The sequence below is a fragment of the Megalops cyprinoides genome, chromosome 6 (assembly GCF_013368585.1).
Source record: "Megalops cyprinoides isolate fMegCyp1 chromosome 6, fMegCyp1.pri, whole genome shotgun sequence".
Taxonomy (NCBI): Eukaryota; Metazoa; Chordata; class Actinopteri; order Elopiformes; family Megalopidae; genus Megalops; species Megalops cyprinoides.
In genome coordinates, this window is record NC_050588.1 from 14470174 (window position 1) to 14542262 (window position 72089).

Genomic DNA, 72089 nt, shown 5'->3' on the forward strand with positions numbered 1-72089 from the left:
ATGAAACCTCCTTTTTTTTTAACACAGTCAATAAAATAATATTGGATTCCAGTGCTACGGCATGGGAGAAACAGAAAGACAAATCTATTATGCAGAACAACAAATCCATTTCATTTGCTTTTTCACTTCTTTCGTTTTCTCCTTCAATTATTTCATCACAGTTCATAAGCAAGTTTAAATCAATCTACATCTATCTGCATCTTTGACCCTCCAGCAATTCACAAAGGACAGATCCAGAGCTATCAGTGTGTGTAGCCTGCTGTAGTACAAGCAACCTTCAGTCAAGTAAGATTGCCACTGTCAGCACAAGCTTACACTTAGTGACTGCCATGTGAGTTAGTGCTATGATTCAAGCCCAGCCCTGAAGCCCACTATTCCTTGAGTGTAATGAGACTTGCTGGCCGCTATGGGTTCGCCATGCAACACACTGGTTTTCCATCTGCTGTGCACCACACTAGTACGTTAGCACCAGACCACCTCTTTAAAGAACCACTTGCTTTTTTCCTTTCCCTTCCCTAACCACAAAACAATCGCCTGCGTGAGTCCAGAGGACCAGCAATTTTTTTTAACAAGGCGTTTTGGCAGAAGTTTCTTGTTATTGGTGATGTGGCTGTGGAGGCTGCTTGTTTTCCTGGAGGATAACACCTGAGTGTTTGCGACGGGCTTTCGGGTATGCAGTGCGATGCCGACCAGTGGTCGATCGTGGTGGTAGACCCCGTCCTTGCGACAGTACCGCCGCTGTCGCGTGTTTGCTTCATCCTACCTCACTCTCGGGACACAACCACTGAGAAAAGCTGCCTCATGTCTTCGTTTAAACTTCATTTTTCCCTCACGTTTTCTTTTATTTTAACCTCTAGACACGGTGGCGTTCAGAACAGTTAAGGCAGAGTGACAGAAGAGAGGGTGGGACTGAGGGTGGAGAATTATGGGTAATGTACCAGGGGACGCTGAGATCTGTCCGTGCATTTCCAGTGATGTGGGCCGCGTGTCAGCCTTGGACAGGGGAGCTGAGATATTTTTATATATCAGATGTATTTTTTCCCTTCAGAGAACAGGAACCCTGCAGTGAGAGCATGTGTGTGTGTGTGTGTGTGTGAGGCTGTGTTGCATGTATTTATGTATGTATGGAGGGGGCGGTCGCGCTGGTGTACAGCTTAAGTGTTCAGTATTTCGGAAGAAGGGAACAATAAAGGGATGAAAAGTCACAGACAGCTGATGGGTCAGAGCATTTAGGAGTCTTCTGTGTTTGAGTACATGTGGATGTTATGTGTGAATGTGTGTGTATGAGTACGTACTTATCTGTATGTGTGTTGTACGTGGATGGGCATGTATGTGTGAGAGAGGTCACAGTATATCTGGGCTATCCATTTTTGTATTTTTGTGCTATTGTTCTATGTAAGTAATTCTGTGTTTGTGTGTGTGTATGACACAGACAGAGGTCACACTTTATCTGAGCCCTTAATGTTATGTGTGCATTTTACCTAAACAGGTGTGTGTGTGTGTGCGTGTGTGTCTGTGTCTGCGAGAGACAAGGGTCATTGTATATCTGAGTCCTTGTTGATTATGTTTCTAGTTATGTGCTTCTTATGTGAATGGATGTGTGTGAGCACACGTGTGTGTGTGTGTGTGTGTGTGTGTGTGTGTGTGTGTGAGAGCATGAGACAGAGGTCACAGTATATCCGAGTCCTCCATACTGAAGCTGCTGCGCCGGCTGCTGTCCACAGATGCCTCCGGGGACATGGCGGAGAGCAGGGGGTCCCCCCCCAGGGGTGACAGCGCCTCGTCCATCAGCATGAAGCCCAGCTCTCCCCCCTTCTTCCCCGTGCCGCCCAGGGACGAAAGCTCGGTCAGCTGGGACAGGGGGTCGGCGTAGCCCTGCCCGCTGTCGCACAAGTCCAGCGACTGAGCAAAGTCAAAGTGCTGGGAGCTTCCAACGGAGGGGTACTGCAAGGGCTGCTGGTGCTGGGGGTGCTGGGCCATCAGGGGGAGCTGTCTCTGCTGCTGGTGGGGGTGGGGAGGCAGGGACTCCCCCGGCACCTTCTCCTCGGGGCTGGTCTCCTGTTTGACGAAGGGGCTCAGGAGCTCCGCGCTGCCCAGGCCTGAAGGGGAGCTGCTAGGCAGGCCGTGGAGCCGGGCCTGCATCTCCAGCTCCTGTAGAAGAAGCACACGGGCTTTCAGGGTTTAGGCTCTACCAGTCAGAGGGTGGGCACCAAAATAATGGTGCACAATTCCATGGTGATGCCATATTTTAAGTACATGGTAGCACTTTGTACCTCTAAGACCATCTCATTTGGTCTTAGTTACTTACTGCTTACTGGTCAACTTACTTACTGCTCAATATTTCTGTGTGATCATACATACACTTGTTGGGAAGTTCAAGAAACTGCAAATTAGCAGTGTGACGTTTCCACTTTTTAATAATATTATCATTCTTTATCCTGACCTTAAAAAGCAAGGTACAACCTGTTTTTAAACAGACAGTGAACCATATATAAATAGATAGATAAAAAAATAAATAAATGTAGTTAATAAATAGCCAAAATGTTGGCTAGATTAGTTGTTGAACTCTAAGCCACCTAGCACTTATGTATTACCTACTAAACTTAATATCCGATTGCTTAATTGTTTAAAAAATAAGCCATTCTTAATTGTAAGGTATTTGCTGATTGTATAATGACCAGCATTGAGGCATATATTTGCTCTAAAGAGAGACCAACAAAATCACTTTGAAAACGCTCAATGAGGACAAGGGCTTTTCACCCAGATAGTAAAATATATGAGGTGGTCAACACAGCAGAGAAAGAGGGGAAAAGCCCTAGCTACATCGTGCAGGAGAAAACAGTGAAAAAGATGTGGATTACCTACACAAATGGTGCCCAGTCCTGTTTCTGTTCTAAGCGGATTCTGCTTTATCAAAGTAATTAGCCTTGACTGAACTTCCTGAACCACACCTCCCCTTTACTCAAACAAATCTAACCTACACAACTAATCCCACTACAGACCAATCTTTCCTGATTGCTAAATCCCATTTATTTATGAAACATTAACAGCACAAGTACAGGAAATCTATGACATCTTAAGCTGGACGGTGACACCTAGAGGTTCAGTCACCCACAGCCAGTCCAAGGTGGTGAATGCCAAAATGACAGGGCGATAGGTTTCTTGTGCTGGTGTTTTTCCTGGCGCCTCCGCTGCTCTCGTACCTGGATGCGGAGCCACAGCTGCTTGTTGGCCATCTCCATGCGTTTGAAGTTGTTCTCCACCTCCCGGGATCGCTGCACATCCCTCTGCATGCGCTTAATGTACTCCACCGAGGCCCGCAGGATGGTGCCTTTGTTCCAGCGCACGTCCCTGCGGATCGAGGCCACAGGGGAGCACAGGAGGGACAGGAGGGACAGGAGGGAAAGAGGTGACACTGTCAGCTTCCTGTCCCAAAGGGGCTTCAAAACATACCCTGCCTTCTCAGAATAGCAGAGATTCTTTATCTGTAACATACTCTAGACTTTAAAGTTCCTGTCTGAACACAGAGAGTTCCTGAGAAGAGTTCCTTCAGGACCAAGCTGTTAGGAAGCTCATTGATCCATAATATGAGCTTGTAACCTGTAACACCTTCAATTTTATTTATTTTTTGCTTGAGAGCGTGAATCAATGGCATTAAATGCACTTCTAAAATCAGCAAATGCACAAGAGCATCAGTAAAATGATTGTCAATAACTAGAATTTTACAAAGAAATTACAAGGAAGTGCAGTAAGGACAGACTTACAGGTCGTTCGTTTTAGGAATCATGGTGCCCAACTCTTTGATACGATCGTTGATATTGAATCTTCTTCTTCTTTCAACTGCCAAGAACCAGATGGAGACCGAAAACAAAAGAAAAAGTTATGGACTGTGGTGGAGGGCACTCTCTACCTTTTAAACACACCAAAGAGCATTTACGTTTTTTTAATTCCAGAGCTCTCATCTCTCAAAACATGTTTAGTGTACCTTACATCTATCATTTCATACATACACTGCGTCTAATGGCAGCTACTGATGTATTCAACTCTTCTAGAAGAGGTCAAGTACTATTTGAAAAGGATTATCAGAGACAAAGGTAAGATGGACAGACTGTATCAAGCACAGACCGGGCCACATCAATGGCGCTTACAAGGCAAAGTACTCTGTGCATCCGACCAAGCACTTTCCCTCACAGTCGTTTTCAAATACGTCTTTCAAAAAATCATTCTCTCACTGAAGCACTGTAGGTTCCCTTTAACCGCATTAGTGTGTGATAATAACAAGGAAACTGGCAAGAAGGGAAACTGCAAGTCCCTTTGTGTTCTTCTCACACACTGTCCTCAACAATTTGTTCATAAATGCACTGCGCTGAAGATCCACCCCTCTGTTGCAGATACAGATTATAGGACATTATTACTTAGCACAATACACGGCATGAGCTCCCCCTACTGCTTCTACACTGTAATTGTAGGATATGCAGCCAAGAATGTCTAAACATGCAATGACCGCTGTGTAAAGCCACTCTTGGCAACGTTGAGAGTCTCCTAACCTATGGCATTCCCGATGCTCGCAACCCCCTCTTACCTCCCTTTCTACCTGACAATTATCACAGGCAATTAGATTTTAATGCCACCCCAGCAGACTCCTGCAGGTTAAAGATACACCAGAGTTTGCGTGTTGTCAGCATAATTTTTCCCAGCAGAGCTGGGTGCGAATGTCAGAACAGGTGCACTTTAAACAGTGAGAGACCGTAAAAAACCTCACTCACTCAGGTTGTGGTTGTCTTTCTTCTGTCTTTCCTTGGCCATTGCTCGTGCTTCTGCATCTTTACAAAAACAAAAGGCAATCAGTCCACCTTGTTTGGCCTGGGCGCAAATCTGGATGCTCAGCTGTCTTGCGAAATAACGTCCTACTGGAGAGGCAAGTTTATTTAAGTGCTTGAGGGATTGGGCTGGTGAGCTTAAAGTTTAAGGTTTGATTCTCAAGGGCTAATAATATTTCTAGTAGTAGGGTACAGGAAATCATACGCTTGTCCCTGTGGCAAATGGGCTCTTCCAGGACATTTTAAAGGGTCACTTCCAGCTAAAGGTAGTTCTGTTTTGGAATTCTCCACAGGTTAAAAACTTCAGACCAAGCCAAATTATTTCTATAGCCATCATGTGCAGTGGTATATAATTTATGGCTTAATTATCCAAGATGACTTGCATTGCTCCGATTTAACATACTTTACACTTAGGCAGCTAAATATTTACAGGAGCAATTCAGGTGATGAGCCTTCACTGCGGGTTCAGCTGCTGTATCTGTCCCAACATTCCAATTGGCAACATTCAGAATCCCAGTTTTCCATTCCTGAAGGACAAGTCCACTTTGTACAGATTTGTATTAAACCTCACATACTGTATATGCTGCATGTACAATACATCAATCAAGACCATGAACAGTCTGCGTATTTTGTTCTGATTAAAAGGCAACAGTCGGTCTAACTAACTTCAGTGACTTTTCACAGCACTTGTCCCCCCATTTCAATTCTATAGGGTCTATAGGGCCTCTACACAACACAAGTGAAATCAAATTTGCTGTTTAGGAAAACTCCGTAGTACGCCTTTTGGCTGGTTGTGGGGAAACTCAAGATTCAGTGGTTGTGTGTTGTTGGTGTCGCCGCAATGCTGCGGTCATGTTTTGGTCACAATGCGGTTGAGATTGTGACTGTGACCTGCAAGGCCGGTCTCCCACCTGACAGCTCCCTCTTGATGGCCAGGTTGGCTGGGCAGGAGTTGCTGGTCATGGCTATGGCGGGAGCGGACATCCCGGGAGCCGTGTACACATCCAGGTGGCTACTGGAGAGGGGAAGCTTGGACACAAAACAGAGGGCGGTCATCAGAATGCAAGTGCGTTTTCAAAAACCTACACAAAACCTTGGCCAAGGTGGTATGCAGCGTGCTTTATAATCAGCTGAACCAGGTACAGTTCTTTACTGGGATTCAAACCTGTCACCAGTCTAATTGAACCGAAGGAACCATAATCAATCCCAGATGCGAAATGCTTTTAAATCTTCAGCTATCTTTAAAATCAAAGTAGTAACATTGTCAGACTCAAGAAAGTTACGGTTGTTCTTTGATCAATACTTACTGATACCAGGACATACTACTGACTTGAGCTTGACTGTATCTTTTCTGGACAAGTTTAAACCCAGGCAAAGTGTTTGGTTGAGAGAAGCAAATCAATGCCCTCGCCAAGCCAATCAACAAATACTTAGCATGTGCACACCTTTTTGCACAATCTCCCTAAGTGTTTTTTTGTTTCCAGAACAACCCTTGCTGCCATGCAAGAATACAGCCCCACCGAAATTCCCTGAAAGCTGAGTTTATGACACCGCAATGCGCCCCACGCTACCCTGCTAAACCGCGGCATTCAGAAGCAGTCCCACAGTAGTGGGGCTGAGTCTGCATCTTTGGCCGGGAGCTGTAAAGCTGAGATAGCCTTCAGATAAAACGCAGATAAAAAAAAGAAATATGGCACCCGTGAATTGAGCCCCAGGAGAGAGAAGCGCTTAGCTATCACGTCATCTCTTATCGCCCCTTTATTGTTTTATCCCCGTCATATCCTGTATTCTATCTCAACGCGTCAATATAAATGTCCGCAGGTCTTCTGTGCTGCTAATGAGGCTTGACAGATAAGTGGCTATCTCGCCGCAGATACCTTATCGTGCAGACTTCTGAAGAGAAACAAACAAACATTGATTATAAAGCTAGAAAACCCAAATATCTAGTGTTTAATTTTGAGTTTGCCTGTACAGTTAAGACCTGAAGATTTATTTCATATACTTTGTGCAAATATATTCCTGTTGAACTCAAATTACAAATCAGGAATGAGCAATTCAAGTCCTGGAGGGTCACAGTCTTTCAGATTTTTGGAAGTACTTTTGCGACTAATTAACACATGGGACAAGATGAGGTGCCCTCCTATTGAAATAATGCCTCCAATTGATACAAAGGAAAACACAAGTTAGCACAAAAATAAGCTAACCTTATAGCCATAATTTAAGGAGGAGTTACACATGACGGTTTTATTGCAAAAAAGCCAGGAGAAAACTCCACATCACATAAAATCTCTTGTGACAATGTCTTCTTTGCAACCTTGAGGAAAACATCCTGGCTGCCACACAGCTAAACCTGCAGGACCTGCGTACCTGTCATTGCATCTTACAATGCACCGCAGTTTTGCAGCGCTGGCAAGACGCAGGCAGACACCGTGATGCTGTCCCGCCGTCAGCGGGGATTTTTCATCCCCGCTGCACTGTCTCTCCCGGACACAGCCCGCAAGCCGCTGATCAAAGCGGGCGCATCACAGGGCATCTCCACGGACCTCGCCATAAAAACCGCACGCCTGACATGAAAGCCGACGCTAAAATCCCCCGAAGAATTTCTTTCATGAAAACCGCGAGGGTGGTAGTGGTGGTGGTGGTGGTGGTGGTTGGGGGGGGGTTAGAGGAAGGGCTAGAATGCACACGTGCTGACCCCCTCCCTCACCGTTCACGCGTCGGTGATGAATGTGCGATCGGGGCTGTTTATCATCAGCGGGTTGTGAAAGTGAACAGCATTGTCCCATTGACAGAGCGCAGCTGCTGTCTCTGCCGCACCTCCACTGTGAAACGTTCAGCCTCAGACGAGGCCTGAGGAGCACTCACTTCATGCCCGCCCCCCAGGTTACTAATACATAGCTTTTAAGAACTGCAGCAAACGAACAACCTGTGGGTGACATTCTAACCTTGTGTGTGATGTCCTTTGCTTTTGAGTGAAAGATACAGCCAAGCGTTTCCTTACTTTCCATACAAACTTTTTCGGTTAATTTTACTTACCACAGGTGACAGATGAGGTACAAGCATAAAAACGTTACGCTTTACCAGTTACTCAAAATCAAGGATAAAGTGCTATAGCGGTTAGACTGACCATGCTCCTCTAAGTCTCCCGCTGGAGCAGAATGTGGCTTTCACTCATTGAGTGAGTATTCATTTTATTAGTGCAAAAATTAAATGCAGGGCAGCAGCACAACCAAGGGTGCCAACTGTCAGCGTAGAGCTTGCAATGTATACTCAGGGTCATTTCGGTTTCTTTTTGTCACCGCTTGCGAAGGCAGAAAGCTGATGTAGAAACGCTGCCTTCTGTCACTCTCGATTTTAATAAAACATCCTCTCCCACAGTGGCAGACACCAGCTAGAGCAGGTGAGTAGTTCACTGTGAGAGATTAGCAAACACAATGGAGCACAATGCCCGCAAGGCTAATCGATAACCAAAGTCAATCAATCTCGGGATCGCTCGCACACTGTTGCGTTAAAAAAAAAAAAAACGTGTAGAGCAGAGCGGCAGACAATCAGGTAGATGGAAGCTATCGCGGAGTGGAAAGATGAGAATTCTACAGCGCTCCATTCCGCAACATTCCTCCACAGTGGTGAACAAAGAGGAGACTGAGAAGGAGCTCTTTAGAAACCTGTCCTTGCCAATTCAATAGGAGGCAAACACAATAGAGCCCTATCAAATCTGTCTGAATGTGTGACCCGAGGAATTAAAAAAAAAGGTTTCCAGTGACCTTCTAGTTAGCAAAGTATTTGCTACTAAGAAATTCAGTGATGGAGTTCAAAAAAAATTCTGGTCAAGTTTTTTTTTTTTTTTTTGCTCATGGGCTGCTGGTTGGAATTTCTCAGAGAATGGCAGGATTCTCAAGCCCTAACTCCACGTTGGGATTTAATTAGATGCCATATAGACAAGGTTAAAAGAGTTGCTTTTTCCAAGCATTTGGCTGGGAAAAGCCTGTCTTCTGCTTACCAGCTGGATTTTCTCTCCCTCGATCACTTCCACGATGGCATACGTTTTTCCCATTTCCTTCATCCTGCCCAAAATGTCCCCCCGATGCTGGCGGTTCTTCTTGAGTCTCTCTGCTGTCACCCAGACACCCTGACAGACTAAACCCTGATGCTCCTAGACCTGCCCTCTTCTAATTGTCCTCGGCAGAAAAAAAAACTGAACTTTCCCCTCAACGGACTTTCAGCCTGTTTTCTCCTCCTGCTGATGGTCCCCCTTCAAAAATGTCTTGTAAACAAGTTGAACTCTAACTGCACAGAGCTTAATTGTTAATTTGATAGGGGCCTTTGAATAACCCTGGATCAAAGTGCTGAGGCTCGCCTCGGAGAAAGAGAGAGACTTTTTACGGGCAGTTTTTGGGAAGCATTCCGTCCTTCTCTGCAGACTTGCAAAATCCTCTCCTTTATTTGGGGGCAGGGTTTTCCCTCTTCGGAATCTCTTGTAAATATCATGAACCACTTAAGCACTTACAGGGAAAGGAAGATTTCCTATGCATGCTCACTGCAGGCAACTGTTCTTTTCAAGGCAGATCAGAAGTTACCCATTAGACGACATAAAACAGCCACGGACTATGCTGGGCTGGTTTGAATCTTGAGTAAAAAACTATTCTGATATACCATGCCATGTGAAGAAAAAAAAACATAAAAACAAAACAATAGCACAACTTTATCGAATTCTTGGGGGTCAACACATCTGCACCCAGGGACACAGGGTGCTCGGGTGAATGGAACAAAGACTTTTTTTTGTGAGAGCCCTTTAATGGAGAAAAAGTTCAGCCAAGAAGAGCTCCTCTTAACAACCATGAGGAGTCACATGCGGTTTGTTACACAACAGAAGGGAGCCCGCAATTAGACCTAAACAAGAATAGCCTCGCGCAGAGCGTATGAAGAGACCGATTCATTCCCGCAGTCCTCAGTGTATAATGCACTCCTACACCAATGACTCAAACGCTTGCATTGATGTATATATGCTTCAGTATATGCACCAGCGAAGGCTACTTACTGTGTTGGGCATCTGGACCACGGGGTCAATATACGCCTGTACATCATCATAGCTGGACTGCAAACTGATGATGTCATCAATGACATCATCCATCTGGTCAAGAAGGAAAAAACAAAACATCAACAATTTACAAGTTTACAGCACTGTTGCTAGGAGTCTCCAAACTTGCATTACAATCATAGGAAAAAACCCCAAAAAACAGCAATACCAGATATCCACACTGTATTAAGTAAAACTGGTACCTCTGCTGACTCCTGACTTGCCTGTGGGTAAAATCAATTACAAGGTAACAGACACAATCGATGGACACTGCAGCAGTGCAATATGTCAAACACACTAACTGAGACTTAGATTTCTGCAGTTCCCTGCTCTTGGGGTGTCTGTCCTGCAGATGTAGCCTGGAGATCTCCTTTTGACAGATGTGCTCCCTGAGCCTGCAAGTGAGGCTGCCCTCAGCGTTAACCCTGAGTGGAGACCGCTGTCAGGGAGGGTACGGAGAGGACCAAAGTCTTAACAGCGTGCCGGGAGCCCTGTCACTCTTTAAACCGTAATTACTCTGCTGCGGCCATAATTGGGCAGTTAAACAGCACTGACAATGAAGTTAACACTTTGACCTTTGGGTATGATTCAGTCAATAATATCTGCGCCCTGCCGGTGTCTGAACGGGTGAGGTGGAGGCATCGAATGAGCTCCCACGGGCAAAGCGGTTGGGCCACCTGCTGGCTCGACGCTCAAAAGCAACACAGAGTGAAGCTTGGTACAAGAAGGTACGAGAAGCGATAACCGGGACATGAAGGTAAGAGAGCACTGTGACAGATGGTCTCGTATGACCAAGAAACATCCGCGAAACAACGAGGCAACACTGAAACACCACGGTACTCAGTTTCATTGTTACATTAACATTGTGAGAATGTTAGCTGGTGTCTCACCCTGCTGCTGTTTACAGTGACTGTTACTGGCAGCGGTTATTTACACGCTGACTTTAGCCGCAGTCATTACAGCAGAGCAGCTCACAGGGTATGAACACAATCCCAGATTCAAATAACCAAAGAGTAAAATGCATTTTGAAATGTACCAGGAAGGCCTGTGCCTGGAAAGACTGAGGTCATAAGGGTAACGATTGTCTTAAATGACTGAACTTCAAAACAATTTGGTGACCAAGAGAAGTGTAACCCTGAGCATACTTTTTTTTAGATCCATATTAACATTTTTCCTTGAGATTACTTTCTGGCAGCAGGCAAATACATTGTTCTGGGAGATTATGGGGAGATAAGTGGCTTTTTTCTGACAGGAATAACCCATGGCCTTACACATGCAACAAGCGAACCAATCACAAGCGCCTGTGAGGGCGGTGGTCAGGAAGCAGCGCTACACCGGGGTGCAGAGGGGTGATTCTAGGGGGCGTGTGCCATAGGCAGGTACCTCGTTCTCGTGGCTGCTGCCGATGTTGAGCATGGCCATGGGGCTGTTGGGGGCGCTGTTTCCCGCGGAGCCGATGAGCTGCTCGGTGCGGAGGCGAGGTGAGGGCAGAGGGGGCGGGGCTGCTGACTGCCCGGGGGGCGGGGGCAGGGGTGGTGAGGGCTGCACCCCGGCCACGGCGTGCACCACCTGCTTGGTGGCGTAGGTGGTGGAGAGATACTCCTTGAGCTGCTGCCTCTGGGACTGGCGGATGTGGTAGTCCGTGGGATTCTCCAGGTGGGTCTGGACCTGTGGGGGGGGCAGGGGGGAGGGGAGGGGAGGAGGAAGAGGTGTGGTCAGGTTCACTGATGCGGGACTTTTCCCCGGGGAAATTCAGACCAAGTCTCTTACTCACGGAAAACCTCCACTCCACACAACACTAAAGCAGATGTGAACTGCTGCTGTGAGCACACTGCAGCATTTATAGCATTGATTTATAGAGCCCATTCAGCGGGCCCTCTGCCTGCAAACCCTGCTCAGACTGCCAGGAACTCCACGTCCTGCCAGAGCCTGAGTGAGTGTCATCGTACGGGACGTCCCGGCCACTCCATGCTGCACCTGCCATTCTAAACCCTGGCCCCAGATGCACCGTACCTCTGCGCCCCCCACCCCCGCGGGCTCTGTTCCAGGCACGGACCCAGACGCTTATGTAATGGCGGGATTTTAAATCTGGGCGACAGGGCTAAGAAGCCCTCAGAGAGCTCTGCAAATCCCAGAGGCCCCGCGCTGGGGGTGAGAGGTCGTGCCAGACTGGCCTCATTCCTCCACATCAAAGCTAGGAAGAATTAAGAGAATTCTTTACTTTCTGCAAAAAAAAAAAAAAAAACCACCACTAACCCCCACTAGCTTCTTCTGCTTCTTGCTGCCAGAATGGTTGTAACCCCTATAGATGATCTGAGCAACTTGTTCAACTTTAGCTTTTGGTTTAGTTGGCTCACCATAGAAGGTGTGTGTGTTTGTTTGTGTATGTGTGTGTGTGTGTGTGTGTGTGTGTGTGTGTGTGTGTGTGTGTGTGTGTGTGTGTGTGTGTGTGTGAGTGTGAGTGTGTGTGCATGGGTATTTGCAGGTGTGTATGTGTGTGTTTTCTTTGTGATGGGAAGGAGTATGCTGTTCAACCTACTCAATCCAACACTTAGCCAGCAAATCATTTTAAGAAGGGGTGATAAACAAACCAACAAAAACAAAAATAAATACATAACTAAGACACTGGTTTATGGCATTTGCTCAGAGCAAGACTCGGAATCTTAAAAACAAATGAGCAACTCAGCAGTAACACCAAGATGCCAGGAAGGACTCTTGCAGCACGGTGGGGAAGAATCTTTGAGTTTCGATGACAAATGCTTACACAATAGTCTTGTGAAGGTCAGTCTGGACCCCAGTTGCTGTGCCACCTCAGGATTGAAATTACAGTAAGGCAGAGATTAATGTATATTAGACTACCTTTTTTATTTGCTTAGCATGTGACCTCACCCAGGGTGATTAACTACTCCGCAGTGTCCCCACCTAGGGTTTGGAGGCGGTCACCATAACCTCAACACCGTGCTCCAACCCTGCAATGTTGTTTATGTGGGACAAGGGACAAATATGTCTGGTGAAATCTCGCAGCAGGATCCGCCACGGCCCGTGTTTTGCGGCGCTGAAACCCCCGACTTGGTGCGGCAATTTATGTGGCCGGGCCTGTCAGACCTTGTATCTGGTTACCTGCGGTGATCTAAGGCTCATCAGTACGTCTTGTGGAGCCGTGCAATCTTGCACCACACGCTGTTCCCTTCCTAATATAGCAGTCGCCATAGAGCTGTGCTCCACGGCCTCTACATGCAAAACAAAAACCCGGCCACAGGCAGCATTTCAGCAGAGAAGACATTTTTATCTGTGTCTGTGCTGGGGCTCATATTATATTTTGGAGTGTGCTCTGAAGCTTCTTTGTCTGTCCAGCTGCACTGATTCAGAAAAAAATACTTTAGAGTGGGGATTAATTTTATAGCACAGAACTTACAGGAAGGCATGCTGGTATTTTTGTCAGGTGAAAAGCATAGTGGGATAGCACTACTGACAGTGTTTACATGGGTAACTTGTGTGTATCACTGTAGTCTAGCCTGTGCATGTTCCTGACCCACATACATAAGGAGCTGTAACAACAACAGTGTTACTGTCATTACCACCATACCAAAAGCTTTAATAAACAGTGACCTTCCCAATATTTACATAGAGTAAAGTATATCTAGAAAAGCCACTATTGTATAGTTGTGTCTGAAATCTGAACCTCTTTTCAATTCCAAACCCCCTGAAATCAGCAAAATATGGTTGTGTGCTTACTATTATGATTAGTCACATTTCAACTATGCAACATTCAATTTGCACGTTATCAGTAGGTATCAAACTCTGGAAAGAAAAATATACGTTACCAAAATGGCAACAATGGAATTGCAAAAAAATAGGAAACAGAAAACTTGTGGTAATTACCAATTCATGCCCATTTTCTCTTCTGCACAACAAACCAACCTATACAAAAATATTTATTACAAGATATTTATTGCAAAATTAAACATCATCTCATTTTCCTGAAATAATCAGCAACAAAATGCAGCTTTACACTTCACAAACATCATCTCACAACCCCCATCCATCCAAGACCACACAGATTAGCTGCAGTAGGCACAGCTCTAATTGGAACTCTAATCTTCATCAGAATGAACAACTTTGAGTTATTCCGCCATTACAGATGGACACATTACTGAACAGTGGCAGAACTATATAAAAGAAATACGCATTTAAGCTCGGAAAGGCATGTGTACAGCAGTCGGGCGGGAGCACCCAGGGCATATGCGGAGGGGAGGGGAGACAGTTACAGCAATCATAACAATATTTCCCTTCAATATCTCACTTCACGCCTTATCAGAACAAAACAAGACGGAACGGGGGAGCGGAACAGGATGACTGTGCGAGCAAATAGCAGAAATACCTCTGGCGACGTTAAAAAGTCTAACCAAGGGTTGACATTTTCCAGGCGAGTTCTGTGCGAGAATCCCTGAGTTTGTCATCGCAAGGGTGACGTGTGGGCCGCTTATCAAACGCCGCTCGCCTCCCGGTGCCTGTCTGCACTCACCTGGCTGATAAGAGCGTTCCGAGGCATCTACGGAATCAGGCGGAAAAATGTCACCGCCTCATTTTTCTTCTTTTTTTTTTCTCTTCAGGTCTCTTCCTTTTCAGATGCTCCCGCGCACGCACAGCATGTCAGAGTAGCGTGTTCCTTGTCCTCTCTGTACCTGGCGGCTGCTCCACCGCATTCTCTGCCTCGGGCCCGACTCCCCGTCTGACCTGCTGCTTCCTGTTACCTCCGCTCACACACAGCGTCCGGCCTGAGCCGCCGAGCCCGACCGGAACCGCCTTGCCTGGAGCTTAAACCTCCCCCTGGCTGGGGCAGACCGGCGGTGGCGCGTGAGGGGATTACTGGAGCGCCAAATCCCCCTAATTTGGGCTCCACGCATGCCCGGGGGCCATTCACATTGCTACTACAGCTGGGGTGGGCCAGCAGAACGCCGCCCACTGCTGCCCCCCGACAGATTAAGCTCCGATGCTGGTTCACTGACTTGTGCGGCGTGCTTGCTCCGGAGAGAAAGAGTCCAGGGGTGGGGCGGGAGTGGGGCGGGAGTGGGGGGGAGTGCGTTTGGCAAGACGTGAAGGAGAGGCAGATCCCGGGGAGGCCATTTCACAAAAAGCCGCTGCTGCTCAATTTAAATCCCCCTGAAGCATTTCCGCCATCAACCCCCAACCCCCACCACCACCAACTCATTCTTTATTATCGGAAGAAATTTGGACTTAGTGAATGAATTTGGCTGAAGTTTGGCGGCTGTACTACAAGATTTCAGCTCTTTCAGAGAGGGAACAAAGTATATAAAATATTAAATTGTGGCTGTAATAGCAATTAGCATGGAATGTGCACCTCCACGCATACCACAACAGTTAAGCAAATCCTGGAGGAGTCAAACCTGTCTTGTTTGCCTAGCTAAACATGGGGCTAATGGCTAGGCTACTCCCCCCAGCAAGACCCGACTGCTCAGAAGCACACCTTCAGAAAACATTCTGAAAACGCTCCTTCACTGGGCCTTGCTTAAGACTCCTCCTAAAACGTAGACCAATCCCCGCATCCAGGCCTCTCTCCTAAAGTGACTCTTCCCTGTCAACAGCCCAATTCCCATACACAGGTTCCTATTGACATCAAAACCCCCTTCCACACACCTCCCACAGTCTCCTCCTCATATACAGGCTCTTAACTACACCCAGTGTCCTTCTCATTCACAGGCTCCTCCCCCTGCAAACAGACCACACCCTCGCACAAATCCCTCCCCCTACAAAACCAACCCCACTCTAACACAAGCCCCTCCCCCCACAAAACCAACCCCACCCTAACACAAGCCCCTCTCCCCACAAAACCAACCCCACCCTAACACAAGCCCCTCCCCCCACAAAACCAACCCCACTCTAACACAAGCCCCTCCCCCCACAAAACCAACACCACCCTAACACAAGCCCCTCTCCCCACAAAACCAACCCCACCCTAACACAAGCCCCTCCCCCCAAAAAACCAACACCACCCTAACACAAGCCCCTCCCCCCACAAAACCAACCCCACTCTAACACAAGCCCCTCCCCCCACAAAACCAACACCACCCTAACACAAGCCCCTCTCCCCACAAAACCAACACCACCCTAACACAAGCCCCTCTCCCCACCCTAACACAAGCCCCTCCTCCCACAAAACCCGCCCCACCCTAACACAAGCCCCTCTCCCCACAAAACCAACCCCACCCTAACACAAGCCCCTCCTCCCACAAAACCCGCCCCACCCTAACACAAGCCCCTCTCCCCACAAAACCCACCCCACCCTAACACAAGCCCCTCTCCCCACAAAACGAACCCCACACTAACACAAGCCCCTCTCCCCACAAAACCCACCCCACCCTAACACAAGCCCCTCCTCCCACAAAACCCACCCCACCCTAACACAAGCCCCTCCTCCCACAAAACCCACCCCACCCTAACACAAGCCCCTCCCTCCGACACACACTTTTCCCACCCACCCCACCCCAAAGGGCCCTCCCCTCTGCAGGTTCACACACAACACTCACCATGAGCACCTCCATGGGCACCTGCATGGGCGGCTGGAACTGGGCGGGCGTGTTGATGGCGGGGGTGGGCGGCACCGGCATGCGGTGCTGCATGTAGCTGAGGCCGGCGGCCTGCTGCTGCTGCCGCTCCCGCTGCTCCTCCTGCTGCAGCTGGTCGCGCATCAGCTGCAGGCGCAGGCCGATCCGAGAGGCCATGGCTGGGGGCCGCGGGGGGCGGGCCGCAAGCGAGGTGCAGTCCAGCCCAAGAGCCGACGTCACTGGCGGGGGAGAGAGAGGGGAAAACAGGCATCAGGCGAGACCCGCACCCAGGAGCTCAGTGCAGTTTGCAGCCTTGTCTACAACTACACGCACATACTGCTGCTCCTTTCACACAACCCCAGCCTGCGTACATCCGCATAATAATACTTCATGCCTAAATGATAAACCCATCATTGTTTGCTCCTCATTTGATGTCTCTGCATACAGTATGTAATTACAGCTCAAATTAAAGCCATTCATTCCCCCCTCTCTCCAATTATTTCGAAATATAAGGCACAACGGGTCTCCTTATTCGTTTTGTGCTGTGCCGCCGAGCGCAGCATCAGGGGATGGATGCAGCAGATAAAGCGAGCCCTGCGCCCGCGAGGGCCGGGTGGAGAAGCGTGACGATGAATGATTGGGGAAGTCATGTGAGTGTCATGCGGTGCTGTTGTTTTGTCTCAGAGGCCCATCTCATGTGAGCAGCCTTTCCGAGTGGGAACACCCCCGACTCTCCACCCCATCCACCCCCTAAACACCCCCACTCCCACCCCACCCTGACCAAACACACCCTTATGCTCTCCTGGGGAGTCCCAGAGCAGGAGTTCCCCTTTTCTGTAGAGAAGCTGCAAGCTCACAGCCAGGCGCACGCATGTGCCCCCTGACTCCACCAGATGCCTTCATGCTAGTGGAGCTGGGCAAAAAAAACCATACTGCCATTTGTCTCTTCGCCGCCTGTGCGGGCACAGAAAAATAGGACAAGCAAACAGGGAAGGAAGAACAGGAAGGTCTTGGACAGATAGTACAGGAACGGGCTTTTCTTCGGACAGAAACGCACGTCGTACGCAGGGCCGGCAGAGAGGGGGGAGAGAGAGAGAGAGAGAGAAAGAGAGAGAGAGAGAGAGAGACAGCGGGAGAGGGAGGGAAAAAAAGCTTATTGTTATAGGAGGTACAATAAGAGGTCCGGCTCCTATTGAGACGGCACTGAAGCAGCATTTAGGCCACAGTGTACATTTCAGCACGGCGGCGCGGGGCACACAGCCTGCTTTGTGGCGCTGGGGCAGTGCGGAACACTCCCCGGCTTTGTCACCGCGGCCCCCGGCCCAGCGCTGACTCCACTCCAGCCCAGCGGCCTCCGTGACACCCAGGAGCAGGGGGCCCCGCACTACAGCTGGCCACACTTCACTCCGCACATCTGGGCTTATTATTAGCATTATGGCTCTAATTATGGCCGGGCGACGATGACAGCGCTAATGCCGATGACTGTACGAGACGTTACTATCACAGCACTACCACAGTAGCATCACAGTAAGCACACTGATCAATGTAACGTGAGCAGCTACGACAATAACAATAATCATTATCATCACATTTATGTGTTTTAATATTCTGAAAACATTTTGCTATTGTTTAAAAAAAGACCAAACAGCAAACAGCAATGACAACATAAATATAAATATAAATATAAAAACTCATTCCATGGAATGCATCTCTATTAAATTTCATAACACTTGACTGACTGAATCTTAGAGGAGGGAATATCAACATCATGTCTCTTTTGAAGTGGCCCAGCCCCTCTTGCGGCCTGGTTTGACGCTGTGTTTCTGCGGTCCTGCCGAACCTCAGGGCCACCTAGAGCAGATAACCAGATTCCCTGGGCCCCTGCCAGGGCCGCCGCTGGGTGTGAAGGCCCTGGAATGCACGGCAGGGTATTTATAAACCTGGACGAATAATCTTGAGGCCAAGGATGGTGTTGATTCGATCTCCAAATTGAATCTCGGGGGCCAGGAATTCTTCCTGGAGGTACAAGTGCCTCAGGGTTGTCCAGTCTGAGATACTGTTCAGTGCGACGATCGAGTCTGGCAAAACACATCCACCTGGCAAGTGTATCCCTGTTGTATTGACACTCTAAATAAAGTTCACGCCACATTGGAGCCCCCTGTCCACACCCCCCCCCGTCCACCCTCCCACCTCTCTTAAATGGCAGGCGTATAGTTGCAGCGGACATGCATTTTCGAAAAGACTACGACACAAAGTTCCCATTGTAAGTCTGGCCAATGATGTCACGTCAGCTAAAGATCAAAGCTGAAAAAAAGCACCCTCTTCTAAACATGCAGCCGCCCTGGGAGAGGATGGGAGGGCAGAGAGTTTAGTCAGTAGACCACAATGCACAGCGTAACACAGGCCACTCACAGAGGCTTTTATTATTAAGGCCAAGGCATTGCTGGGCTTTAAATAGCCTCTGATAGCCACACGTTGCGCAACTCCTTTTAACAGCGTGTCCTAATGCTGCTAAATGTGGGATGGTCGCAGTTAACTGGATTGTGGGTAATCTGTGGCCGTGAGTCAAAACTCAGGAGGTTATTTCTGTGCAGGCCACCTCTCCGCGCTGGCCTCCGTGCAGGACATTCCGACCGGGGGCCGCAATTAGCCGAACGAAACGTTCGACACGGGAGGCACTCCCGTTAGCGCCCCCGTCACACCCCGTCCCGTCCCCGCGATGTCACGGCAGAGCCGGGACAGCAGAGGAAAAACTCGCGCACCTATGTTTGTGTCCTGATCTGTCTGGGATGCACACAGATGCTTGCAAACAAAAACAAACATGATGAAAGGATGAAATACAGAGCTGGAGCCAGGGAAGGGGACAGATGGCTGGTCTCATGTCAGACTTTAGCGGCAAACCTGATACCCTTTGGCATACCTGGGCTTGTAAGTGTGTGCAGTTCAAGCCTGACACCATCCTTCACATCATCAGATTACAAAATGTTTTTTCACATGACAAGGAGGGGTGCACTGTCCACAGCCTAAGACTTTACACAAGAATGAAAGAGAAAGATTTTAGGACCTCAGCTTCCGAAGTTTCAAAATATCATGACGCTTGCCAAATCATGAGAATCGCAGATAAAGTACTGGGGACCCTTTCCTTCAGCAGAGCACTTGCTTGCAAGTTGCTGTCCTGGAGTGCTTTGCCACATCTAGCCTTTGCCATGCTATAATGAGTGTTTATGTTTCTCCCTCTAAAACCCCACACTGTACCCTCCCTGAGGCTAAGCTCACTCATAATTCAGGAGCTTCACATGGACAGCGCAGCGGCCGTCATTAACCCACCGTGTTATCAAAGTGAGCCCGCTGAGGTCCTGCTCTGGGAAGCCCTCAGACGCGCGGGGGTCAGGCCAGTCGAGTGATGAGCTGAACCCGATCTGCATGTGCAGCGAGCCAGCCCGAGCCCCACAGGAGGATTAAAATAACTCCCTCTCTTTCTGTTCCCCTTTTCAGGAACACCCTGTTCTCCTCTGTGATGAGCCGCCGCTCTCAGGGAAAGCGGGTTCACCGGTCCGTGCGCACAGGGAAGGGAGCGCGGGGGGCTCTGATTCTGAGGCTACGTGCCGCATGGGAGGGGATGGGGGGGGGGGGTGGGATGGGGGGTGGGGGGCCCACATCTAAACTGCAGACTCAGGAGAAGCCTCCAGAGCAGAAACCTTGCCTTTCAGCTTTGTGTGTGGCAGTTTCGACAGGAGGGGGGAGGCGTGAGACCGGTGGGTGTGTGCGTGTGCGTGTGAGTGTGTGTGTGGGCGTGGCGGGGGCTGTCCCACTCCGGCAAGCTGAGCGGCCGCATCTCAGCATCGTGTTCCTTCCTCTTTTTGGCTAACAGCTGCAGCCTGGGCCATGAGACAGTACACACACCGCATGTGGCTGCCTCTCTTGGCTCGGTCCTTCAGGACTGGTGTGATGTGCTGGCCTGATGCTGTCGCGCAGCAGGCAAACTGGAAACGGAACTGCAGGACTGATCAGTCCCTCTCAGGGCCCTGGGGTCAGCACTGCGCTGCAACTTCGCTGTGTACGTCAGTCTGAAGAAGAGTGTCTGCTAAACGGCCAAACTGTAATGCTTGCGTGACAGAAGGGAATTGACCGGTGAAGATATTTGGCGGGAAGTTGTGAAGAGTGAACTTTAAAGGATTTGAAAAATGAAAAAGAACTGATTTAAACTCTGCTGCCTCTTGCAATTCTATGGCTGTATTTGGTGTCTTGCAAAAAAAATGAAAAATTAAGCACGCCAAAAATAATCCTTGAAATATAGGAAAGCACATATCCTGTTATTCAACAAACGCTGGTAATACACAAAAATGAATTGTTCGCATTTATACATATTTCAAACATCTGCACCACTACATACGTGAGTGCATGCACGCGTGCACACACACACACACACACACACACACACACACACACAAACAGAACTCCAGTATGCTATGAAAGAATTTGGTAGAATAATTGCAGCAAGACTCTCACTTCAGTCATTATGTAAAATAGCACTATACTGAAAACACGCCCCTGAACAATGGGCAGGTGAACATGAATTCCTACAGTGTATTCCAACAGTATGGCACAAGTAGTACGAATACAATGTCAACATAGGGCCTTACCCAAGTGGGCAGAAATGTCATTACGCTGATCACCTTTCCCCACCCCCACCCCACCCCCCACCCCCTGACTGACCCCGCCCCCACATCCTGGCTCCTCCCACTGCCTCCATGGCCTTATTTCAGGCATGCGGTCTCACCCCAGGCATGCCAGGCATTCACAGCAACCACAGGTTCCAAAAAGCCGGCGCAGAGCAGGGGCCCGCATTGGCACCGGGGACGTCCCGCAGGTCGCCGCGTGCCTGCCTGCGGCCGTCCCATCAGCACCTCCGCACGAATAAGCGCGCGGTGTCAACACTCGGTTCAGCTCAGTTCATCAGAGCAGCCCTTTCCTCACCTTTCCCTTAACCATTTGTTATTGAATAATACGTAAACGCGACGGAGAAAATAGAAAAATCCCAGCGACACAGTTGGGCAGTGTGCGCTTTTCTAGCGGCTCTGCTGTTGGGAGAAAATTAGATCAGCTTAAACACAAGCCTCCTCGTTTTCCAATTGTGCAAACGGTCGACTGCACTGCTCCTGTTTTTCCACGTCTGCAGAGAACTCTTCAGAGACTCTAAGCAACACAGTTTGCGAAAAAGATCATTCTGACAAACAGCCGTTAAGAGGTGCAGTCCATGCTGCGTTTTGATAAAGTGTCAAGGGAAAGCTTTAAGTAGTTAAATAGTTTTAGCGTTAAACAGAAAACGCATTTCTAGGAGTGGCTGCCTGATCACATGCAAAGTGCTCATTCTTGCCGCAATACTCAGGCATGTCTTAGAGTGACGTCAAGCGCTCTGAAACTCGAAATGCTGCGCTCACTCTTGCTGATATCGATTTTCCTCTAAAGAAGATTAAGCAACACAGGATGCAACAGGAGGAGGAGAAGAAGCAATTAAACAATGCACTTATTCAGAGAGACTATGCCAATGAAATCATCTGCATGTTTCACTGATGTTGATTAATGGAGGGTTTTGATTTCATCAGTATGGATAAGTGTTAACCACTATGCATTATGTATTCAATAAAATAAATGTAGGGTATATTAAACAACTATCCCTGGGACTGGTTCTGTCAGTCACTGCTTTAGTGTGTGTCAGGATTCTGAATGTGTGCTGGACCGGACCTGACACGTTCTTTATGCCCCAACCACAACAGAACCCGAGAGTATTTAAGGGGTTCGACCAGAAACTTGTGTCTGGAAACTGGTGTCTGGAAACTGGAAACTGACTGTGAACACAGTGCTTCAGGCGATGCAGTTAGCAGAAGCTGAACAAATATGTTAAAACCTGAACTCCCAGTTACTGTGCATCAGGCCCACTGTGCCTCTCTGATCCTCCACAAACCTTTTGCATGTTTGCGTGTCACGGTCACGTGGGTCAGTGAACATACTGGTAAATTCCACCGCTGGACTCCACTGCTACAAGTAAGGCAGGAACACATAAAAGATAAACACTTACACTGTGGTTGGATAGAGAGAGGGCATGTCCCCCCTTTTTTTTCCCTCAAGCTGTTATCAGTTCCTGATTGGTGGACACGTTCATTCCTGAAGGGGCTGAGGCTTTTAGAGACCAATAGGTCACTTATTGCTTTCTGTGACCGCAGGGCAAAAGTGTGACACTAGAATGGCAATCCTGAGAACCGGGCACTGTGAAGGACAGAACAGCGAACTCAGACGGCGCCGGGTGCACCTGCTGTCGAGCGCTCCAGGGTCACCTATTTTAGGACGAGTGAACCTGTTCTCCTTTCACCTCTGACACCCCTGCGCGCGGGTAACGTGACAACCTGTGGCTCTCCGCTGCATTTTGACCTCCTGACCCCGTGCCCTCGTTAGCAACCCCGCACTGACAACAGCCCTATTCACTTTAACTCCCCCCCGGATTCAGCGGCCTTTGTTAAAGCAACACACCGGAGCATTTTTACAGCCTCGCAGTACCAAAGCTAAACTATAACACTAATGGGGGTTAGTTCATCATAATGGCATATGTTATGTGGACAAGGAACAAAGAAAGAAAAAATCCAGCAGGGATCGGATTGCAGCGGCGTAGCGAACAGACTGTTTGAATTTCGGACGGCGTGTGCAGTGGAAGGGCAGAGCCAAATTCTAGGTGATGTACACAGCTGTTGGGGGGGGACGGACATCTTTGTCTGCCAGAGCACAGGCCTGGTACTTTGCTCATCTCCCTCCCTGACAAGACAATTACCTCCTGTGTGTGAAAAGTGGTCCGGGAGCTTTCCACACGCTGGTCTCTACATCTCTGTGCACCCAGCACAGGGTGGCTGGCAAACTGCAAAACACAAACACACAAGAAATCATCATCCTGATATCAACAAGAATTACAGTTGTAACTGGAGGGTAGTGGCAGAAGCACATGTAGCAGTAAACAGTAAGCAGTGCAACTGTAGCTTCTGTAGCTGCACTAGTAAGAGGAGTAAAATAATAGTAATAATGGTAAGAGCAGTACTAACAGTAGCCATAGTGGTAGCAGCAGCAACAATTCTAATAGTAGCACTAGTAACAGTAGTATTAGTACTGTTAGCACTAATAGTAACAGCTAAAGTAATTCTATCATTGGCATTTGCATAAACATTTGCATTTTTCTCAAACTATATGCCTCTGTATTTCCAAACCTACAACACAACAAAACTACATTGTATATTTCATACAAGGTCAAAACATGAAACATTGTGATGACTATCACGATTATCTGTTACAGTCGGGTGGAATAGTGACATTCAAAAAAAAAAAAAACACTAGGCAACCCACAAGGTGGGGGTGCGCACAATAGCAGACACAATACAACAACAGCAGTAACTTCCTCCTTGTAAATTCCTTCTGTTAGAAAATGGCTCAAAAATCCTCAAAGTCCTGCACAGAATCATGCATGTAGCAACTGCCCAAGATTATTGACAAGTACATAATCAAAGACAATTTTTTGTCTGTTTTTCGGTTATATTAGAGAGCTTGGGAAAATTTATAAGGGCTGACATCAGTATGAACCCACTGAACCTCATTACACAGTAAAAGTCTCCCTTCCCCCTTTTCTTCTCAACACTTCCTTCAAGAGCACCAAGGACTGTTCAGTGAAGTTATAAATGTTAGCTTATAATTTAATGTTTTTTCTCAGTGGATCCTGAACATGTCAACTTTTTGATATAACAAGTGAAGTGTTCACTTGCACATACCAAGCATAGACCAAGACATTGTCCCTTACAAGGTAGTTGTACAATTTCTTGGTGTTTCCAACCAAACACTTTCTCAGGAATTTATTTTGTCAGAGGCACTGGAGGTCATAGGGCACTTTAACAAATTTTTCTACAATGTAACACAGCTATAATGTTGCACAGTTGTATATTTCAGTGTGTGAATGATAACTCTCCCCAGAAATTTTGGGTATGATTGACGTTCCCACATTTTGGGCAAACGTGAAACATAACTGTTAGCATAAATCACAATTCTTTGCTATTCTTTGCCTTTTTATATCCAATGTTGTCATTTTCACACATTCTTGTGACAAATCGCTCCAGGATAATCACAGGGAATCAAGATGGTGCTTTGATAGCTTTACCCGAAGAAAACAAGCACTTGATGATGGACTCTTTCATCTTACACATTTCAGCTAACATCTCAAAAAACAGCCTGTGGTTAGTTGGTGGCGGAAGTATGATGGAGCAGTGTCACTGTCCCATCCTTTGGGGAGACCTCCTAATAATGGACACCAGCAAATAACAGTTGGTCCTTGCTCAATAAAAGTTAACTTGCTACCTGTACTCTCTGAAAACATGCTATACACTAGAATCGGTGTGTTTCCATCACACATGCACCTTTGTGTTTACGGTGTGTGTTTGACTGCCATTCCTCAACTGCTCTCCCCTTAGCATCCCTGGGGGGCAGGCCTTAGCCATACAAATGACTGCTCAGCCAATTTAACTTGAAAATGAGGCCAGCTACACCTGAGCAAATCGTCTGGGTTGTGTGATCCACTGTCTCCCCACCTCTTAACCAAACTAAAAGAGCGTGCTCAGTACACCAATCTATTCTGCTTCCTTCTACCGTATGATCATAACAAAACATTGACAGTTGACTCAGTTCTAGAATAAACATTATACCTACATTTTCTATAGAAAGCAGCACACTAAATGACAGTGTACCTAAACACTGCTGCAAAAGAAATATTCTGCCACCATTTTATCTCCGGAATATCAGTACAAAAAAAAATCTCCGGAACATCAAATTCTGCTCACTTTGTCACGGTTCAGTACTTACAATTCAGTGATTCAGTCCGCGGCAGTAGCAGGCCGCCACTGCCGGAAAGGACGACCAAAGCCAAACAATTTTCCCAAACGGCAGCAGGACAACAGGAAAGGAGAGCTGCTGCTTCAGCACACGCGTGTACGCTCCTCGCTGGGGTGAAACACAAAGCGCCATCCAGGGACACTCGCGACAGACGCTCCTGGGACCCCAGGCGTGACACGACTCTGGATGTCTGTCCGCCTCCTCGGATGGTTCTTTATACGGCGGCTCTACCACGAGAGGAGAGCAAACGCTCGTGACCCAGCCGCTGCTCGAGTCACAGGGAAACCCTTAGTCATGAAGTGCCCCAATTACAGGGTGCCTTCTGCTCTGAGAACTTCCTCCTCCACTTCTCCTAAACGGGCCCGTGTGCAGTTAGCGGGATAGGGAACAAGGAGACCTCAGTGCTGCTGACTCTTCTCTCTGATGGATTTGCCCACCCCCTCCACACTGCCACCACTGCCACCAGCACCACCCCCTCTTTCCAGGGAGCCAGTGCAAATCTTGTGTGGAGGGGGGCGGGGTCAGAGCCCGGACTGGCAGGGAGCAGTGAGTCACACTCGGGGCTCGGAGGCCAGGATGGAAGAGCTGTCCATAACGCAGAGGCACAACTGTGTACACTGACACGCACAACCGCCCCCCCCCCCAGTCCATGAGAGATCACACAAACATTCCCGCACATGCTGGTACACACCCGGCGGTGGGGGGGGCAACAACACACGCTGCCCTCTCTGCGTCAGATTAGCTGCTCAGCATGAGGCCCTCAGCACACTGCCAGGAAAGGGAACATCAGGGCCTTGCGTCACTACCGCCACCGCTCAAACACAAACGCCTCCGATGTCATTCCGCAGAGAGCACGACATGGAGAGGCACCATGCCATCAAACAGTTTGCATGTTCTTTAAAAAGGCGGCCATTAGAGACGCTACCATTAGAGACGCTGCTTTCTCTTCTCTGTGTACCACCCCCGGGACAGCCGGCAATTTCGCTGTCTTTAAATATGATTTATGACAGAAAGCTTTAAACACTTGCCCCGATCACTCATAATATGCCCCTCGGTCAAAGGGAGAAATGTGAAAGCTGGATTTTCAAAATCTGTTTTTCACGGTCGCGGCTAATTCCACGCAGTTCATCAGAGCAGCCGTAAAACTGTTTTGTGAGTAGTTTCACAGACAAGGTGCAGTTAGTGCTACAGGAAACCTTGGAGAATGAGGGGGTTGGTCTTCCTGACTAATATCCACCAAGGCAATGATTGGTTTGCATGAAACACCTACTATCCCAGAAGATACTGCTGCTCTGTAGAGACAAAGATGACCACGGCGGCACTACCAGGTAGACTGCAGAATGACCTTCCAAACTATGTTTGCCTTAACCTCAGACAAAGATAGCTGTCTCAAGGAAAACCATTCACTGCAGGACACAGCCTTGACCCCTACGTCTGGCATGCAAAGGGTGCACTTTCTTACGTTTTTTTTCATATGAGAAACAGCACACTGTGTAACATACTCTCAAGCCCCGTGGAAAACGACACACTAATTGATAAGACTTCAGAGAAAACATACAGCTAGAGGGGCCTAACCTGCTGTAGTGTGCAGAGCATTATTGTGCCTAAGCCCTTCCACCTGCTTGCTAGTAAACAGACATAAATCATTAACACCTTCCCTGTGCTGGGCTATGCATCCTTCACTTATATCTCCTTCTTGTGCCATTCCATCTTCCATAGCTTACACTGGCCACCCTAGGAACTTGATTGAAGGCTGGACCCCAGGGGTGGACCCATAGGCTGTGCATATGAGGGAACCTAGCATGGTAGATCAATGAACAATGGTGGATCATCATCTAAATGCAGCTACAATTACATTTTAAACATGTCTCTCTTTCATTGCAGCCTCCTGATGAAGTTCTCTGCATGTACGGTTCTCTGCTACATAAACATAGGCTCTATCACATTACAAACACAGAAGGCCAAGGGGCGTAGGGGTGCACCAATTTGAATCGACGGAGCCATACAAAATCGAGCAAACTGCTGTACTGACTTTTCATTTATTTACTTTTATTCATTTTAATGCAGCAACCTGTATGAGACTAGAGTGCTAAAAACAATCTTGGTTGAACTCTGAGTGTTACTTAAATACCATGCAATGACAATTCTTAGATACTCTACATTTCTTCAAAAACGTAGATTAATTTCAAGGTTATGCGGAATCATATGCTATGGGAAAAAAAAATGTGGTCGCACTTGCTCTTCTGCTAAATGATGTTTGCGGTTTGTCTGGGTGCGCGAAAATGAATAACCTCATGATGACCACACGGTACCTTCCAGGAACTAAGAGTTGTGTGACCTGTGACTCACACCCCCCCCCCCCCCCCCCCCCCCCACCCCCATAATTAACGGGGTCAAAGATTTCAAAAATGTAAACATTTGTGACCATGCAGTCAACCAACACTGCGGACTGCTTGTGGATAAGCAGTCCATTACCACAAGACCATTACCACACTCCAACGCTTGTCTTTTTTGGACAGGCAACACAATAGCTATGTTGCATTCTATGGATAAAGACATTGCTATTGTAAATGCTTGCAGACCAACCTCACAGGAGGCTGATTCAACCTAAGACTAGGACTGTCCTGGAGCTATTCTTCAAAAAACAATCAGCACTATATTTAAATCACATCATTTAAATCCCAAAATAAATTAGACATTTTCTGGCAAAAGCGCTTAAATGGGCAAGCCAAGCATAGACTAAAATCAAGGGCTGACATACACGCTTGGTATGTCAAAAACACTGCTCCTTTAATTGCTCACAGAAATTCCCTAGATGCCTATCAAAACCTCCAGGGGTATGGGCGTAACTACTTTTGTCACACATCAAATAATGATCAACCTCCCACTGTTTGTGGCCAGAACTACTGAATTGCCCATGACTTGTTCAAAAAAAACAGTGCTCCACACTGGATTTAGGCTGCCCTTACACATTGAAAGGTTACTGATACTCTCCTCGCCTCTCAAACTGCACAATTCGTTCATTTGTTCACAGTGAAATGGTACGATGAGCAATTTTGTTTTCTAAAGTCTTGTGTGAGTGACGTAATATGACAGTGTTTTGAGCTTGTTTTTTTGCAGACACATTAGCAGTTAAACCGCTGCAATTAGGAAGGTCTCATAACTGGCATGTTGATAAGAGCACTAAGAGTGTGTTGCTGTGTGCGAATGAGTCACAACCACACGAGACATCTTAATTAGGCATGGTGACATCAGACAGCCAGCAAGCCCCCGGATAGCACAATCTGCTTCAGCTTAGAATCCTCAAGGAGCTGGCTTCCTGATCAATAACAGAGAGAATACAGACTTCCTTCAATCATCTGACCGCTGATATAGTGGGCCAGAATGACCCCAGAGCCACACCATGTCTGTTCCACTGCACTTGTTTTGTGCTAGTGATTCAGACAACAGCGCGCCTATTGGACATGCTGAGGCCTTTGCGGTAGTTGGCCTTTGTTTATATACAGTATATACAGGATATACAGCCACTGAATTGATTTGCTTGTTGTCTTTGTTGTTTGTTTGTTACAGGTGCACTTTAAAGGGCCAGAAACCCAAATTAACTGTCCACCAAGATATGAACAAGTAAAAACATCACACAGACTGCCCCTCTCTGTATGTGTTTGTGTCTATATATAATATACATCCATATGAATGGCAATATTGATTTGGATCACAATATGCCTTTGTGTCCTAACTTCTACTTGCCGCAGTTTTAATAATCTAAATAGAGACAACAATGTATTTACAGTAGTATTTTGGTCCAGGGCAGCCGTGGGCTGAAACAAGCTCTGTTTTCATTGGTCTGAACAGCTGCGCGACTGTTGCCCAACGTTTCGGATCCCCTGTAGGAGGCTGTGTTTACGACCAAGGGGCCGTTGTGCTCATGACAATGGGCCATGGAAACACGAAGGCACGCACAGGATATTTCTGGGCTCTGGCCCCACACACAAACGAGTCGTTTTTTGTCATCAGTGAAACAAAAAAAAGAAAAAGAAAAAAATCCTCTGCCAGTGAAGGAAGCTGCGGTTTGACTCGCGCATTTTGCAAGTGGACAATTGCAACAATCTGTTTCAGAAACCCTCCGGACCAGAAGTGAAATCACGCCCGAGGTCTACAAGGGGGAGCCAGGCGTGAAAACAACACACAAAAAAAAAAAAAAAAGCAATTGCAGAAATCTTCAGCACTCCCACAGGGCGTTCACACTTGTGTTATTTCCTACCTTGCATAATTCAATCCAAAAAAAAAAAAAAAATACAGCATGGGTTTCAATAAACAAATCTTCAAAAAAAAAAGTTGGGAGGGGAACTAGCCGCGCTGCATTTTTTTACTTTGATACCGTAGGTGGAAGTAGGAATGTCAGGTCGTGTGGCTTGATGACAGCCGCCGGTGGAGATGACGTGAGGAGATTACGCGCGTTAGCTGCGCAGCGCAGCTCACGTCCGGCCCAAACGGGGAGGGGGGGACCGATGCAGGGGCCAGATTCCTGGCTGCTCGCTGAGGACTGCATGTCCCTCGCTCGCCTCCCTCCCCTGCTCGAATTGCTGCTGCTGCAGGGCTGGGGCCGGGGGCTGTTTGCTTTAAAGCACGAAGGGTATGCCAGCCTTTGGCCTAGCTGGCTTGCGGTCACACGGAGGGAGGGGGGGAAAGGGCTGGGATGTTTCAGGGACTCAGTCAATGAGCAGAAAGGGAACAGCGAGCCCCATGTTTAGCTGAGAGGGATTTGCAGGGTGAAATTACTGTAGGTGCACTGTCTAAGGGACTGGAGGTTCCTGTTGTTCATGCCAGTTTCTATCTAAAGGTTAGTTTAGATAATTTGGTAAAGGCATTTGGTAAGCTGCTGTTTTAGAGCACGCTCTCCTTTATGTGGGCTCACTTAAAAACCTATATTTAGTCACGAATGTGTCCTCCCTTAAAAGAAATACTTCCGAACTCATAAGTGCAAATAACGGCCATTTTTCCAGCCTCTGCAAATCTACTTGCGGAGTTTACCAAAACAAATCCTCTTACCTAATCAGTACATCAATACAGTGCCGTCAAATTACGTGCCTCACAGCATCTTATGAAAACAGTTATGTGGTTTCTGCTAATCCCACTTGATAGCTGTCTAGTAGGATTTCCGCCTTGAAAAATCAGTGCCTGGAGTCTCACTCCCTCCAAAAGTAAGTATATGATGTCGCACCTTCCTGGCTCTCTTTAGCATCAGCAAACGAAATGTGAGAGCTACCCATAATGGGTCAACAAAATACGCATGGATATGTTTTAACCTGGTGTAGAATACTAGAAAGTCAAAGACCTAAAGGAGCACCAACCAAACGCTTTGTCTTAGCTTCTACAGAACATCAGAGCTCTCCTGTACCTCAGAGTACACAAATGTCACAGCTGTGGGGAAGACAAGAATGACCTCCTGACCTCCTGTAATACTTCTCGATAACTACTCTTAGCATAGTAGTGCACTTATCTGGAACTTGCTCTGCGTAAGAGCGTCTGCTAAATGACGCAATGTAATGTAATGAGAGCAAACGTGCCAGCTTGAAAGCAAAGTTAACGCAGAGCATTACAGCGCCAGGATGTTAAATCAGGTGCCTACTGCTGATCAACAGAACCTATGCCTCCCTCATGAGAAATGAACTCTCCTCCATGTGATGGCTTGATTTTCAACATCTGCTGTATGCATACAACTAGAGGAATGGAAGACAGGGGACTGGAGGAACACCTCCACCTGCATGAGATGCAGGAACTTCAGGGAAAACCCCAGCCAAAAAAAAAAACATCCATCAAAACCAGCCTTTAATATTTACATCTGATTGTATCACTCACGCATATGCAAAACCCAAAACCCAAGTACCATACCAAATGTGAAGTGAACATTGCCTCAAGAAAAAGGAAACCACAGAGGAGGCACCCAATAAATTTGTATGCCACGAATAGGAGACAGCGACTAAGATTCAAATGTAACTGTTCCAGTCCTGAATACAGGACTCGTCTTCCTGGAATATCCCTGTCTTTCAGTCATTAATGTGTTATCAGTTTTGCTGACTGGCCTGGTCAGTACAGAGCATGTGCCTGGATAGAACCAAAGACAAATTAGCAGCTAAATGACTGAAGAATCAATACAAAAATATATAAACAAACAACTAAAAGTAAGTGAATGAATAGGTGGATAAATGTAGAAATAAATATACTCATAAATAACTGAATTAATAACTATTCCAAGAAGTAAATAACAAGCAAAAATAAATGCATTTTCCCACTTACTCATTGCTAGTCACTGTAATAAAGGCTTCAAAGTACAAGTGAATAAATCAATGAACCAACGCATTGGCAGCAGTGGAGTGTTTTAACACCTGTTACCTTTTCGCTCGACCACACCTAATTCAAACGGAGGCTGCGGGTCTGAGGCTGTGAGCAGCAGCAGTGCATCACATTGTGAGGGAGTGGCCTGCAATGTCTGTTTGTTTAAACCGAGGGAACCTGCCCACGCCATTGGCTCACAGGCAGATTTAACGAGGCTGAGGATCTGGCCACATCACCGAGCAAACAGGATACTCTACAGCATCGTGTGCCTCTGAACCAGACAGTTTGGCTCCGCCTCGTAGGAACACAGTATAAGGAACTGTAAAATAGTAATTTTGGCTGTAACTAGTGCATTATGGGAATCAATACAAATGTGAACCTCAGAGATGTTGCCAGCCTGCAGTCCTTCAACAAAATTAGCTTTAATTTTCACTTCCTTGTTTTGGAAAATTTGAACCTGACCCGCACATCAAAGATACACATCACCTACAAAGCACTACGAGAGGAACAAAAGATATTACTGTTATGTATTATTTATTTGTTTGGCAGACAGTCTGATCCAAAAAGACTTACAAGATTGTCCTGGTGAGATATTTAGATGCAGATGTTGTATAGTTCTTAAGAGTTGCAAGAACAGCGGCCTTGGTACAGATTAGCAAGTAACAACTCACTGATACATATTAAACTAAAAAACAATGCTAAGATAAAGGCTAAGCATATAACCAAAGCTCTAACGAGCATTTCTATCATGTTTAATACGATGAGAAAAAAAACTTTACCCTTTCGTAGCATAGATATAGTGCCTGACAATGAACCAAGGGAAACATAAGGGTAACATAACATTATGTCATCACATGACAATACAAAATTATAATTATAATTATCATACTATGGTTTGTTATGATAAGCTCTAACTGTATGTATATTGCACTTAGTAAGAACAAATCTTTCAAAGCTTAGGTGCCACAACTCCTAGGTCTATCACAATTAGTCTAATAACATCACTACCATAATGGCTACAACAATATCTTGTACAACATCTCGACTACTACAGTACTACTGCCAACACAGGTGTTTCTATCACAGCTTCTACCTCCCGATTTCCACTAATTCTGCTATTAGTCTGAGCAAAAAAAAGTGCCGCCTGCCCTCTGTAACCAGTCGTCTTTATTAAGCGAATGGTTTTGCCTCCATTTTATAGTGCAGCTGTCAGGTTTCATGCTTCACTGTGTTTCCGACTCTCCATGCTCCATCGACTCTATGTATCTGTTTATAGCGGCATGGTGGAAACAATACAAGGGGAACCATATCAGGTTGCACATTTATAGGACTGGGCAGAGTTTAAAACACCAGCCTCCTTCTGCAAAACCCCCCAGAACTTTACCCCAGCTACTAACAGAGTTTCGAACATTATGTGGCATTATGTCTTTCAACAGAACGTAACCGGCCTGACCAGATATCACTGACAAATGAATTGAATTACCTTTAATGAGACCAAATGAACACTTAAAGATCCCCTCCTGTAGTCTAGCCGGCTCTAGAGTCAAAGTTCAGTTGTCCAATAATGTTAGAGACAGTGGTTGATTCAGGCCTACTTTTTTTGTTTAATATCTAAATTACATCCCCAACAGAAAAATGGACAAATAATTCAATAGGATTATTGAAATATCACATAAATTAGACCAGTATCAGTTAAGGCAAGAGTTAAACCATGCCCATAATGACAAACTCTTTATTCCTGGGACAACCACTTGTGAGAAGAAAAAATCCAGGCTCATTTAGGCTCATTTCCCATTTTCAGTGGGGGTGGCCTGTCTGATTTAGAAACAACAGGTTGGCTGTGTGGCACTGTGGTTAAGGAACTGGGCTTTGAAATGCCAGCTCCATGCAGCCATTGTATTCTGTAGCAATGTTTTTAACCTCAATGACTTCAGTAAGCATTCATCCGTATAATTTGTGAACTGTATTTACCCATGCAAAGATGTAATGTAATGCAATTACATTAACGTAAATGTTGCAATGTTCAACCGCCCTCCAGTTGTGAAATCCATCAATGGAACCTCAACAATCACCCTAAATAAACGTGTTTGCCGCGGCAGATATATCAGATATATCATGCGCACCATTGTATGAGTGACAACTCTTATCACAGCACTATGTTCTTGAAGAGAATATCTGATCGCCAGAGTCGCCCAGTCACATCAAAACAAACGCGTTTTTCGCCTTCTGTGTACGCAACGTCCAAATCCTGAACTTCAGCCGAACTTGTCAACTGATGCAATGGAAAAATATCGCGCGTATGTCTGAGCTATGATTGGACGCTGCGCTTATCTTTTAAAAGAATCATAGAAGAAAGATAAAGCACTCAGTCTTACTGTATCGTGCCTGATCTTAACTCCTGGCTGACTTGATTTTCCTGTACCTCAGTGTTTTTGGCTTTAAACCTTCCCAAGATAAGGCAAAAAAAAAAAAAAAATCAGTTAAATCAAAAGTTAAATCACATGCAGTACAATCTATAGCGACAGGGGTTCAGCAGCGAATGTGGCCGTCTTCAACCAGTTTAATCACCAAAAGTCAAGTTTACACTGGACTAGTTCAATAGCAAAACGACATCAAAAACTTCCATTGAGGGGACAGGAGCCGAGGCAGATGGCAAATCATCTTAGTCTATTTAAATAGATCCTTCATGGCCAGATCATTACATTCTGTTCTAATGAAACACATTTTCCTACGGAGTATGCATCGTCGAGTATCGACATCTCAAAAGCGTGAAGAATTGCAGATACACCGTGAAATATTATTTGAATAGAAACTATACTGGCTATAATGGAGGACGTATTTGCACTTGTTTTAAAGTTAACAGTCAAATAGAAAGAGAGTGGTTTGGCACGTCTTGTCGATGACCATGAAATAAGGGTTTTGAGTGAAGTGATGCATCAAACTTGGTTCTCCTGAGATTCGGTCCCTTTTAGCTTGCAGCACATCTGGATGCTTATTTACGTGCTCTCACCTGGATGCTGTATCGTTCTTTCTGATGTCCGTAAAAGAGTCACGTAACCCAAACCCTGCCCCTAATCCTACCCCCGGCCCCATTCCTAACCCTAGCCCAAACCTTAACGATGGGAGGAACGCATTCTGATAGGGGAACCCAATCTGATGCGACACCTGTAAAGTATTTCAGTAAAGATATGAATGCAAATGTGCCGTGGTGACTGAGATAAGTGTGACTTAAAATGTATGATCATGTTTACTCACCCTAAACCAAGATATCCGGCAAAATTGAGAATAGCTACATCTGAAGTTTAATTTTCCTTTCTTTTTCTTTCTACTGAATTTTGTTGAGCATTAATATATGGGATGATGCTGCATTAATTATCAGTCACCTAATTGCTTCTCTGCGCATCACACTAACCTTAATATGAAAAACGCATTAAGCAACAATAAAGTAGCTGTAAATAAAGGTTAAGTCACCCTACAGAGAGCTTTTGGGGTTTCAATAGTTACAAGGATGCTTTCTTGTTTCAATTCACGGAAAACTAAATCGCTGACAGCTGAGTTTACAAATCTTTTTTTTTTTTCGAGGGGTATCTGTGTGGTGTAGCTAACTATAAGCAGCTAACAGTCACGCTCGCGTAGTTGAGATGGCGATGCATCCGTGATGAAGGCGTGCGGAGCACGAACCCAAAGTAAATACAGTAAGATCTAGCTATATGAACCACCACAAGTCCAACCATGAAGTCATTTTCAGAGGCCATCTTGAGCGCTGTCAAAAATAACTCGTCGGCTCTATTTACGTTGTGTGTAAATAGAGAACGCACTGTGGAGGGTCCGGGCCATTAGTCAGAGGTCTGACATCTCTCGATCGATTCTATTCGTCTCAGTCCTGAGCTTTCCAGCAAAGTTCGCGTTACACAACCAACCAGTTAGCACAGCTACTGGGAGCACTATTTAAACATAGCAACACAGCTACAGGGCATATATCGTTGGGCTATTAAATACCCTGTCGCTGCAAGCTATGTATAAAATGTCATAAATAGCAATACACGGGCAATTACACAGTTGCATTTGATACGAGAAAGTTTTAACACTGGATGCACAGCCGGTCTGAAAATGACAAGCTAGCGAACTGTCAGTTGTAGGGATATATTAACTGATCAGAACTTCATTAACCTACTTAAAAAACTATCATTTACAAACACGACATTTTGTCTCCAACATAAATTGAAAGCTAACAAAAATGAAAACATACTTTTGAACTGGCTTGACAGATGTAGGATAAATACACGTTTTATTTTTTAAATTGTTCGTCGGCTAGCCAGATAGCTAGCCAACTACCAACTAGTCTGCATTTTGGAGTTCACGCCTCTTTTCAACTGTAATAGCTGGCCAGCTATAGGCTAACGCAAATGACTTTCATCTTGCACGTAGTGTCTTAATAAAATAGTGTTTTACCCGTAAAAAATATAACTAAGAACTTCATTCGCTATTATATATTCTGATATTAGAAATAAATCTTTCTCCACTTTAGTGAACCTTAATGCTGGAAGCTTCTCTAGCACTTACCCGTTGAAGGTCAGACAGAACAAAGTTGGGAATCGGTTCGGAAAATTGCGAGGTTTACTGCAGTTCTTGCTGTATTAATTCGACTGATGGTTTTCCACGCCGCTATTCTATAGTGGAAGTACACGAAAACGTCCCTCTGCGACTTCTCGGTACTTTCAGCTAATCAGCATGACATATTCCTCACCGCGAAGTCGCAACTCGGGTTGCTATTTGTTTTCTTTCTGCTCTCGGTGATGTTATTAATGTGGCTTGTTGTACTCCAGTCACCTGTACACACTTGTGACAACTGCAGCCACCAATGACAGTTTCCACATTGCATCATGGGTAATGTATTTTCGCTCAGTTGTAGTCATTTATGGGAGTGTCACGGTAAAAGCGCAGCATGAGCAAGCCATTCCGTTCAAGGGACTTTTTTTGCACTGGTTGTAGCGTGGTAGGCATTACCTAATAGGTCGATACTCTATTCTAAACACCGCCTCCTTAAGTCCCAGCCAATCAGAGGTCACCATCATCCACCTCACACAGAAAACCACGCCGCTCTTACAGCTTACAGCGCAAACTTGATTCAGATGTTTGAAAGTATAAGACTAATCAGTCAGGCGTTTTCATGGTATGTAAACGCGAAACTTCAGAAACTTGGATGAGTAATGAATAATGTAATGTGTCCTTACAATATTAACGTAAAGGAATGACCATTTTCTGCATATAAAGATAAAAAATGCATTACCTACCACTTTACCCACCTGTTAATTGAGCCCGCCCCCTTGGGAAAATAGGTGTTCCATGCTTTGCAGGCTGTCCAAGTGATATGTAAGAATTTGTGAAAGAATTGCAAGAACAATGCGTGCAGCAAGGCTTAGTTTAAGAAAAGTTCGTTTATTATAACGACGATGTGAAAGTACATTTTTCATCAAACCTTTGGGAATGTCATATCTGAATCAAACATTTGTACCTTTTGTAAAGTGTGTTAATGTGAACAAATAACTATTTTATTTGTTTTAACTAAGTCCAAAATTATACAGTGTGGTTGAAAGTGACACCAATGTGCAATCTATTTCCATTACTTATTATTTTAGTTATTTAACTCTTCTGAGGTGGGCAGGTTTTTATTATTTTATTATTTTATTTAATTTTTAAATAAAATTTTAGGTTTTATTTAAATTCATGCTATTAGTCCAAGCCAGAGGTCAGAGACAGGTGGTCTACCTCATAAAATGCACATTTTCATGTTGAACACATAAAATAGCCATACAAAAGCATGTCTGCATTCACATGCATGCAAATATGATTGTCACTACAATAATATTCATAATTCTTTACTTCAATGTTCCTCCAGAATAAGCCGTGACTGCATTTGCATGAGTAGATATGCTGGTCCCTCAACACATCATAAACAACATATACTCAGCCAATAACCAAAATTTCAAATTAAAAAATGAATACATCGACATGAAAGGACAAACACTGAATATGGAGAAAGAAAGAGATCTGATACACACGTATACACACGTGCCCTGATGTGTATGTTTTGGGCACCCAGACATGGCATGAAGAGATCATCAATAAATAACACATGGTGAAACTAATGAGCTCAAGGGTGAGAGCAGCGATGCTCTGCCATAAATAGTTGGCATGTGCTCATGTGAAGTGCTGTTCTTCACCAGGATCTTTATTATTAGTTTGTATTTGGACAGGGATAGGCAGTGGCCCAAGCTAGTTTTTCAGTTCAGGTTTAAATACGCCTGCTGTAAAGAGAGAATAAACAATACCTGGCAACAGTTCTTTCAGTTTAACACAAATTATATATAGGAGGTCATTCTGAAACATTATTTAATCTGTGCAAAAGAATAGACCAGACTCTATTGAAGATCATAGTATACAGAAATTTCCAGTAACTTGGTATTTATGATATATTTTACCACAAGAGGGCACACTTGTCAAAGCAATGTTTTTTTTTCTACTCGAAGTACAAACCAGGAAATCCTGTGGTGTGCATGCGGTTTCAAGGCCATTTGTTTAATTTCTAAGGAATCCAGAATTCAGGACAAATGTTTACCACTGTTTTAACCACCAACGTCTTATATGAGATGACAAAATTGCACTAGAATATGCTCTGAGTACTTGTGTTCAGGGGTCAATTTCATTCAATTTATGGAATTCATTGAAAATGTATATTTGTAAAAAGATATGGATTTACAAAGCCATTATTAATCTGTGAAACATGAATATGACTTCTCAACATGGGGTTCTCTTACAAGACAACAAACTGCAATAATCACAAGGTGTGGCCAGCCGACGCGACTATAAGGTGGTAGGAACAGGAATTTTTAGCTAGAAGGTAGAGGCCTTGTTAACACTGGTGCTCAGTTTTGGAATATTCAGGGTGGTGGGGAGGGGGGCTGTTAAAGGGTAAAATGTAAACTGAGGGTATAAAGTGAGACAGATTTTTAAGCAATTTTACTGACCAGCTACAGAAAGGTGTAGTCCACTGTTACTTCCCAAGCTCAACTATTGTATGGACCTCATATCATACCGGTGTCATTCAATTGAACTTACTGTTGGCTGACTTCTCTGTACACTCAGAAACACATCACCCTACAAACAGCAAAGTCCCTTCAAACTGAGGTATCTCCTTCCTTTTACCAGAGCTTACCGAGTGTTGACCCTGACAAGTCAACAGCTTTTGACATTCTTGCAACAACCACTTAATCTTGCTTTCTGGTATGCCATTCTTTTTCATTATGTCCCTTCCCCCATGCTACAAAACATATCTATCAATATGACTAGCTCTTTTGGCATGAACAAGCTGTATTTTTACATCTAAATGAATTTATTACCTGCAATACCTTTGAATACTAATGGGGACAGGATGGTGCTATTTCCTTTGCCAGTCTTTCTTCATTTATTGGAATGGATGGCCTACATGGAAAATTTTAAGTTACAGAAGGACTCTTCAAAGTCAATAAGCACAATGTCCATGTCAGCAATGCTTCAAAGATCGTAAAAGTAAAAAAAAATACTGTTAATAATATTTAATATTCATAAACCATGGATGGATTTTTCATTGGTAATTAAGAATGTGCATATACATTTTCCTGTCATGTTAAGACTGATGTAGAAGGGAAGACCTGCTCTGCAAAGAATCCTGCCTTCAGATGTCTTTCTCCAGCAGGCTTAAAATACCATATCTCAGTTCTGTGTTGCCATTTTCCAAATGCATTCCTAATTGCATTCCTAAACTGAATCCTCACTTCTTGCTAGTCAACAAGATATCATCAAGACCCTGTTTACAGCTAAATTCAGATGCATCAAAGCAAATCCTGTAGGAGAAGCTAATGTAACAGCTAATTATCATGGAATGATATATTAAGGGGTGCCTGTAGAACACACAGCAGACCTGTTATGCCTTTCTAAAGAAAATCAGTCAAATGTAGCTAACGAAACAGCATGTGCATTGGAGCAATAACACCAGCAAAATTGTCAATGCCTAACCACCTATTTTCAGCATTACAGTCAGCTGAAAAGAAGAGTGTGATGTGGACTTGGCTGTGTTTCCTGCCATTTCATCATGTTTTTGCCCAGGACAGAGATCTTGATAGCTCGATATGTCTCCACTATAAAGTCAACTAGCTATATTAGCTAGCCACATAGCTAGGTACATCATAACAGATCAACAGAGTGAGTGTAAAGAATAGCCAATGAGTCTTTTTCTGTCGCTGAGTGTATTATTCATGTGAATAGTCCTAATCATAATAGTGTATTATGCAACATGTGTTGGCGGCTGCAGAATATGGCTATGAACAGGACTTGGTTAATTGGTTGGAGTAATTTTTTTAAGTTTAAAGAGGCCACATATCACTCTTGTATAAAAGTGATAGACCATAGCCTTGGATTGTGTGGCTGTATCACTGTTCATGATCCATTGTAAATGGCTGGATGACAGCTTGGTAGATCTGCATCTGGCCTCAGGTAGTTGAGTAATCAAAGACAGGGATTAGGGCCACAAGATGTGACCTTGTAAGAAGTCATTATACCACATAGTGCAGTTTTTAAATAAAGAAATGATGGGAAATGTATCTTAAAATGTATTTCATGCAGTTCATTGAGACTGTATTGCTATATTAGCAACAATGTGTTTGGATTATAATTTATCTTGAAGCAAAGTGGGGTTATCTAGTTATCGAGGCCCTCTGTTGGCTGAAATGGCTTTGCGTATGTATATCCTAATTAATGGTATACTTGAAAACGTGAGAAATCCAAATTTCATCAATCTATTTGATCTTCAGTTGGCTACAATGTGGCTATATATGAGGACACACATAGTTACTATTGTTGTAGTGGGTTTGGAGTTTTTCATACATGCACACAGATTGGGCGTAGTGATATTGTTTTAAACCTGAGTGCTTTCATATACATCTGACAGTCTATCATACCAGCAAAGGTTGTGGTCAGTCAGACTTTTCCACCTTTATTTGACATTTCAGTGCATGACACTCCTGTTTTTCAAAGAGCCACATCAGTACGCACATACATACAATGTAAACAAGTTCTAGGAGGAAAAAAAACACTCTTTGAATAATGTAGTTTCCACAGGCTTTTGGCTCAGGCTACTGCCCATGTTCATTAAGGTTTGGGTAGATATTTACAAATATTAGTATGAAAATGTGAGAACAGGGCTGGATCCTGCCTTGAAACAAAGGCCTATGAAAAGAGGACTATTTCCTATACCTCAAGCTGAGCAAGCCCCCATTCCTTTCACTAGCCACATCTGTGAACTTCACTCTCAATCCTGCCCCTTTCAACATTCTTTCTTTATAAAAATAAGATTAAAAATCATTTTACTAAAGAGGGGCATGGAGGCCACATGAATACGAGTTTTAGGGGGACAGTATGCATGGTTCAGGCAATACACGACAGAAAAAGAAAGACTGAATATAACCTCCGGTTCTGGCATATCCAAATAACAAAATGGTTACGAGTGTGCCATCATCAAAAATTTTTCACTAAGCATGCACGATTGATGTGTTTCTACTAACAGACATGGATGCTTGATTTACTTTGTGCTATGATTTGATCTTTTGAGCAAATGACATCAACCAAAACCCCAATCTTATTTTCATCAGTAACTGACTTAATGGCTGTTCAAACTATGCAGTCAAGACTTACTACTACTGAAGTTTGATTCCTATGGTAAACAAAAGGAATAACAGGTGAGAGCTGTTCCCCTAAATAAGAGTTTAAAACTAGACAACTGCATGTGAATAAACCTAGCTAGATAAGAAATTCACAAGCTGTTTGGTCCCTCAGTCATACTATAATTCCATATTCATGTTTCCATATACAAACTATGACATTTGTGTGGGTTTCGTGCCTCACAAAGCATATTGGGCAAGTCTTTCTTAAAGCCTTCTCAAACTCAAAATTCACTCTACTCATTTGAATTAACAAAACAGACCATGTTCCTGCTTTTATGAGGTTTGAAACAAAACTTCAGTTTTGGTGCAACAGAGGAAAAAAAGAAAAAGGGGATTTCAGATTAGGGCATCAACATGTGTGGTGCCAACTCAGTAACTACCCAGCTGAAACAGCTGCGAATTACACTGAAAGAGAGGTGGGGCACCTCCAACAGTGCCTACAGCTAGAGCGCAGTGCTCCGTTAAATCTATCAATACTGGCAGTAGACACATCCTCTTTGCTAGGCATCTCGGTACCCTGTAATAAATGTGCTATCTGGATTGTTGTGGTTGGAATTCTGAATTTGGGCTGGGAGCAGCAGAGGGATGAATCCTAGGTGTTGGCAGAGGTGGGGTACTGTGGATGCCACCAGTCTATGAGGCGCACGCTGTGGACGGGGTCCAGCACCACCTGGGTCCCCTGGTCGCTTCGCGGCTTCTTCCCTCGCAGGACGGGCGCGTCCTGGAACACCAGCCGCACGCGGTGGTGCCGCATGTCCGTGCTCACATTGATGGTGAACTACGAGGGGAGAGAGGGCACATGGATCCCGGTATTACCCATAATGCTCTTCCAACAAAAGAACACCTGGAATCATCACTGACTTGAGAACAGCTCCAGGGCTGGGAGTATCTCAGTGGTAAATTACTTTTCTTTTGTTGTCTTCGAGCTACAAAAATTTGGTGAAGGCACTGGCTGTTTGAACAACACACCATTGCAACTGTGCTTCTGAAGTGATTTTAACAACAAAGCTGCCTTTGATCCCTTTTGATCTGGGTTGCTGAAATACTCGCAGCTTGTAAACTCAGGCCTCATACACACAAATATGAAGAAAACTAGAGGCAGTATTTACCAGGGTTAATGTCATTCCCATCACAACAGAGGTGAAAATGAAGTTGAGTGTGGTGACTTGCAGAAGATAGCAGTCTGAGTCGGGATTGGTGTGGACCTCTGTATACTCAACAGGCAGCTGGAGTCCTCTACTACTGCCATTTTTAAACTTGGGAGGCTAGAAAAAGAAGCAAAAAAATTTTGCAGATGTATCTTGTTGTAACTGAATTTGACAAAATTGTGTACTGTTGTGTCCGATCCATACCTGTTTCACAAATTTGAAGTTGAATTCCCACATTGGTTCCGGTCGATTTCCAATGACCTTGTTGACCCAGAAGAGCAAACACTAGAGGCCAATAAAAAATACCTTATTAGCCCTGGCATGTTTCCACAAAATAATGCAAATATTTGACCGTGCACAATTACATTCACTATGAAATGAAAAACAAGGATGAATACGCTTTAATTGATCTCGGGTTCAATCATCATTTTATAATGGAATAATAATGTAACGTAATGTATGTAACAATAATATAATTCAATAATGTAATGTAATGTAATGTTTTCCCACCTTGGAATTTACAAGAGAGGTAGGCGTGGACTCAGGGAGGGCGGGGGTTTTGGAAACGCGAGCGCTGAAAGGCTCGTACAAGTGGAACAGGGAGCGAATCACACAGGCACGGAGGCAACGCATCTTCCCAATGGAGTCCGGCTGCAGGCGTAAGGGCAGGTCCACGTCCAGATTATAGTGTCTGGAAACAGGATAACAGCGGTACTCCCTCTGGGCACCTCTCTGAGCTAGTTAGAGGGCCAAGCATTTTATTTTATTGGCCACATTTTTATTTTTCCTTCTTTTTTTGTGACACTTTGGAAATATGGCTATAAAATCCAGATGGTGTATCAAAAACTCAGATTCAATCAGGCTAATTGACTATCTGAACTCCAGCTCCACAGCCACTCCATAGCTCCACAGGAATGTATAGCCACTCCAGCTATACATCACAGGTCAGAGAATATATTAAACATACATCAAAAGTACATTAAACAACTAGTATATTACATTAGTCTCAAATGGCTAAAATTTCATTGGCTTAGAAGAAACAATTGCTCCTCAAGAACTCATAAGTACGGCCATGTTGCAGTTTCAGCAATTTTTAATTTTTCTGTTAAACATATAAATGTCAACTGCCACGTTAACTATTGGGCCAAACCACATGAAACTCTATGTATGTTATCCTCCTTCCAGGCTTTACCTGAAATGTGAAGGAGGTTGAGGCTGAATTGCTATTTGAGGTTGGCCTACATGTCATCCTCCAAGGTCAGCTTGCTGTGAAAATGCAACCAGCTCAACTCAGGTATGGCTTACCAACAGCTAAGATGGGGCAATGGAAGTGCAGCTCCTAAAAGCTTTGAATGTTGAACAATAGACTTTCCCTGGATTTTAATTCTTTTTCAGAGGAGAGTCCTTGGTGCTCTTGGATGAGGGAACCTTAGAAATACCTACAAGAAGCTGAGCTTACCTCCGATACAATCTGGTCCAAAATGCTGCAGTGCATGTGACAGTCCACGCATTCTTGCAGATCAAAGCAAATCTACAGATGTCTTCAGGGCGGATGTAGGAGGCAAGCACCAGCCAGATATCAATGGGATACTCCTCTCCATCACTGCACTCACTGTTTTCTGCCAATTCACAAACATATTTTTTCCGCAAAAACAACTGAAATCAATATCTCAGTTTTAACAAATTTACCTACAGGTATACCACATTTTGTAGGTGCCCAGAAAAAATTACTCATAATTTGCCAGAACTCACTTAATAAACCTTTAGTCTCCGCTGCACTCCAATCTCGAGCATCGTAACTTACCTTTACGTCTCTTGTTCTTCTTTTTGCGCGACCCCTTGATCCCGCTGGCCGCGTCTTCGGGGTCCAGCTCGTCGCTGCTGTCGCAGCCCTCTCCGCTGACACTCACCACGGATGACAGCACCTCTTGTACTGGGCCCTGGGAGGCCTCCAGGCCACGGAGCAATTTCACTGCAGGGAAATCCAATATGTTAGGTCCAAGGCTATATTTTGTGGGGCGTTTATTCTAACCGTGATGGTGCTGAGTCCTTAACAGTTATGACTTTACACTATCTAGCCCACCAATACATTTATATAGACTTTTCTATAATATTCAGTCGAACCAGCCGAGAGGTGCAATTTACTGTGAAAGTTAACTGAAATTTCAATCAACATTACCCACATAAATTCATTGGCTACTCTGCTTTCAGGACAATATCCTACAATGATCAGACAGCTCGAATTCTAATTCAGTGTTTGCTTGCAAGCAGTTATTGCGGGATATTCTTAAAGTAAAATGTTGTGCAGCAAGTTTCTGGATGGGGGCACATATCGAGGCTTAGCAGACGAGTTATCTGGGTTAACCAGCCATCAAATAACTAGTGCAGCTGGCGAGCTACAGCTTACCTTCTTTTTCAATTGCGTTCACCACAGCTTTTTTCACCCTCCCAGACTTCACAATGGCCGGATCTGCATTGGCATAGTCAGCCACGGTAACTGCATGAGAAAAAGAAGGCGCATCATGACCCATCAATCACTCACAGCTATTGGTCTAATTACTGTTTAATGGACGAAATCAAAGGGGAAATAACGTGCAGCATGTTGATGCATTCCATTTCATTGTCGGGAATTGCAATAAACAACGTAAATGTATGGCTAACGAGTTACTTTCTAATGCAGTGAGCTGAAGAGCTTTATCTTTCATTCAGGGCACACCCACAACCTCTGTCCGGCGGCCTGCTAACGCTGTCCTTCGCGTTCGCTGGCTAATGTTAGCTACCTGACTCCGAGCAAACATCCTCGGCCCGGAATTTCAGCCGTTTTCGGTTCCCTTTCTTGGGCATGGCGGCAACGGGGGTCTATGGCCGCTTAACGTGGCTGTGGCTCCTGCCATGTCTCAAAGACAAGCAGAGACGAGAAGAAACGGAAAATAAAGGAGAGATTGAAATAAGCACCTCCAGGATCTTCAGCCATCATGGAACTGACGAGACAGCCGACGTAGAATCACGCGAGACTTCCACCATGGATTACATCATTTCAAAAGAGCAGCGAAGGCTTAAAGTGACAGGTACTTGGAAATCTTGAGGAGGTTAATTTGCGTAATGGTTCCCAGGAGGCAATAAAAACATCAAGAAAATCCGTTTTCTTAAATACTTTTGCGAAATAATGTTTACGCTAATAATGTGAGAATTACCCTACTGAGTAAGGAGAACTTGCTCTGAAGTTCATACTGATAAAACAACACGGTCAATTTGATCACATTCGGTCATAATCTCAAATGAAGTTAGCTAAAACAATTTTGTGTCATCATGTGTGTGCAAAACCACGTCAGACATAAGGCCGTCTTTGCAGAGTGGTCTTTAAAATGGTCGTTTGTCATTGCAGTGGGCATTTTTGTTTCGCTGTCTCTGTGTAAGCATTGGTCAGGGTCAGCGATCAAAACGACCTTGGGCGTGTTCACTTCTTTAAAGGCACGACGAAAAGTCTATGCATCTGTTCAGTGTTGTCAGCTCCACTTAATTTTCTGTTTGCGGTATGCAGTACATAATGGTCAAAGGGAAGTTCGGGGATAGATGCAATTTGGGATTGCATTTCTTCAACAGTGACACTATTTTCATTAAAAATCGGTACCATATACACATGAACAGTCTGAGCATATCATCTGGACATTGTGTTGTTAAAGTTTTATCTAAAGAGGAACAGACTATGGAGAAAACAGATGATTGGTATCATACGAAATCAGTTACTCGCTGGTCATGTATACATCACTTCCAGATGAACACAGGTCGCAGGCGATCAGGAGCAAACCTGAAGTGTCTTATTCAACTAGGACAACATTAAATTCATTGTAAATTTAAATTATGATTTATAATAATGTAATATTATATTTCATGATAACAACCCACCTAGAACACTCGAGCAAGTGTTTCAAAATAGACAGCAAAAGAACGAGAACGGGGCACTGGAATATGATGTAATATAAACTGTAAAAAAAAAAAAAAAGCATAGCACGTGTGACTTATTCTGTTCTATGCGGATGGAAATTTATAGACATTTTGATGTTTGTTGTGTTACATGAAAAAGTTGATCTGCTGCGAATAATATGTGGTAGCCATTATTGGGAAATTCCACTTTTTTATCTTATTTCCATGAGGCAGTGCAGTATTAATTTTGGAGCTCATATTTTTATAATTTATCACTTATCCCGCCAGGGAGCGCTGCGCATGACACAACATCCAGCTCACGCGCTGCTTAGAATGACTGTGCTTTACGGTCATGTACGTGCGTGGTGCTGATGTGGGGAGTTTGGTTGTGCAGTTTGATCACTGTTTGAAATAGCCTTCCAAGATATTCCGTAAATCGCGTGGTGGATATAAAATTCGTTACAAGCAAAGAGGAATTAAACGTCATACCCGTACAACTCGAAGGATCCGGTGGGCCAGGCGTTGGAAAATGCGTAAATCGTTTTGTAGATAGCATAGTTGCTCTGTTTTCGTAAGCGGCAGTGACAGCAGCAGCGGCAGCGGCAGAGTGAGATCGTGAGAGAGGGAGGAGTAGTTTGTTGGCTTTGGAAGGGGGAATGGCAGATGGATTTGGAGAGGATGCCGCAGGAAGAAAAGCATTCCATCGTTTGGTTAACAGAAAGGTTAATTGCAACTGGTGGGTGTGTTCCTGAAGAACACTACAAGATTCTGTGAAACGTTGCCAATTGGATATGTCATCGCGTCTGGTGGTGGGCTTGGCTGCATTCGCCGCTCCTTGACCGATCAGTCAATCATTTCGAATTCGAATTTTGAGTGAATGGAAAGCGAATAACTGGGCGGATGGGTTTCTGAAGGGGAAACGCCGGCTTTGGTGGAATTATCAATTAATCATCATTTCTGAATGACATTTTATATCAGCGAGAAATTCGTTTGTGGAAACGATGCCAAATTGCTGTGAAATAAGATGTGCTCTCCACAGGGAAGTTTGTATTTAACGAGCAGTTTATGGCTAATGTAAGGTGAGTTTTACACCCACATATAGCTGGATTAATTACGTTTTGGGGTATAATCTTATCTTTTTCTCAATTTCACATAGCAATACATTTTCTCGGTTAAAGAACGATTGGCAAAATGATGTGCGAAGTGATGCCGACGATTAATGAAGGGGACTCGATGAGTTCCCAGCGAGGTTCCCAAAACGGTTCGGATTCGGACTCAAATTTTGAGCAACTGATGGTAAATATGTTGGATGAGAGAGACAAGCTTCTGGAATCTTTGCGTGAGACCCAGGAAACCCTAATTCAGTCACAGACGAAGCTGCAGGATGCGCTGCACGAGAGGGACATTCTACAGAGGCAGATAAATTCAGCACTACCGCAGGTAAGGTGACCCGACTTTTGACCTACCACAGAAAGAAGGGAGACGAAAAACTCCATGCATTGGGGTTGTTCTGAGGGAGAAAAATACTCTTTATTTGTCTATTTGCCTTCTCAACGTCAGCAATTTTGATCCAGTAATGCACCCTTTTTGTCCCGAGGGAAAGTTATAATTTTATTGAGAATACAAGGGCGCATTACATAATTAATCGCAACGTTTCGACGTAAAATATGGCTACAAAGAGACATGGATTTTATCCCCATTAAAACGTTATAGTAACGTAGAAACCTGTAGATCACCGTAACTAAGGTAACAGCAGTCAAAATATGAAAAGGGTGGAGCCTGTGTGTCTGGGAGCTGAAATGTCTATGTTCACCGCTTTAGGGTGGTGTTCATTTCACACGCTAACATATTCCTTTGGGTATTTAACTTGGGTTTCAGTCATTTAACGGAGAACGAAGCATTTTGCTGTGTATCCCCATGTTTTCCAGGTGTGAACGTAATTAATCTGGGCAGAGTATTGCGTCACACCCACCTCTAGGGTCCATGGGCATGCCATCTTAGAGTAAGCACTTTAGGAGACTTGCCATAAATCCATAGTCGTTTGGGATTCAGACACTTTATTTGGCCCCAGAGATCAGCATGTCTCATCAGTTTAAACCACAAATTTGGATCATTTTTACCATCGAAACTGTTCACTTTTACCAGTGACTGAGATGTTAATACCTCTTTTAATGAATTAACCAATTTATTTGTGGTATGAAGCTATGTTATATCCTGTGTTATTCAGTGATGTGGTGTCACTGTTGTGTTATTTTTCCCTCAAAGAAAGCATAATGCTATGGCATTTATATGAGTTATGAATGTCATGGCAACATGATTAAAAATACTGAAGTTACTTGTGGCACAAATTTAACAAAAGCAGTCAGTGTGAATTTTTTTTTTATGATATTTGCACTCTAGGATTAAGTTATAAGGCATGTTAAGAATTTCTGACTGTTACTGAAAGGGCAATGATGTTGAAAGTAAGAGGTTTAAGGTTAATTTGTTGTCATTCAGTGAGACATTCAAATCACAGTCTTTCAGCAAAAAACCTTAGCAACCACTCCTCTGATCCTTTCAGGATGGACCAATATGGAACCAAATGAAGTAAAAGAGAACAAATGAACTTGTGTTAATGAACGTTTCTAATGCTGTTGGGGCTTTTAATCTTATAACAAACCAATGGTTTTGGCCCAACCCCACAGGCCATGTGCCTGTGCTACTATTTGGGGGTAAAAAAAAAACAACAGAAAAAACTAATCTGTAATAAATTGAGTAGATGACTGCAATTGTAAAGTAAGAAGTTCCCCTCACCACCTTATTTCTGGGTTACTGCCATCAGGCCTACTTTACAAGAAGTGCCATTTTAACATAGAACCATGTCTAATTAAACTGTGAAAGAGAGAAAGGGAAAACATCCTGTCTTCCAGTGGAGATGTAATCTGCGGACCCTCCCAGTGCTGCCATGTGGGGCTGAGGATGGGGGGGGTTGGTGTGGGGGCTGGCTGGCGAAGGGGAGCGCGGCTGCTTGCTTTTAGACACCTGACTCTGCTCAGAGGTCACCAAGCCCCGGCCCCTCCTCATCTGGCCCCGCCCTCGAGACGAGACACGGCCTGCTGCCAGCTGTGCTGGGCGTGGTGTCTTCGGGGGCCGTTTGGTGTCACGCGTCTTTGAAACTGGGTCAAGCCTTTGGATCCATTGGACCCCTGGGTCACACAGTAACGGCAGCGTTGGCTGGATGCATTGCGGCCGTGACCGTCAGCAAGGAGGGGGCGTGGCTGCGTGGTGCGAGATGTGACAGCCAAAAGTCACCTTGTTGACAAGGCGTAATAGAATGGGGGCAAAACCTTCTGTGCAAGAAACAGGGAGGTGCACTTATTTATTTATTTTGAAGAGAAGGAAGGATTCAGAACGTCTTCCCGTCTGACTGCTGAACAGCGATTTATTTCCTTAATAAGAAAATATTAGCTATACAGTTGCTGGAGGGTGTAGTGGAGCGTAAGACACTGGCTTGTGCTTATTAAAGCAAGCGTTAGACTCCCAAGGGAGCGTCAGTGGAAGGGGGAGCGGCATAGCCTAGCTTCAGGGTTAAACAAGAGCTTCTCGTTCGGAAAATAGTCAAGGACGTCACCTTTTTGGCACACTGTGGCTCATGCAATGGAGACAAATTAGCATTTTGTCCTACCTCAGGCCTGTGGACAATTAAGGGCAACGTGAAGGCAGCTTGGGGTAAAACTAGGGAAAAGTCAGGCTTGAGTGTAAATCTGTGACTGTTCTGGGTGTGAGTCTTTTATTGGACTGTGTCATAATCAAAAAGCCTTCTCTTTGAACATTGAAAAAAAAAACGCATACATACATATTTCACCTTAACACTTCTGAATCATATTAAATATGAAGTGGAGATATATCCCAAATACCTTAATGAGCTGCCTCTTTCGTTAGAAATATCAGATCTTTTATTTAAGTCAATGCTGCCTTCTTTCATGTGGGTCTTTAGTTTGCGCATGATACAAGACATTTCCTCTGGTGGTGACTTAGAATAAACATTTGTTTTCATGTAGGTGAAACGCTTGTGTTCAGATTTCCATGGCGTGACCTAGAAATGTCATGTAACATGAATGTGTTTAACCCAATCAAAGGGGGCAATCTCACCGGTAAGGTTTAGAAATGCCAGAATGAATTAAACAATAAACAGGTTTTTTTGTATCATTGTATGTAGGTGTCTGTTGGGACATGGTTGGCCCACCTTTTAAATGCCCACAGAGGGGAGGGTTCTAAAAGACAAATCAGACTTATTAGCAGACATAAGCGAAAGGGATTCATCTTTGGTTTGGTGCTAAAGGAGGCTGTGCAAGACTAATGTGGTGATGTGTGTTTACATTGATCCACGCTAATAGAATGGAGGGATGAAAGCAACAAAGAATACAAAGAGCATTGGACGATCAGCAACCTTGGAAATGTTTTTTGCTGCGTGGTTCTATCAGTGTCAAGCCGGCAACATCTCCCCACCCCCCATCACTTTCACCTACATGCACACATACACGTATGCATGTGCAACTTGACTTGCGCTGACCTTTTGTCAAACTGCTTAATTGATGTCAACATCAACATGAGCGTCTGGATGCGCAGCAGCAGGCCTGGTCTGGTCAATGTGCTCCCCCCCCCCCCGGTTCCCATGCGGTGGAAGTGGGGCAGAGACGGGACAAGTCCCCTGCCTCCCAGCTCTGAGTGTGCTGTCACAGCCTCCTTTCAGTCTGTGCCCAGGGCGTCTGTTGGACTGACAGGCCTCCCAGAGTCTTGGGAGGGGCAGGGGAGGGGTGGTGGGGGGGCTTGGTGCAGTATCCACTTCAGAATCACTCGGGGGAGGGGTGCCTGTCAGTGTCTATGAATTTGGACCCTGGCAAGCAGTGGTCCTGAATCAACATGACTTACCGACTTGTATCACAGAGGAACAGCCCCAAAACAGTAGAAACTATAAAACGTATGGAGGAGCACAATATGGATCACAATGCTTTAACGGTGGTTTTTTTCCCTGGTCATAATATTCACATCGCTCCAGAAATAATCTGTTACTTAGGAACTGTGTTTATTCTATGTGGCAGTAGTTTTCCTCAACGTCAACCAGATCATAAAGGAAAATTACCTCAGCCACATGTGCCAGCTCAAACGTGCTTGTGCGTGGAGGAAATTTAAATGGTGCAGTTTCGCAGCAAATCTCCCATTAAATCCGCAGTTATAAATAATCTGCCATTTGTGCATTGAAATGTGTTCTTCAGACACTCAGGGCAGCAACAAGGGAGTGAAATCTCATGACAGGTGAGCTGCGAAGATGTTGCCTGGTGTCCAGGCCTCCTCTGGCTGTTTCTGCTGATCCCATCTCCCGTGAGCCTAGAAGAGCGAAACCGAGCCGGAAGATTCAATAACCCTCCTTCCTGATGCTGCCGTCACCTGGTAATCAGCCAAGCAGATAAGTGATGCGCATCAATTCAGCACCCTCATATCTCCTGCGGAAATCTCTGCCGTCTCCTCGCGAGCAAACGTCAGAGGCGGAGGTACATTCGAGGGTGAGAGCAGCTTACTTCCTGGATTTAAGTCTCGAGCCCATGCAGCCGACATTTGAGCTAGTGAGAACAGCCCGATGCTCCGTGTGCTACGCCCCCGGGAGAAATTCGCTGTCTTTTCTGTCAGTGGCCGAATAATGCAAACCAAAATGAACTGCTTGCTGAAAACAAACCAGAAAAAAAATCACTGAAGCAAATTAGACCAGTGTTCTCTAGCACGAAATTCACTCCGTGTTAACATTTTAGCACTGCCACTGAAAAAAGGGAACCGTGTAAATCGAATATTTACTGCTGTAAATGTGGAATGAAGTCCCCTCAAAAGGGGAGGATTATTATGTGAGCTCTGCCACCGGTGGTGGGAGGGGACGTTTGGAGAAAGGTCATACGGAGTCTCCCTGAGGGTCCTCGGGGAATGGTGGGTTCTCAGCACTTAGCGCTTGGGCCCTTGAGAAGTCATGGTGACAGAGGTGGTGCAGAAGGGCAAGGAATTGCTGTGATGTCATTTGCTTGCACCCTCCGTTTTGAAGCACCGTTTATCATCTGTTCTCGGTAATTTTAGAACGAAGAGCTCGCACATTGAAGTGACACTTCACGGTGAGAAAGGAAGTCAATGGCATTCAATCTGAGGAGCTAAGTGTCAAGCACAGAAAACTCATAGCTTTATCCCTCTAAAATGTTTCCTTATTTTGAAACAACACCCAGTGACAGACGTGTCCAGTGATATAAAACCTAATAACCATTTTCTAATAATGATTGTAATATGTTAAATCTCTTATGGGTGTTTGTTCCCCTCTATTTTGCTATTATGTTATGAATATTGTAATGAACCCGGCCCCAGATAGTTTTCCCTAGGAGTTTTTTTAGTACAAAATCAAGTAACCAATTCTTCCTCAATATATCCATACAGAGGAAGCCACGATCCCATCAGCCAACCCCCCCCCCCCCCCCCCACACACACACACACAGAAGGTCCAGTGTCAGGGGATTAAAGAGGGGAAATTCTCCACCTCCCAGCACATCCATATCAAACCCTGGTAAGATCAGTGTTCTGGGCCTAGTGCCTGCCGAAATCAGAGAGCTGTGTTGCCGAATTGCCAACAACAGCATTGTGGCATTGAAACACCAGCCCAAAGCCCCCTCTAGGATTACACTTGAGAGGATACTCTCTGGCCACACTGAACATTACCATACAGGGCTTACACGGAACATTCCATTACAATTTGCTACAGAGCAGTCACGGGCAAAACATTTTTGTACAACAGTCCCGGGCATAATAGCTTTTTGTAGAAAAGTCCCACATAGAACATTTACATATAGAATAGTCCCATACAGATCATATGGATCAGTCTTCAATGAGAAAGTCACAGGCAACATTGTCTGTAATAGAACGGTCCCATGCTGAAAAATTTCATATAGAACAGACCACACACAGTTCAGGTCTGTATATAGATCTTCTAACTGTAAAATTGTGCATAGATCTTCTACAACTATAGAATTGTCTCACATGCAACAGTCATCAATAGAAGAGTCACGTTAAGAAATACAGAATAGCCACTTGTAGAACAGACCCATACAAAAAAAAAGCCACTAATTAAACAGTCCCGTACAGTCCCCTGTATTGCGGTGTATGTGTGTTTGTTTTTGTGTATGTGTTTGGGCCTGTGTGAGTGTGTGTTTCTGTGTGTGGCCCTGCTGTCTCATAGCTCTCCCCACTGCCTGATGGCCCTTGCAGCTGTGCTTGTCTGAAATCTGAGAACGCGCTTCCGTCTCCTCATCTCGTCTGCGGAGACTCACTTGTGTTTAGTCAGAGACAGCCTTTCTGGCCACCCTGTCCCCAAGACCGCTCCATTTGTGTGCTTGTGTCTATGTGTGCACTGGGGCTGGTGGTGCTTGAAATGCTTATTCGATCCCTAGAGGATGCTGGTGGATGAGTGTTTGACATTTTAGTACCAACTTCAGCACAGAACACTGGATCGATCACCACAAACCTGCTTACAAGGTGCTCCCCCCTCTGTTTTTTTTTAAATAAAGGATTGCAGCTTAGTATAATTAACGATAGTAAAACGGGTCACAGTACAAGGATGTACCCTTTTAATTTTACTGTTGCTTTACCGCTGAGGGAAGTTACTGCTTTACTGTTGCTACTTTTATTTGACAGGGTAAGCTCTAACCTTATAAAACATCAATTCAAGACACAACGCAATTGTGAGACACCGCAAACAAGCTGTCCAAGCGATGTGCAAATTGCAGCCTTCTGCTTAGAAGTAGGATCAGCACTGCCCAGTCAGTCTCCTCCTGGATGAAGATGTGCCGAGCATCGATCGGTGAAGGATGTTCGACCAGCTGACTAGTGTTAGACTGATTGTTAGGGCTCTCCTTTCCTGAAGGGCTACTCACTGCTCACAGGATATACGACATATGTAATGAACACAGTATTTGACTTTTAAGCATCCTCTCAGCAGAACAGAATCTTGACACAATAAACAGGGGCGTTAGGCAGTTGGTTTTAAAACTTGATTGATATGGTTGATCAAGCTCTGACTGTCTACTGCTAAACCTTATTGGAAGAATTAAAATGAATCCACTATAGCTGTAGATGCTAGCTATAGTGGAGTAGAAAACTGAAGGCAAGACGGTCAGGTTGTGAATCAAATGTAAACCATGCTAAATTTGAGTCCATCACTCAAGTCTGATACTTCAGATTAGCATCTTCACGGTGCACACAGTGTACCTGCCTACCAAAGTTCATTTCTTGAAACCAGAGAACAATAATCCATGTTTGTACGTGTAAAAGCGCTTGCCAAATGAATAAATGCAAATGAACAGAGCAGAGATGCAGAAGAGATTCTCTGCACTCTGGTAAAATTGACTCCTTCTTCCCTGACCTTCTCTGTTTCAATGTGATTCAGCCTTACTGTGCCCTGCCTCTTGCCCTACAGTGATAGGTGGAGTTGATCAATAGCAGTTATTTTCCTCTCTCTGGCTCGTTGGAGAGGGGCTGTTTTGTGAAGCACCTGAAAGTATAGAGGCGCGGAGAAGATGTCTGCAGTCTCGTGGGTTATTCCAGCACCTTTTGGCTTTGCGCGTCAGGATCATTCTTGTTTGCTTGATCAGATGTTCCTTTCGTCTTGGTGCACAGTGATGGTTCCCCAACTGGGAAAAGATCCCATAACCATATAGTTACAGGCCCTTCTTCTTAGCCACTACATCACACTACCATCCAAAACTCCTAAGTAAAAAAAAAAACAGCTGCTCAGTGAAATCCACTTCATGTGCACTTTAATTGGCAAATCGGAGAGAATAAGTCATGAAGGGTTTCGTGAAAAGATCATTCTGCCTGGAAATAACATTCAAAAATGGCCATAGTTGTAGCTGACTTACTAAAGCCATGCTAATAAAGCCAGAGCTGATCCTCATTTCAACAGCTTTGGCTTAACTGTACACACACATTAAAACGTGTTCATATTTTCCACTATGGTGAATGTGTATATGAACATGTCCATATTTCCTGTCACGCATGTCCATGTACAGTAACACTCATAATTGGATTTTTGCATCGAAAATGTGGAAGTGCTCTGGTTCAGGAATAGCAAACAGTGCCCGAGACTGACGTGGCCATGAGTTTACAGGAAGCACAGGAGCGTAGGGGGGCGTTTGCTGATGGTCTCGCCGCAGACAGTTGTCATTGTGTTTGTAGCGCTGGGGGCGGCGGTGGCGGGGTTGTGATTCTGCTCTATTTTGGTTCCCAGCTGACACAGGTGCCAGCGCATCACACAGCCACGCTGCACTTGTTTGGCCAGTTGTGTGGTATTCAAATCTCTCGCTGTGCTGCGGCTCTGCCAAAAACAACCCCGTCGCTCCACGGGACGGCTGGGCTTTGTTTACTCAACCCCACACGGGCTCTGAAGCGGCCCCTTGACCCCTTCACCTTTGACCTTTGAGATAGCACTACTGCAAACACATTTGAGGGAAGTGCACACTTGGAATACAGGACAAAGTGCTTGGACAAGCCTTTGGCCGAGTGTAACAGATAATTCTGTTTTAATGTGTTCCTCTTTAGAGTTAAAAAAATGTGTGACTGTGGATGTAATATGTGGTCTGTTGACAACCAGTTCACTTGCTCTCTCAAAACATTGTGTTTAACACGGCTACAGAGGTCTGTAGATTTTTTTGCATGTAATTAAATTAGGAGGGAGGGAGAGGGCCTGAAGCTTGTGACCGGCTTCTGTCTGATGTCATTTGTATTCCTCTGCTCACAGCGAACCAGCTTGCGTTGAATCACTCAAAAGGGCAATATTCTCACTGGATTTCTTCAGACGTGCCCTGCTTAAGCCTTTCTTGTCTCTGGCTTGTGTGCGTGTGTGTGTGTGAGCGTGTGTTTCTGCCTGTGCTTGCCAGGGCAGCTGGGGCCCATGCACCGAATTGTGTTTCAGAAATCGCCTCCCCTCCTTAATGCCTGCTGCTTGTATCACATTCCTGGCTTATATCATGTTTAACTGCGCTAATACTTTCGCCTGCATGGAATCTCATCAATAAATGAAAAGTCCATTAGGGGGCCCATTAAGAAAGGTCTTCCTGTCCATGTTTAATCTTATCCTGCTCGAGTCACCTCCTCCACCCGGCAAACATGGCCGCTCCTGTGCCTTAGGATTCGTATAAGTATACGTCAAACATGAGGGGACCATGTCTCATAAAGATTACGAATAAAAAATTGGTCTGTAATCTCTTGCAGCCTCCCTCCCAGAGGCTTGATTTAACCGAACTGTGGGTTGGACATTATGGGAGGGATTAGGATTTCTAAGTCCCTCATATTTATGAGAGGAGATGCTCCCAATGCTGAAAATCCATACTGTTTGTGGGGATGGATACAGCACTGTTGTCATGTGATGCTCAAAGATTATTTAATGACTGTCAAAATTTTCCAAAACTCAACACTGAAGGTAATTAAGTGGACGACCAGGCAAGGTGATAATTTCACACGGTGGTGGACCAAAAGGACCAAGGTCTTGACAAAAATGGCACTTCATGCCACAGACCAGTATAAATTTTGCATTTTATGTATGATTTATGTATGTCTTTCATAGCCAGCGGGTAGCATGAGATGTCCATATGGCCATCTCATATTACACGTGCTGCCTGATGTTAAAATTGAAGGGCTTTTCTTAACACAAAGAATCAATGGTCTGTTGAAGTGCTCATATATAGCACTGCTGATTTCATAAAAGCATGCTAGCACATCAAAATGTGCTATTTTTTCAGCAACAAAAAGGTCTTCAAAGGCAACAAAAAGATGTGTGGTTTGGGAAACTGCATGAGTCCAGTTGGTCTATGATGAGTTTGTAATGCTGGATGCCACCAATTATTAAATCGCCACTGTGAAAAAGCGAAGACAGTTTTTTGTCTCTGAATGTCATGCGTATGATAGTTACGCAGAAAATAAAGCATGGCATTATTTTCCAAAAAAAATTCATCCTCGTTATATATGGGCAGCATGGCACTAATTGGACCTTGGAGACAGACTCTAATTATGAACGTTTTACCATCCCTCAATTCCAGAACACAAAGAACTGGACACACTGTAACCCTCACAGGCAAGCTTTCATGGAGCGTGCCATGCAAAACACCCTTTCTGCTGCCATCGACCCACCCCATGAGCAGAATCCGGGGGCCCTCTCAGTAAGGCCTGTGCGCCTCATCTTTTTCCTCACAAGCGATCCAGCCTCCTGAGCAGAACTGTGCGGGAAGACGCTGGAGCTGTGGCCCTGTCCTGGCTCCGTTTCACCTTTCCTGAATTCGCGTATGGGGCCTGAATGCTAATGAAATATTAGTGTAAGTGCTGTTGCCCAGCGTGCGCTGTCTTACCCTCAGTGGGTTTGCCAAGCCATCTGTCATACAAAGAGCACAGCACATTTAGCACACGAAGATGGCAATTTGTCCCCCCGCCGGAAGGTAGGGAAATCTGAGACAGACGGAGGACAGGGGCTGTCAGACTAGAATGTGGGACAGAGGGGAAAAATGTACAGACTGTTGCATGTAGGTCTGGAAAAGATTTTTGCCTTTGGATGACATTGTATGATATGATAGTATTTTTTCTAGTATACAATGTATTCTCTACATCTGTGGCTCTCTGGAATATTTCAGCATGGCATGTGGAGTGGGGATCTGTCTGATTTAGTGTAGCTGTCAGAAGCGGGTATCCGTTTCGTTTGAACAACCACAGAAGCCGCTCAGGATTGTCAAGGAAAAGCGGCACACTTTCAACATATCAGAACATTCAGATTAGTGGGCTTACAAACATTTACAAAGACATTGCAAAAGTACATTTTATCAAATCAAAAAATCTGTAAGGTCAACAAACAACGGCTGTTAACTACCGTGACCGTTAACATTTAACATTTTTCTGATTTGTGTCGTTTCCCAGAATGCACAGCAAGGTTCCATCCAGAGATGGAAAGAAAGTAAAATGTATTGCTGTATTTGTATCTAGCCTTTGGTTGCTGTGGAGCCTTCATGAATCTACACAGTTTCAAATTAGCTCACTTTATTGCTTTATTAAAAAATAATCATTTAAAATAAAATGTCTGTGGGTTCCTAGATCAGTAAAGGTAAGGATCAGCACATACATTAATACAATTAAGGCTTTTCCATCCGCAATGCTAGCTAAACAATGAATGCATTCCCTTCCCACTGCCATTTCAATGGCCAACGGTGCCACCTTTCAACATATGGCATTACCATTACCGATTTTGGCTAGCCTATGAATATGGTGGCAAGTTACATACTTAAACTGCATGTTCTGTGAAAAAAAAAACACCTTATACATGGGCTAGCATGACACTACATCATTTACAGTATACAGTATCTGTGTGTTTTCATTTTTGTCACATTGCAGACATCAAAATGTACAGCAGCCAAACCACAGTGTTAAAAGAGAACCTTTACTACAGAGTTAAAGTGAGAACTTATGTCTTTGAGCTCCCATCTCATTCATTTTGCACAGCATCCATCATCCATGTGAACTTGAGCCAAGCGTTTGTGCCATGGCCTATGCTTATGAAAAGGAAAAGTGCTGCGGTAGCACTTCGCTTCATTGCTTTTATCTCCCCTGTATATTGTGTGTCAATACCAATATCCAGCACCGGATTACATAACCACAGAATATGTAGATTGATCCCAGAGGACTTAATGCCAAGGCTGCAGCACATTAACTCTGGAGCAATACCTCAGCGCATCAAACTGTAAGAATCTCCCATTTCCTGCTGGAGGGCTCAGCTGTTGGTATGCCATGCTCCAGAAGAGGAATGCTACCATGACAATAAAGTGAACGAGCCAGACGCTGCTCCGAGATGTGCAGCCGCCACCAGCTCGAGAGGTCACCTTTAAATATGTTTAAATATTCAACAAAGTCCTTAATCATCAGACCCATATTCAGCTGCTCCAGAAAAAAAGTCCTTTGGGGATAATCAAATTCCAAGGCCCGACGCTGTTGATAGATGATATCAATCTCAAAGCTCTCGAAAAGGTTTCGGTGAAAAGCCATTGTAAGCGGTGGAGGGAGGGAGGCGGGATGAGTCTGCGACATTAGGCACATTCGTCCCTGTGGCGGCAGCGCCGACGAGCTCCCCGTCTCAGCGTGTCAGTGTCCCGGGCCTGTCCCCGTGGCAGGCTCCTGAAGTAAGGCGGCGGTCACGCCCTGTCTGGAGCCAAGCCAGCATTGGCTGTGCCGCACGCCACACATCAGAAACCATCAGATGATGATCTCCTACGCTTCCAGCATTCTCTCTGCTTAGATGTCCACACCCACTCCACATCATCGCACTTGGATGCTCCCTCTGTGCCATGTCTGAGCACAGTTTGAACAGGGGCTTTTCTGCTGTTGGAACTGGAATCAAGTGGGGCTGCACAGTTATGGTACCACATGCTTTTACACTGTCTCTGCTGTCTGAATGACAAGCCAGACAAAGAGGAGCTAAGAGTCTTCTGCCCAGTAATGAAGCTGGTGCTTACAAGCAGAACCCAAAGCAATAGCTGGAGTTACTGTGTCCACCAGCAAGCACATCCAATCAGCTAGAAGTGGGAGGTATCAGATTTCTTCAGGAAGATGTTGGACAACCTACTAGTGGCAAATAAAAAGAAATAAGTGCTCTTGTGTTGATTAAAGCACCCTGCATTTCATATTTGATTTAGCATCTGACTATCTAGCTCAAATGTGCTCACAGCCTGCTAGAATTTGAAATTAGCCAAAAGGTCTCTTTTGCTTTACTATAGACAGAAAAACTCTTCTCTCACTCCAAAGGTAAGAACTTTTGCTGTTTCTAGCAGAACTTCGTAACCGCCGGCTTATCAGTCAGCCATCAGTTTAGCCAGAATGTGCTGTGTGACAGAAGTGCTTAAGTGAAGCTGAGAGCTTAAACACTGGCAATACGGGCTAGACTGAGGATGATCTATATAAGGCAGTGGCCATAGCAAATTTACTAGGGTACAAATTTACTGTAGCCATGAGCACATATTTTATCTGGCTAATCTCAGGATGGATCAAAAGTAAATACTTCATACTTTTCCTGCAGTCTAAGGGCATACATTTCTCCATGACTGTTGCCATTTCTGCTTTTTCCTATTGGTAGAAAAGCCATCTGCCATCATATAGAAATTTGATGCGTCTCAACCTACTCAATCTCTTGATAGGCTGGACCTGCTGATAGAAATATGACCAGGAACCCTGCCAGCTTTCTGGTTCGTGGTATGTAGATTGTGGCTCTAGCTCCCTTTCACTCAGGTTCTGATTGTGGAAAAGAGGCCAGTGATTTGTGAGCGCCATGGGAGGGGGGGTAGTGTATGACTGCGGCCCAGATTCAAGCGTATGCGCTTTTCCCGTAACATTGAGTGACAAACTGAAACGAGGTGTTATATTCTTTTGACGCATACACTACATTTTTTATTCATTTCTGAGAGTGCCAAATTTATTCTGTTGGGTGAGCATCAGAGTATACAGTAACACTCTCCTTGATGAGTTACTCAAAGTGAATGACAAAGCAACAGCAAACCAAGCCAACTGAAAACACTGAAAACATGTTCCAGTTACGTTTCCTCTTTCACCATTCGTGAAGCTAGCATAGCGCTCCTCAGTGTATGTGTCTGTATCCTTGCAGAATGGAGATGTTTGCCTGTTCCAACCCTGACAGCCTGTTAATTGATGAGCCAACTCAGTGCAACGGGTGCACTGATAAAGCGATGGCACAGCAATAGATCTGCACAGATCTCTTCATTAAAACCAGGAGATAATTACTTCCCTGTGTGCTGATTACAGCCACTGAAGAGACCTTTCCATCAGATTCACTGTGATAGTGAGAGTTGTTACCTTATTATTTAATGATGATGACAGACCCATGCAAAAAAATATATACCCCTATGAACATAGATTACAGAGTGTATTTTTTAGCTCAATCAATACACTGTAAATATGTAAATGATTGCTGCACTGTACACTGAAGTGTATTTCTTCTCTGCAGAACTTTTCACGATATTGCTCAGTCATGCTCAAGTGTATAACATTTCTGTAATTATTAATAATGACTGCATGTGTGTGACATACATTTTGTCATCCTTGGGGACAGGCCATGCTCATCATGGCTAGCAGACATATTGTCATTGATTTTGGCAGACAGCATGTCATTGATTTTGGCAGAATTTACACAATCCTCTCGTGTTCTTTAAGAATGGGGATAGGATGTTGTGCAAAGTGCTGCTCATGACCCTTCGCACCTGGCTGCATCCAGCCAAAGCCCATGGTGGTACATGCTACCATTTGTCTCCATAATTTAATTTTGTAAACTTAGAATAAACTTAGAATATTTGTTCACTATCTCAAGTGATATAGGCTACATTTCTCAAACATTTTCTTTAGTGCACACTCTTGCTCCTAGCTCTACATTATTAGCCATTTGACTTAAAAGCCGTGTGGTTGTCTGCAACCTCTAGTTACATTATTTATTTGCTTAACGGATGTGCATGTCAACTACATCCTGAAGATTCCATTGCCCTTTTTCTGAAAGATGGATTTTTGCAGGAGTTGCTGAGGTCAGCTGCAGTACAATGACAGTGTCCCACCCTGGATTTGAGCCCACAACCCCCATCAAGTTGAGTGTTTACACTGTTGCCACCATATTCATAATATGTTTAGAACTATTAAGCTGCATTCATCAGATCAACAAGCCTGGCTTGCACTCTTCAGGGAAGCGGTAACTTGTCATTTGTTGATGACATTAACATTTGCAGTTTGCATTCAGGAAGCATTCCTTCTGGGGGGGGGTCTTCTTGGCGTGTTCTTAGTGTATAATTTTTGATGAATTCAGATGAATGTTTGTTTGAATGTGACCACTGGAATGATCTGGAAGGCATTCCAACTCAGTGGTAAGAAGAGTTTTATATTCTCTATGCGCCAGCCTTACTCCTGCTGAACATCCATGATGTATGGAGTTAATGTGATAATTTCATTTGCCACAAGCAGGGACGAAGGCATGGCCATTTGTTGCAAAATTAGAAAGTGACAAGGCAGATGTCATGGGTGAGATGAACCATTTGAAGTTTCCTGAAATCCTTTTAGGGCTTGCACACTGTACAGAGCAGCGTCTATTTTTGACACAGATAATGGATGAGAACAGAGAGATGCTTAAAACTGGGGTGGAATGGTTTTTCAAACCATTTTCCTCTTAACTTGTAAATGATCATGGTGTTGTACTTGGTCAAACCACGACTGTAAGAACCATGACTTTAAAATCAGCTCTGAGTCATGTGGTCATATTATGGAAGCAAATCTTTTAGTGTTTTTTGTTTGTTTACATAATGAGCAGGTGCAATCAAATGCAATCACCAGTCAGATATGAGCTCAGCTTCTTACTCTTCAATTTTTTTGGATAAAACCATTTGAATTTGACAACAGGTATTGTGGTACTTTATGTAAAAAAACTTCTTGTAAAAAAATCAGTTTTTGAAAAGATACTCAGAAGATGGGTCTTTTAATCTATGGATATGAAAAATAGAAGATGCAGCATTGTTTAGCAAATATTTAGTAATTCAGTTTTCAGCGGTATCAGAAGCACTCTCATAAAAGAGGAGAGAATCAAAGAAGTGGACGATGAGCCCTGTCGTTCTTCAAAGACAGCAGGAAGGTTTGATTCATTCTTCCACAAGCCTTCTGTTGATGGAACAAACTCAGAGAAATCACTAAGACAGTTTTCTCATTTCTTTAGGAATACACATCGCTGCTCTTCAGACCTAAAATGACTATGCGCATCGTTGATACGGGGAGCGGTGGTGGGTTTGAGGGAGGCTGACTGCAGGGAGACATTGTAGACAGAAATAAAGACGGAGTGGCAAAGGTGCTCTTGTAAAACGCGTTGGCCGCAACTCACTATTCAATGGAGCAGGAAGCCTTTTAATGGGGTTCAGGGGAATCCGTTTCTGCTACACAATACGGGTCATTGACTGGGTCCAGGGACTCGGTTTGTAAATGCCTTTAAGGTGCACCGGGCAGGGGTAAATCATGCATGGCTCTGAAATAAGTGTACAACAACATTAGATATTCCACCTGACAGTGGTAAAACAATGAATATACTAAGAAAGACTTTACACACTGGTCTACCAATAATTATTTGCGTACCAGCCACCTTTTAAAAGGCTTTTCATATAGTCTACATTGTCATCATCCATTATTCAGGTATTTACTGACCCATTTTTATTCATTACAATGACAGAGCCACACCTGGCAATTGAACCTTCTGGCACCGAGTCCAGTCTGCTAAATGCTACACTACATGCTGTTCACCTTGGCAGCGGACTAGAGACCACGGCCTTAGAAATGTCTCTCGGTCAGTCTCACCATGTTCCTTTGTAAAACATCCTCATTGGGTCTTTTTTTCCCTCGCTCAGTCATCATTCAAAACCAATAAGTGATATAACAAGTGGGCCGTTACATTCATTCCGGTGTCAGCGTGATTGATGGTTTTTATTTTGTTACGGTATGACCACCACTCCTTCCCATGTGTTCCATCACTATGTCACGCTCTGTGGTTCTCTGTTTTTGATTCGGTGGCTCTATCCATAGCAGCTGTACAGGCTATTTATTAGGTTGACGTGAGGTACACCGGTGCAGTTTGTCCTGATATTTTCCTTGAATTAGCATATGAGGATTTGGAAATGCCCTTTAGTCTGAATGATGACAGCGTTTCACGAGATGTGTCTCGGCGCTAAGTTCCATAATAGATATCACTCAGAAAGGAGCGTGCCAGAAGGTACGGTACGCAGCGCCGGCATGTCATAAATCTGATTTAACGAGACGAGATAAAGGAGGCTCGCAAAGTGACGCCAGCCGACGCCCGAGGAAATTTGATTTGTTTATTTGTAGATGAAAGCTCTTAATGTAACTTCGCTTAATGTCACTGCTCGAGCTTCGTCAATGGAGCGCGTAAGAAATCCGTGTAATCCGTTTGATCACGGTTCAAATTGGCTCGGGCGATCTCTGACTTTGTTGCTGTTGCGGGGCAGCGTGGAAGCCTAGCGTCACTCATTAAACAGGCCAGCAGGATGTGTAATGAATCGTGTGGCGCGGACTGTGGATTACACTTCAGCACTTCAGATGGGAGTGCTTCGGCAGAGCTCTTCTTTTGGTTTCCTCACTTCTGCGTGTTTGTGGAGGTGTGCTTCTGGAGTGCTGCTCGCAAGTATGTAAACGATGGCTCCCTGCCTTTTAACATTTCCGCCGTGTGCTTGTGTTAACCCATGTTAATTTAGTCTTAGATGTTGCAGACTGTTACAGTCATTTTTGTTCTTTGAAGCAAGAGTTTAGTATGCACAAAAAACCCAGACAGACTGAAAATACATTTTACATGGAATCTAATTTGAACTACTCTAATGATAAAATCATTAAATATTTCCTGTCAAATGTTTTATGATAGGCAACCTATATATAATTATGTGTTTTACTTACACATTTCTTTTTCACTGAACATATCTTTAATAAGAGGCATTACATATAATATAGCCTAATATAGCCAGTTTTTTTTTTTTTTTTTTTGCAAAAGCATTTCTTATCAGGAGTGAGATTCTCCTTCCTCTGAGCACTGTGATGTTTAAGTGTGTAAGATCAATTCAGATGCAATCAGCACTGCGCCCTGATGTGTCAATATGCCATTCAGCGCCGGGCAGACGGCTGAGAGCTCCTTGCGCCCAGGAGAACAGACACAGTGAGACCTATGACGCCTCTAAAAAGACACCTTGGGTGGTTTCAGGAGAAAATAAACCCTGCAGTTAGTTGTATGTACACTGCCAAGGGCTACCAGCCTGATTTCCTGTGTCTCATGCCTCCCTCCCTACCCCAATATAATAGAAATACTTCACTTCTTGAAAAAATCCTGAGTCTGAAAAACTAGAAAAATCCATGAAGACGTCACCCTCACTGCAATAACATGTGCTATGAGAACACTGTCATTAGCTAACACACTTGAAAGAATGTCGATAGCTTGTCTCCTCCTGTTCCTTCTAATAACAAGCTATTTGCAAATGCTGAACTTTTGATATCATGCATTCCGTGTCATCTCCTGACTCTGTACTGCTGATTTTATTTCACCGCCTCCAACAGCCTCTTGTTCTGGATTCCAGCATTGACAAATTCAAGACCGGAACAGATGCGAGCATACCCGAAGCAAAGTTAACTTTTTTTGTGACACATATTTTTCAGGGATTGTATAACTCCACGTTGGGATCTCAATTTTGGCGAGTGCCCTGCTTTCGCACCAACCCTCTTCACGCCTCTTCATTCTGTCAGACAAACTGGACTGCAGCATACAGTGTAGTAGTGAAGTAGCAATATCTGTGCAGGGAGCCACGCTGTGCAAGGTGGGGACAGGTCACACATGCGTCGTAATGCAGCTGACTCAGAGTCAGCTTCTATCAGATCCATCATTAACACTGAAATGTTGTAGCTAGTACACACACACAGACACTCACACACAGATAGAACATGACATTTAATTGTTTATTATTTATGTTTTATTTATGATACACAATTACCTAATCTTAGAAATACTATCCTTCTGAAAAATAAGCTCCTGCAGGAGATTAGGGGTGACATTATGTAAGAAAACTGGGGAGACCATCAAAACAAAACAAACAAAAAAAAACTGGCTGGGTTGCAACTCTTGGTATGTCTATGGGATGTGTACACATAGGTATTGACTTGTCCCACAAAAAATAAAATCTCTAAAAGTATCCAATTACGAACACAGGTTAAATGATAATTGTCAGAAAACCTGCTAATCATTTCCCCCAGAGCAGTGCATTAGGTGGGTTTTAATCAGTCTTCGGCGTGGAGATTTCCCCCTCTGTAGGGGGAACCACCCCAAAGGTTCAGCTGCATGCCTTCCCCTGGACCAGAGATGCATGACAGCACCAGAGCCCCAGTCATGTGCCAGCCTTACTGACGGCCCGACAGAACACTCTCCCCCCGAAACCAGTCACCCAGTCTTCATTCCAACGCTATGAACACTTGGGATGGCTTTCCCATAATAGGAGTGAGAGCCTGAGTGCTCCCGTCCCTGGGGCCGTCCTCCTCTGAACTCCGGAGGTGGCTGCACCCTCTCGCCTGACCGGAACAAAGGTCACCACGCACTTTAAACAGCATTTGAATAATTGGGGCCGCAGTCGGCCACAACGTCGACGAGGCGGGAACGCTTTCCCCTTACTTTCCTTCGCTCCCACGGTAACAAGCCAGACCCGGTCCCCGGCACTCCGATGGTGCTGTCTTTGACAAGAAAATGCAAAAACGTGATTCCTTGAGCGCTTTTACTACGAGTACTACTCTGCTGGACCGGTGAGTCTGGATTATGTCTAATACGAGACAAAAGATGAGAAGCCCGCAGCTGTGTTATGTAAAGGTCATGAGCTGCAGCAGCACATCCACGCTGGACGTTGACGCAGAAGTGTGATTTTTTCCCGCTTTGTTTGCTGCTCAGCAGCCTCATTTCAGCAACACCGACAGACGACCCCCCCGCCCCCGCTCCCACCCCGCCCCCGGCTGAGTTGATTGAACTTTGCCATCTTGCGTGCTGGAAGCGCAGGAGCAGCGGAGGGGCTTCCTCCTCAGGCTGCCTCACACAGAGCCTTGCGCTGTAATTGCTCCAGATTGGTCGTGGCCACTGACATGTAACGGAACGCACTGCCGGGGCACGGGAGCGCAGCCGAGCGCTCTCACGGCTCTCCGCGATTCTCTTCCGCCCAGTTTGCTCATCTTAATTGGCCGTCCGAGGTCCCGCAATCCCCCCCCCCCCCCCCCCCCCCCCCAATCACCACGTCTCGCCCCCTTTCACAGAGAGCAGCCAGCTCACATGGAACTGAGAACGGTTGTATGTGTGTGTGTGAGACTATCTCTCCTCCCTAAAAGCAATCTGACATTGCCCGGATGCAAAGACACATGGAGAAAAAGAAGCAAAAAAAAAAGAACCTTGCCTCATTCTTATGGTAAAAATAGATTAATCTTTGATCCCTTCAACACCAAACTGTTTCCATGGTAGCCAGCTGAAGATTAATAAGACTCCCAGCACTATTTATTGCATTTTTTGGCATCTGGAGGCTGCCTTTTACATGGTAAAAGAGTGTGTCTTCTTAAATAAATGGGGGGAAATGGAGGCCCACAATAAGCTTTAGGAAGACATGCAGGAATGCAAAGGTAAAAATAGTGTTAGAATGGCATTATTCTCATGCAGTCTGAATTCACGTGTTCTTGTTCCTCATGCTCTTTTAAATCCACGGTATCTCAACTGGTTCTCCTGAATCTTCAGTGAGGTTTCATGAGAATTAAAAGCCAGGACTGCCTTTCTCTAACAGCCCCATTAGGGGCCGATCAGTCCTGACACGGGTTATTATTAAAGATGTCCTCAGAGAGCAGATCAGACTCACTTAAAAAGCGTCTTTTCCACAGTGCTTTATGCGGCTCATTTCCCAAGGTAATTTCCCCTCCAGTGCCACCAGTCAAATAATCCTTATCCATTTCCTGTTTTGTTTTTTTGTTTATTTGTTTATTTTTTTTTTTGCGGGAATGCCGTGGGTGGTCTTCCTCACGCATTTCTGCACCGCGCTGTCCCATTTCCCGCCCTCCGTTCCCACGCCGCGTCTGGCAATAAAGCAAACGGAGCAAATTGGCCCTCGACACCTCCCTACACAATCCATGCTGCGTGCCGGTTTGGGTAACCGCGGGTCTCCACTAATACCCCGTGGGGGTCCAAATTGGCTGGGGTAGTGGACCGTGAGGTGCCTAGTGCTGGCCCTGGAACTGCGCAGTACCTACTGATGCTCCACAGAACCTTGTCATCCCTGGCCGCTGGCATGAAGTAAGGGGTAACAGGCTGGATAATTTGGAATGCTAGCCTCTAACGGTGAATTGTACAGCTCTGTCTTACCACTCTGAACCACTCTGACCCTACTCGTTTTGATTCTGGGCACAGGACTGAGGTTTTCAGATTTGTATTTTTTTGCCTCTCTCGCTCTCTCTCTCTTGCTCTATCCTAGATCCCTGTGACAAATGTTCTTTACCACGCGACAGTAATCCCCATTGTTGGTGTAATGGGTTCTTGTTGTACATAATTGATAGAGAGCATGTACCGACGTGCCAGGCGAGGGACGTTATAATTAAAACACACAGGCTTTATCGGCTCAACAGAATTCACAGAATGTGCGTAATGTCTGCTGTCTGGATAATGTCCATGCTGGGATTTGGAGGGTGGGACCCAGTAATGATCCACCTTCGCCAGGATCAGAATCCAAACAGAATTACTCTGACAATATGGCATGACTCATGACACAGTTATGTGTAACTGAACTATATTTACATTCTTTTGGTCTCTCCACGGGTGTGATAATAACCGCAATAATTAATAATTATCATGATAAATATAATATTAATAGTGCATTATGTTTATGTCATGCCTTTTGTTGTTATCAAAGTGCTGTAACTTGAGATGGGTGTCCCACCTCAACTACCACCGGTGTGTAGCATCCACCCTAACGATTTGCAGCATAATGATGTCATCTAATGTGAAGTCCAGTTAAACTGGGGTAATGATTAGATGGCCTGGAATGGGCATTTCATTGAGACATTGGGGAAGCCCTCCTCACTTGTTGCCACATGCACTTTTAGAAGTTTAATGACCACACTGAGTCACACTCCCAGTTTCATATCTTATCTGAGCTGATTGCATGTGATGTTACTCATGATGCCACAACCCATATAAAAGATCTGTTATAAAATCCCAAATTTTGCACATATATTTTCATTTATAGTGCATATAATAAGCTAAACAATAAGGCATGCATTTTGACATAAATGTGTGTCAAAATATTCTGCATATACAGTGTAACCTTTATAATGTCCCCACTGCTATATAGGTAGCACATGTGATATTAAGTGGATGTGATTTTTACGTTTTCAATATTATCCAGTGGTGCCACCACAGGGGGTTCAAAGGACAGGACTTTATCCATTCTTAATTAAATTGCATTTGTACATGTTTTATTGCCATAATGTATTATTACAGTATTACATAGCAATGTATTGCTTATATCCAATTTTCAGTAATCACATAGTGTGCTTTATCAATATGCCATAATTTATTATTAACATACAGCATGGTAGCTTAGATGGTATACAGTATTAATCAAAAATAAAAGTTTTCTCTCTCTTGTAGACTGGAGGATCAAAATAACAACATGCACAGCCCTATTGTATATTGTGAAGGTAATAAGAACCAGACCAAGTCTTTCAAAATTATATTTGGCTGAGTTGTTTGTCAATAAAAGGAGCAAAAGACAGAAAGGGCAAATCTAACAAGAGGCCATTAAAATATTGTCTGATCTTCTTACGTGGTTAAAATATTTAAACATTTTAAAGACCATCGGTGCAAAATGACTAGGCACATAAATGCACATTCAACACTCATAACTCCTAACCTCTCTGGGGGGAGTAGAATTTATGAAGTTGAACCTCTCAGAGTTAAATGTGATCTACACCTGTTTTCACTGAGCTGGACACTGTTTTTTCGTATTCACTCTAGAGACTCAGCTCCAGGACTACTAATGGAGATGTGGCCAGTGACGGTGGGTGCCAACAGAACAGTAGTAGCCTAAGCAAGCTAGTGACATTTGCCACAGCATATCCTTAGCTGTTGGTACCCAGGACAGGTGATCTGTCCTGTGATGTCTTGACAAGCCTCAAAATCAAAAGTGAACATGAACTGACACTGAGTGGACTTGCAGACATTTTTTATGTACAGTTATAGTAAGGTCTCAGATGTTGTCCCTGGACTATTAATTAAAATAAATGAAACCCTGCCACAGACTTTAGTGGTTCGAAATGTTTGTCAGTGATATTAAAAGTTTACATTTATCATTGAAACCCATGGTGAGTGGTGTTTTTTTTTTTTTTTTAAAAAGCATGACATTAAAAGGGCAGAGTAAGGTAATATTAACCAGATTCATCTGTGTTCAGAGATCTATCCATTATGTTATCATATAAAGTTATCGAAGAATACTCAGCAAAATTCACAAATGAATCTATTAGGTAATATGCTAGCATGTTCATTTTAACATGTATTTTTTAAAATAATTACTCATGTTTGAGAATTCATATTTCCAGTATGTTGCCTGGATATCGGTATATATTTCCTCATGAAGGAAAATACATATAGGCTTCTCAATGGCTTAAATTTCCACAGATGGTTTCATTTTTAAACTGGCAGTAGTCTTATATTAATACATTCATGAACTTAAGTAAAGTAAGGCACTTTACACTAATTTCCCCTGAAAGCGGACATTCTTACGCACTAGTGCACAGTCGTTAAAATTCTCATTATGCAGATGCTGATGTCTCCAGTCCTGCCACTCGGGTTGTCGCAGATCTAGCCTTTTTCAAACCGCTTTCCTTGGCTCACCGCCAAGAGCCCTGTGAATCTGGTCTCCTTGGAAACGCCTGAGTCGTGTGGCAGCTGATGTTGACTTCCTGCCACCCATCTGCCCTCCGAGGCGCAGGGAGTCAGCAGCTTCCCCCCACGAATCAAGCGTACTGTGGCGGCCCATCGGAACATTACAGCCACCCAATCAGATTTGCAGATGCACAAACGCCTGTGATAGTAAAGGTTTTCAGACTTCGGGGATGGTCAGCTTCACCTCCCGCCCCCCAGCTGTTCCAAGCTGTAACAATGATAAAGTCAGTGGACATTAACATAGTAAAGAATGCAAGCTACAAGGAAGTTGTACAACACACTTAGGAGCAATGTATTCTGTTTCCTCTGTAAAATGATGAGTTAAACACTGGAATTAAGACATTTAGTGGCCAAAATTCCCTTGTAATATTAATTGATGAAGATGCTGATGTTTAGGGCAGAGAATGTTGCATCCATATCAAGTTGCTGTGCTTGTGTCACAGCACGTCAACACCTTTTTAAGGTTTTTCACTAATGGTGTCCTGGTAATGAGTAATCAGTGATTTTATGACTGCTTAGCATTTAAGAAATAGCTTGTCTGCACATTTTAATTGGCTCTCCACCTCGGCAATTAGCAGTGACAGCCAAAGTCTGTGCTGCATAGATGGCCTTCTGAATATTGCCCTTTTTTTGTTAATTTAGCGATTTTCTTCATTTTTTTACAGGCTTCAAGAGTTATACAGGGCAGTATTCAGTTAGATTCATACTCTTTTAATTGCATTTTCAGCTGTCTAAGTAATGGAGGCGTTTAAACATTAGTTCGAGATGCAATAGTGTGAATCTTCAGTCGTGGTATGATATTGCAGTCTGTACAAATAGTTTATATTTAGATCGAATCAGTAAAAAGCATGCTATTGATTGTCCTTGAGGAAGCATGAAGTTACACGCCCTCCATCAGAACAGTCATCTGCTTTCTGCCAGCAGAGTTGAGTGAGGTCCTTGTATGAATTTATTCAAGTCATTATTGATGCATATA

The 72089-nt window shown here is 44.6% G+C and overlaps 3 protein-coding genes across 8 annotated transcripts in view; 1 reads left to right on the forward strand and 2 right to left on the reverse strand.

The window, feature by feature from the left end:
• Nucleotides 1–1079: 1079 nt before the first annotated feature.
• tfeb (transcription factor EB) lies at nt 1080–36535 on the reverse strand. 6 transcript variants are annotated; one of them, XM_036530462.1, is made up of 10 exons: nt 36279–36530; nt 23287–23370; nt 16446–16702; nt 11281–11565; nt 9859–9951; nt 5732–5849; nt 4767–4817; nt 3765–3840; nt 3204–3351; nt 1080–2151 (listed from the first exon to the last, which is right to left on the reverse strand). In XM_036530462.1, exons 3-10 carry the CDS (start codon nt 16638–16640, stop codon nt 1669–1671), a joined length of 1449 nt encoding a protein of 482 aa, XP_036386355.1. In that variant the 5' UTR covers nt 16641–16702; nt 23287–23370; nt 36279–36530; the 3' UTR covers nt 1080–1668. The 6 variants fall into 6 exon arrangements, with proteins under 6 accessions (XP_036386355.1, XP_036386352.1, XP_036386354.1 ...); XM_036530459.1 differs by having other exon boundaries at nt 4767–4823; XM_036530461.1 differs by lacking the exon at nt 36279–36530 and adding an exon at nt 34091–34140 and having other exon boundaries at nt 4767–4823.
• Nucleotides 36536–40729: 4194 nt separating this feature from the next.
• On the reverse strand, nt 40730–45601 carry tmem183a (transmembrane protein 183A). Its single transcript, XM_036531441.1, has 8 exons — nt 45402–45601; nt 45029–45118; nt 44426–44593; nt 44081–44240; nt 43132–43312; nt 42826–42906; nt 42583–42738; nt 40730–42251 (listed from the first exon to the last, which is right to left on the reverse strand). The coding sequence occupies exons 1-8, from the start codon at nt 45463–45465 to the stop codon at nt 42066–42068; spliced, it is 1086 nt and encodes a 361-aa protein (XP_036387334.1). The 5' UTR covers nt 45466–45601; the 3' UTR covers nt 40730–42065.
• Nucleotides 45602–47692: 2091 nt separating this feature from the next.
• Nucleotides 47693–72089, forward strand: part of ppfia4 (PTPRF interacting protein alpha 4) — an 85760-nt gene continuing 61363 nt past the window's right edge. The window contains exon 1 of the mRNA XM_036531044.1: nt 47693–47985. Within this exon, the coding sequence (XP_036386937.1) occupies nt 47737–47985 (249 nt within the window). The 5' untranslated portion in view covers nt 47693–47736. The remainder of the gene's footprint in view (nt 47986–72089) is intronic.

What these genes read in the sequence shown, in the direction of transcription:
- tmem183a (XM_036531441.1), bottom strand. Translation starts at nt 45,465, where the DNA reads ATGCCCAAGAAAGGGAACCGAAAACGGCTGAAATTCCGGGCCGAGGAT. An exon ending in GAAGAACAAGAGACGTAAAG is followed by an intron (nt 44,241 to 44,425) that starts GTAAGTTACGAT and finishes GTGAATTGGCAG; the next exon opens with AAAACAGTGAGTGCAGTGAT. An exon ending in TGGACCAGATTGTATCGGAG is followed by an intron (nt 43,313 to 44,080) that starts GTAAGCTCAGCT and finishes TCCTGTTTCCAG; the next exon opens with ACACTATAATCTGGACGTGG.
- tfeb (XM_036530459.1), bottom strand. Translation starts at nt 16,640, where the DNA reads ATGGCCTCTCGGATCGGCCTGCGCCTGCAGCTGATGCGCGACCAGCTG. An exon ending in TGGTCCAGATGCCCAACACA is followed by an intron (nt 5,850 to 9,858) that starts GTAAGTAGCCTT and finishes TTTGTGTCCAAG; the next exon opens with CTTCCCCTCTCCAGTAGCCA. An exon ending in AGCTGTGGCTCCGCATCCAG is followed by an intron (nt 2,152 to 3,203) that starts GTACGAGAGCAG and finishes CTTCTTCTACAG; the next exon opens with GAGCTGGAGATGCAGGCCCG.